General features: G+C 34.7%; 4 protein-coding genes and 1 pseudogene across 5 annotated transcripts; all 5 read left to right on the top strand.

Moving 5' to 3' along the window:
- Positions 1–8519: 8519 nt before the first annotated feature.
- LOC308429034 (olfactory receptor 5W2-like) lies at positions 8520–9452 on the top strand (the record flags this gene model as incomplete). Its single annotated transcript, XM_080927681.1, has 1 exon — positions 8520–9452. One exon carries the CDS (start codon positions 8520–8522, stop codon positions 9450–9452), a length of 933 nt encoding a protein of 310 aa, XP_080783807.1.
- A 7972-nt stretch (positions 9453–17424) lies between these two features.
- LOC308429239 (olfactory receptor 5W2-like) lies at positions 17425–18357 on the top strand (the record flags this gene model as incomplete). Its single annotated transcript, XM_080927968.1, has 1 exon — positions 17425–18357. One exon carries the CDS (start codon positions 17425–17427, stop codon positions 18355–18357), a length of 933 nt encoding a protein of 310 aa, XP_080784094.1.
- Positions 18358–26229: 7872 nt separating this feature from the next.
- LOC308429076 (olfactory receptor 5W2-like) lies at positions 26230–27165 on the top strand (annotated as a pseudogene). The gene has a single exon. The product of its transcript is annotated as an olfactory receptor 5W2-like (transcript).
- A 19330-nt stretch (positions 27166–46495) lies between these two features.
- LOC308429011 (olfactory receptor 5W2-like) lies at positions 46496–47434 on the top strand (the record flags this gene model as incomplete). Its single annotated transcript, XM_080927658.1, has 1 exon — positions 46496–47434. The coding sequence occupies one exon, from the start codon at positions 46496–46498 to the stop codon at positions 47432–47434; it is 939 nt and encodes a 312-aa protein (XP_080783784.1).
- A 17529-nt stretch (positions 47435–64963) lies between these two features.
- Positions 64964–65890, top strand: LOC308429049 (olfactory receptor 5W2-like; the record flags this gene model as incomplete). The annotated part of the gene is made up of 1 exon (XM_080927695.1): positions 64964–65890. The coding sequence occupies one exon, from the start codon at positions 64964–64966 to the stop codon at positions 65888–65890; it is 927 nt and encodes a 308-aa protein (XP_080783821.1).
- Between the last annotated feature and the right edge of the window lie 6199 nt (positions 65891–72089).

Below are 72089 nucleotides of genomic sequence, written 5' to 3'. Positions count from 1 at the left end.
GGTCACATTTATTTTCAGCTTGTACTTTTGAGAAATAATTCTCTGGAGGCTAAGTCTTCCTATTTTGCTTTACGCTAATGTGACATTTAATTAGGTTCCTAGCACACTATTTTCCTGAATATATTCAACATTGTTATATCTGGCTATCATCTTCACACTTTATGCTTAACTCTATTGATGAGTGATCAACAAGAACTGGGACTTACAGTGAAATTGAATGAAACTAAAATCTCTGTCTATTCAGTGAATCCCATACCACACAGGTGTTATCTAATTCTTATATGGTTTTAACAATCTCCCATCTCCAATTGACAAAGCTCATAATATTGCAAGTTCTTTTTTCTGTCATTGTCTGAATGCATTCCCATCATCATAGCAACTACCCTATTTCAATGCATGCTATCAAACCTCTAAAAGAAATAAGTACTGACAAAAATATATTCATATAGTGTTATGCCAAAATGCCTTTAAAAATCTACAAGTATCCCTTTAAAAAAAATAAAGTTGTAAGACAAAAAAATTCTATAGTCAGATTTTGAATACTTGATAGTGTGTATGTGTGTGTGTGTGTGTGTGTGTGTGTGTGTGTGTGTGTGTAATTTTTTTATCTTATTCTACTTATCTACTTCTCTATTATCTCTTTTACCACAATGCTGTACAATAGTAATGGACCATTATATTCATTTTGTTAAATAATATTAAACATTAGCTTTCTGGATTAACAGTGATGTTTAATTCCTAAAATGTCTTGACTGTGATATGTGTTCCTCAACATGACTTCCTTGTTTGACCTCAATGGGAAGGTTGTGCACCTAATTCTACAGGAACTAGATGCTCCTGGATTAGAGAACACAAAGTAGGGTGCCCCACCTTCTCAGATGAGGAGTCATTGAAACTGAAGTCTTAATATACACACAACTCATAAAAAGTTTTACACAATGAAAATTGATTTCCCATTTTTATTTTATATGAGTGCCATTTCCCCTTTCTTTGTGCTTACTAAATGATTTTAAGAGATTCACAGTTATTTCTTCTTTTACATTTTTTACTTTTGTACAGTGTTCCCTCAAAAAGTTACTCATTACTATACCCTTCTATGATGACATTCTTTTTTGACATTTTAATTATATAAGTTTCAGCTCTCCAACTGCACTGAAATGCTGATGATAGCTTCTGAAATATACTAAAATCTTTCTTGCTCTTTCTCAGAGTAAAAGTGTGCTGGCTTACCATAATAGGTGGGGGTGGGAGGCTGGGGTGTGATGGGATTAATTAATGTGGTCTTTGTTCTCTAGCTCAACAGGAACTTCCTGGATTTAGCTTTCAGCCTGCTAGTAGAAGTAGAAGGAAGGAAAAGGGACACTTTAAAAAGTTATTATAACATTTATAAGAATTTATAGGGATTTGCTGAGAGTATACCAGGAGGGTGTACAACATTTGAAATGTAAATAAATAAATTAAGCAATAAAAAATTACTTATGAAAATTTTCTTTAAAAGGGGCAGGGGGGAGGGGGGAGGGAGGAGAAAGATCCTAAGCAGGGCTAGGGAAAAAAGATCCTTATAGTCTTTGGAGCAATATACTTCTATTGAACCAGGAGGAGAGAATAATGTTCACAGAAGGAAAGGCTTTTACATAAGCAAATATGAATAAACTCACATAAATTCATATACAAATTCACGAATGCATATTTATACATTATCATTCAAACTAGTTGAGTTCAGCTTGCATACATTTTACAATTCCATACCTACACACACACACATCCATACTTACACATACATTTAGAACCAAAGACCAAGTATCAGTGCAAAAAGAACTTACAAATTCTTGATGAAAAATGAGCTCCAATCTTTACTGCATAGGGAAGGCAAAGCTTCTATTCTTTTAATGCTAAATGAATTTAGTCCAAGTTTGTAAGAAGAAAGCTTGGTTCCGTTTAATAAGACTAAGCATGTCTTGTTATTAAGAAAATACCTGTTCTTTATTATGGTAAGGTGAATCCTGCTCACTTCTTCAGCTCTCCATTAAGTTCTGTTCAGATCTAATTAAAAAATGTTTTTTTCTGAAAAGTTCTCCTAAGCTCAGTTCTGATTTTACTCTATGTACTCAGCACTTAAAACATCTTTCAAAATAGATGACCAATCACATAGTAAAAAGTTTACCACTAGTTTACACTAATTCAGATCATAAATTGAAAAAGAATTTTACAACGATGGATGTTTACTTGCATATCTATTATATGTAATTATCTGGCTAAAAATTCATTACCTGTTGCAGCTCCACAGAATCACTGAGAGTTAAGAAGCATAATAAATTTATTAGTGAAGTTTTGTTTATACAACCCCGGTAATTATTTTATCTTCTGTCCTAGAACCTATAAAAAATAATTAATACCCTTTTATGAAATTTGTTTAACAACCTCTTTGGATGTCCTCTGAGTAGTAGAAAGTCTGGTAGAAAGTCTACTATCTAGAAGCAATTAATTGGTGACACATGGGAGACTAACAGAGTATTTCCTTGCAGTTTTGACTATCAGAAAAAGATCTAACAGCATTCCCACAAAATAAGAGCTTAATAGGCACAGTATTTGTTGCAGTAAATATTAAAAAATAAAATTTGGTTTATCTCTCTACCGGCTCTGAGGTCTCACTCCTCAGGCTCTACCCTGATAGGAAGCTACACCTGCCTTTTCTGCACAACTCCCTTCCCTTGGTGGTTTTCTACCGCCTGTTCTTCACCTCTGTCCCAGGGAATTTCTGTTCCCAAATTCCCACACAAACACAACTCTACAGCCCAATAGCTTTTCACATAGGTTTATTTATTTTTTCTTACCACTTTATTTTTAAAAAAGAGGGGTATATATACAGATTTTTAAAGGCATTTTGGCATAACATTATATGAATATTTTTGTCAGTACTTAATTCTTTTAGAGGTTTAATAGCATGCATTGAAATTCCACTAGTTGCCATAACCATGAAGTACATGTAGGACAGAACATAATATGGAAACAGATTTCTTGTTGAGTATAGATTAAGCATAATGATCTTTCACACAGGTTTATATATTTAACTATCAATCCACAAATCCTCTAAAAAAACAAGATCACATCAAATAGACAAAGAAACATACTGCCCATCTATATAAAATATTAGACCTGTAAAATCCTTAATGTTCATAGCTTTTTAACACCAATAAATCCCACCTGGGTCCAGCTGGTCCTTGGGAAGCTCCATGTTGCCTCGACCTCTAACCTCCATCCTCTGACCTCCTCTGACCTCTCAGCCCTTTCTACTCCTTCCCTCACCCTGCCCAATCAGTGGCTTTCCTTTATTTTACTAATTAAAATGGGAAGGTTCAGTTGGTGTCACTAGCAAGCCCTTCTTGGAGAAGTAGAATTAACATTAAAATGAAAACAGCTTCAGGACAATCTACAGGTATCATTTTAGGAATTTTTATAGGATCATTGTTAAGAATCAGGCAGTCATCTATTTGTCTATATAGCATCACTATAAGACAGTAAAAGAAAGAACAAAGCAAACAAACAAAAAACGACAATATATTTTCAAAGATCTACAGAGATAGGCTCAAGAGGGGAGGATTAATATCTAATGAGTGTTATATATGTATAATGATAACAGGAAAAGCATAGTAAAAGCAGGAATCTTCCCTAAAATGACTTAATCCTGGGCCTTGTTTATCAGAATTTTGTCATACATATTATTCTACAGTGAAATCATTTCAGGAAGTTATCTGCTCATTATGAGCTTGTCCATTGATGGCTCCTAAAATATTCGCTGCTTTCTCTCTGCTACCTATTAACCATAAAATCTTGCCTCATGTTTTTAATTCTGCTTAATAGAAAAATATAAAATGGTAGACAAAATAATTCATCGACTCTGAGATTGTTCTTGCCCCTTACCTTGTCATATTAACAAAAAATTGTTCTATTAGTGCCACATTTAAACTTGAAAAAAAAGACATTTCTTACATTTAAAAACATTTTTAGACAGGGAAAATTTAAACAGAGATATGGACCATGGAGTCTCGGGTCTCTAATCTTCTACAATGAAAATGATTAACCAAATGTCTATTTGTCTAAAATGTATAGACCTGATTAGTATCTTCTTTAAAAGCCCAATCAGTGTTTCAATTGTTAGGAGAAACAAATAAGTTTAGAATGAAAATTAAATATTTTAATGACAGGTACCAATGTGTAATCTTTTCTTTTTTGGAAATTAATACATAGTTCATTCATTTTTATCTAAAATATTTTAACATGACTTTTTTAACATGTAAGAAGTTTAAAAGTGTATGTGTTTGTGTGAATAATTTTACACAATCAAAACTTTTATGTGTACATTAACATGTGCATGCATATGTGTATGTGTGCATGTGTATATGTTAGTGTGTACTTGTATTAAAAATAGAGCACTTTTCTTCATGCTATGGAGGCAAATATAAACCAATAATTCAATGCAAATATAAAAATATTAATCTTAAATTTGAAACCATTCAGAAAAAAAATATACCACTTCAGGGTGATTATGCTTTTAACACCACCCATGATACAACTGAAATATTAGATTTTAGTGCACTGTATATTTTTTATGTTTCCAGTTGTGAACATGATATCGAGAACTCATGTTCCACCTTTGAGAAACTTTTAAATTATAAAACTCCCTTGAAAATGTTATTCTAAGAAATGGTATCAAATTCCTGAGCAATTATAAAATTTCCAAATATATTTTTATTCTACAAGGCTTTTCACTTGTGTACATGTGTGTGTGTTTGTGTGTGTGTGTGTATGTGTGTACACAAGAAAGTAGTTAATACAAAACTCACAGTCACATAAAGTACTAGGAATATCTGTGGTTTGGTCAGCCATATCTGGCACATCTATATAACACCTGTTATTTACAGGGTTAAAAACCATCTTGGAAGAGGACACAAACCTACTAGAGGTGAGCACTGGGGAAAGAGAAGTACAAAATTGTTTTCTGGGTGAGAGAAGACCTCATTAACTCATATCACTAGTGTATGCCTGCATTCAATATTTCAACAGAGAGAAAAGAGTTGCATAATGCCAAAAATTGGTTAATAGATATTTGATATTGGATATTGATGGTTGAGTAAGGAAAACATATCAGTTTCTGTTAAGTGTATGTCCTCTGGTTAGTCAACTCTGATCCAGGCAATGGTAACATACCCATGAATCTTCAAGACAACACATATGAGACATGATGTTCTATGAAAAGTAGATATAGGTGGAAGTGAATAGCTGAGAGGAGGAATGAGTGTAAAGTCAAGAAAAATTCACTATATACACAGAAGAAATTTGAAAATATTGCAAAGTAAATGTCAATGATGAGAAAAATAAAATAGCACATTTAGTGGGGGACTAATGTTTGTGAATATTTTTAAAATGTGAAAAAGAGAAGGGAGAATTGTTTGTGAATCCCACAGAAGTTTTTAATAAGCACTGATGAAAAGATGTGAGAAGAAAAATCTCAGGGACTCAGTGATGAAAGTGATGTTTGATAATTCCATAACACAGGTTTGTTGCAATCCCAATGAAATTAGGCTGCCCCCTCTCTCCCTACCTAGTCAATATGGTACTTGAAGTTCTAGCTGGAGCAATTAGATAACAAAAAGGGAATACAAATTGAAAGGAAGAAGTCAAAATATCACTATTTGTAAATGATATGATAGTATACTTAAGTGGCCCCCAAAAATCCCACCAGAGAACTCCTACAGCTGATAAACAACTTCAGCAAAGTGGCTGGATATAAAATTAACTCAAACAAATCAGTAACCTCCCCCTTCTCAAAGGACAAATAGGCTGAGAAAGAAATTAGGGAAATGACACCCTGCAATATAGTCATAAATGATATAAAATACCTTGATGTTACTCTAACCAAGTAAGTGAAGGATCTGTTTGACAAGTGCAATTGTGATAAAAACTCTATTTTATTGATACAGAGACAAAAAGGTAGATCAAAGAAATAGAACTTAAGACCCAGAAATGAAGCCAGAAGTGAAAACATATGGTCATTTATTTTTTGACATAAGAACTAAAAACATTCATTAGAAAAAAGATAGCATTTTTACCAAATGTTGCCTGTTCACTGGTGTTCATGTAAAAGAATGCAAATTGGTGTGTTCTTATCTGTTCATACAAAGCTCAAATCCAAGTCGTTCAAGAACCTCTACATAAAAACAGTTACGCTAAAATTAATAAAAGAGAAAGTAGGGAAGAGTCTGAAACACATGGGCATGGGGGAAAATTTCCTGAACAGTACATCAAGGGCTTATACTCTAATATCAACAATCAACAAATGGGACCTCATAAAAATGCAAATATTCTGTAAGTCAAAAGATACTGTCATTAGAATAAAATGGCAACCAACATATTGTGAAACATTCTTTACAAATCCTACATCTGATAAAGGGCTAATACCCAATATATAAGAAGAACTCAAGATGTTAGACTCCAAAAAATCAAAAACCCTATTAAAAAATTAGGTACTGTACTAAACGAGGAATTTTCAATTGAGGATATCAAATGGCTGAGAATCACCTAATGAAATGTTCAACATCCTTACTCATCAGGGAAATGCAAATCAAAACAACCCTGAGATTATACCTCACACCAGCCAGAATGGATTAGATAAAACAACCAGGTCACAGTAAATGCTGGTGAAGATGTGAAGAAATAAGAACACTCCTCCATTGTTGGGATTACAAGCTGGTTAAACTACTGCGGAAATCATTCTGGCAGTTCTTCAGTTAGGACATAGTACCAACTGAAAGCTCAGCTCTTCTAATCCTGAACATGTATCCAAAAGATGCTCCAACATCTAACAAGGACACATTTTCCACTATGTCCATAGCAGCCTTATTTATAATAGCCAGAAGCTGGAAAGAATCCAGATGTCCTTCAGCAGAGGGATTGATACAGAGAATGTGATACATTTTTTACAATGAAGTACTACTCAGCTATTATAAAAATGACTTTATAAAATTTTTAGGCAAATGGATGGTACTAGAAAATATCATTCTGAATGAGATAAAAGAATCACATACACACACACACACACAAACACACAAAAGAAAAAAAAAGACACACACAAGTGGATATTAGCACAAAAGCTCAGATTACACAATATACAATTCACAGACAACATGAAGCTAAATAAGAAGGAAAAACAAAGTGTGGATGTTTTAGTCCTTCTTAGGAGGGTTAACAAAAGTATTCACATAAAGAAATATGGAGACAAAGTTTGGAACAGAGAATTAAGGAAAGGCCATCCAAAGACTGCCACACCTGGGAATACATCCCATATACAGCCACCAAACACTTCTTGGCATCCAAAATCATGTCTGGTTTTGGTGATAGTATTGTGATAAATAATAGCAGATATGGACATTACTACTAAAGGGTAAATTTTAGTTTTGTTAAGTGCCAAATTTCATGAAATTTTAGATCAATATCAATTTTTATATTGAGTAAACTGTAAGGGTTTGAAGAAACTGCCTTAGGGACAATTGTCACAGGGTGCAAAAAAAAAAAAAAACCTCCTCAGTCTATATTCAAATTAATCACTATAGGATTATATGAAGATCTAAAGAAAGATCCTCATGAGAATTTAATCCCAACAGTCATAATTGAAAATATATGTGATCAACATATTCTCTCTGTACCAGAGACGTGACAAGAAGATGCCCTTGTATCAGGTACTCTTATGAATGAGTGTATTTTAAAATAGAATAAAAATAAAATGTTGCTGGTTATGATTATGAATAAAATTGAAAAGAAAAAAAAGCAAATGTCTTTTCTGATTCTGTAATTGTAAAAAAGTTGTCCTCCTGATGACAAGGTATATATTCTTTAAGAACTTAGTATATGTTTTGATTTTCATTTGTTGTGTTTAGAATTTTTCAAGTGCAAAAATCTTGGTGTTTCAGTGAAAGGAGGTGACAGATATCATTTAAATATCTAGAAAATTATGAAAAACCCAAAATGATTATGCATTTTCATTGATTATGATCTGATAAGTTGATTGCGGTTTTATTATTTATTTGTAACAAATAATGTAATGAATGCAGTAGGTTTAATAAAATGTAGCAACAATGGTGATTTTTATTAAAGGATAAGATAGGGATGAAAATTAATATAATTTCCTTTCTATCAAATCTGGATGAGATTTTATTGATCTCAAATAAATTATCTAATAATAAGTGTCAAAGATCTAAACAAGTTCAAGAGAAAATATAATCCATGCCATACTTTCAAATGAATGTAGATTATGCTATTATATTAAATTTCTTGTCAATGATATAGGAGTAATCAAAGAACCACTTATCAATGAACTTTCCCTAGTGTAGATCATGTTACCAGTATCACAATTAATTATGTTGCCTTTTTCTGAACTTATACATTAAGATACTGAAAGAACAAAAGTTTAATCTAATAACACTGACACTTTTTGTCATCATTTAGACCAAGAAAAAAGAATAATGGATAAAGAAAACTGCTCTGCATTTCCAGATTTTTTCCTTCTGGGAATTTCCAGAAACCCTGACGTGAAAGGAGCTTTATTTTTCGTGTTTCTGGTTGTTTATCTTACAATTCTTTTGGCAAATGTTGGAATGATCATTTTGATCAAAATAGATCCCCAGCTTCACACACCAATGTACTTCTTTCTCGGCCAACTTGCCTTCTCTGATCTCTGCTATTCCACTGCAGTGGGACCAAAGATGCTGTCAGACCTTATTGCAGAGAATAATCCGATTTGCTTTGCTGGTTGTTTCCTGCAATTCTTATTAGTTTGTACATTTATAGATATTGAATGCATGCTTCTGGCAGTAATGGCCTTTGATAGGTACAAGGCCATCAGCACACCCCTGTTGTATGCTGTGGACATGTCTAGTAAAGTCTGCTACCAGTTCCTAACTGGAATCTACCTGTTGGGAACTATAGATGGTTTCATACATACCTCATTGGCATTCAGCTTATGTTTCTGTGGCTCTACTCATATTAATCAATTTTTCTGTGATTTTCCTGCTGTTTTACTCCTTTCCTGTTCTGATACACAGGTCAATGAACTGGTGTTATTTGTCCTTTTTGGTTTCATTGAACTGAGCACCATCTTGAGTGTCCTGGTCTCTTATTGTTATATCATCTCATCAGTCTTAAAGATCAGCTCTTCTGGGGGACAGTTCAAAGCTTTCTCCACCTGTGCCTCTCACCTGACTACAGTTGGGATTTTCCAGGGGACCATGCTCTTCATGTATTTCAGACCAAGTTCTGCTTACTATCTAGACCAAGATAAAATGACATCAGTTTTTTACCTCCTCATTATCCCCATGATAAACCCTCTGATTTACAGTTTACGGAATAAGGATGTGAAAGACGCCCTGGTTAGACTCAGAAATAAAAGGTGGTTTTAAGAAACTTTACTAAGTACATAGATATGTATAGTGATGGGTTTTCGGTTTTAAATTCTTCTATAAATAAGAACCATTTTGAGCCCATTCTGTGTGTTCTATTAATCTGTAGCAATGAGTACCAGAGACCAGCTCCAACTGCTAAGTTAGGGTTGCAGGGCCTGTGACAGCCAAGCTGTGTGAGTGAAAGTGAAGACACTGACTACCTTTTGATTCTCAGGCAAGTGGCCCTGAATAGCTCAAGCCATCTTTACACATTCATAACCATTTTGCTTGCCTGAACAGTGGCTTCCCTGGTTATTTTATTAAACAATGTCATAACATCAGCATTAAAAATTCTCCACCATTGCAAAAATCCTCCAATAATTTCCCTTCTTCCTTCCCCGCTGTGTCAATCACTACCTAGTCTTATTTTGCACTATGAAGCACAATTTCAGCTAGCAAAAATTAAATGTTTTCCTAGGCCTGTCTATAGACATTTACATATACATGTGCAGTTACATAGTTATGCAAGGTAAGAGACAGAATTAAATATCTGTGGTTGTAAGTCCAGTCATGTGATAGCAACCCCTGTCATAATACTTTTAAAATTGCAGACAGAGACACATTCATTGTACCAATGTAATGTTTTCTGATATGTACCTGATGGCATCTTTTCATGAATCATTTTAAAATTTATATTAAACCCCTATTTTCTAAGTCTCTGTTGATTACACATAGCTTTGTCATTTTTTATGTCTCTGTTGATCAGAAATAACTTTCTTGGTACAGTTATGTCAGCAGGGCCTACCACTCTTCAACTGCCACTTGCTTACTAAATATGACTGTAGCTGTTTCTTGGGACATGATTACATGTTTGAAAATACCTAGGATTAATGGTTGCACCTGGAGAATCCAGAGAAGCAGAAAGAAGAGGAGGATTTTACCCCTTGAAAGAGTATTGGGAAAATGTGGAATCACATAGTAGGCTTTCAGCCTAATGATCCTTGCCTTGCCCATGACCAACAAAGTGAAACTAAATTTTGGTATCAGTGTAGACTGCATAGTAAAAGCAAAGAGAACTTGTAGCAATTAGAGTCTGGATAATAAGCATAGAGTCCACCAAATTTACCAGAACTGTTTGTTAAGTGGGAAGGACTTTCAAGAGTCTCACTGCAGTAGAATACCATCAGTGAAGCACTCAAATGCTGTTCCCTGCAGATATTTCATGGTCACCACCAAATGGGCAGTTCTTTCTTCCGGAAAAGAAATATTTAAAAAATTCCTAATGAATTAATACCAGTGAAGGACTTCTGAGTTCCCAACAGATGATATTTTGTCATGTAAGTATTAACAGTTAAACTGGTGCTTTTTGATGTAAATTCACATTAATTTCCCCTTGTGTTAAGAATTTATCTTCATAAGCTGTGTTATTAATGTATAAAACTAAGGTAAAGGATAAACATTAATGAAGTATAATTTTCACTGAAGATATTTGTGCCTACATTGAAAAGCAGAAGCGAACCTTCGCTTTTCATGTCAAATGAAGATAGGAAGAAGTGGGCTGTCTGTGATCCTGATTCTGGATATTCTCCAGACACTAACTACAAGTTCCTGAATTTGGATTAGCACTTTTCAGAATTGTGATTTATATCAGGAAATGGACCCCAATCGAGGTATTTTCTAATAAAAGCTCGTAGAAAGAGGGAAAGGGTTGTGGCACTCTTTGAAGAAAGCATTAAATGGAATAAATTAAAACATTAAATAATGCTATGGCAAAGATTGTCACTAATTATAAGATATTATATTTATGTAAACATCCCATATTCCACTGTCACATTTTCTGTTGTTATCACAGGCTAACTGAATCCATATCTGTTGGAGTACCTTAGTCAGACTTCCTTAGAGGTAGAGGAAAATAGTTGTATATCAAAAAGGAACGTATAGGAGGAACATACAGGTTATAGCCCAACATATCCAACAATAGGATTCTTTGATTGAAAGGCCAAGAATCCAGTATTTATTGAATCCACAAGGCTGAATGTCACAGCTAATCTTCAGTCTACACTGGATTCTCATGCCAGTAAAAGAACACCTTAGCCTCAGGATAGGAGAACTGGCCAACAAGGCTGAGGGCAGAGGCAAATACCTTTCTTCATTACTGCCTCTTGTGAGGACTGTCATTATGACCCAAGTTTAGGGAGAGCTCTCATGGCATGATTGAAATAATACTCCAAAAAAAAAAAAAAAAATGTATTCAGCTGTTTGAGTTTTAGTTGGTTCCATATTCAGTCAAGGTGTCAATCAAGGTTATCTATTAGGGTGATCATGGAATAAGTTAAAAGAGAGTTTAGATTCTAAAACACAGCACAACTGATTTGTGAATTCTTCTCTCTGAATTTATTAAGTCGAGAAATGTATTTTTTGATTTTTTTTTTTTTATGAAATTAAGTTATGTAATGTTAAAGCTCTGGCAGACGGTGTCTTGTCCTTCTGCCATGTGGTTCTTCTGAAGTGTGGTACAAAATACTATGGTCTTTTTGAATCTGAAATCACCCTTTTTAGCTCTTCTTATTCCCTTTTACACTTAATCTCTAAAGGAACATCTCTTATTTTTAATTAGATATTTTATTTATTTACATTTTATGTTTTATCCCCTTTTTATGGTTTCCTCTCCAGAAACCCCTTCCCCCTCCCTCTACCCCTGCTTCTAAGAGTGTGCTCCCCTACTCACCTACCCACTCCCACCTTAGCATTCCCCTACACTGGGTAAATGAACCTCATAGGATCAAGGGCCTCTTCTCCCACTGATGTCCAATAAGGCCATCTGCTACTTATGTGGCTAAAGTCAGGGGTCCCTTCATGTGTATTCTTTGGTTGGTGGTTTAGTCACCAAGAACACTGAAAGGTGTGGTTGGTTGATATTGTTGTTCTTCTTTTGGATTGGAAACTGCTCCTTCTCTCTAACCTCTCAATTTGGGACCCCATACTCAGTCCAATAGTTGGCTACAAAAATCCCTCTTTGCATTTCTCAGGCTCTGGCAGAGCCTCTGAGGAGACAACTATATCAGGATCCTGTCAACATGCACTTTTTGGGATCCTCAATAGTGACTGGGTTTGATGACTGTATATGGGGTGGATCCCCAAGTTTCGCAGTCTCCTGATGGCCTTTCCTTCAGTTTCTGCTCTATGCTTTGTCTCCATATTTCCTCCCTTGAGTATTTTGTTTCCTTTTATAAGAAGAACTCAAGCATTCACACCTTAGCCTTCCTTCTTCTTGAGCTTCATGTGGTCTGTGATTTATATCTTGGGTATTATGAAGTTTTGGGCTAATATCTACTTATCAGTGAGTTCATACTGTGTGTTCTTTTGAGACTGGGCTACCTTACTCAGGATCATATTTTCTAATTCTATCTATTTACCTAAGAATTTAATGAAGTCATGTTTTTTTCTAATGGTCAAGAGGTTAGTGGAAATGGCAAAACATTAAATTAATTTAGGGGTTAGCCTTCTACTTTGGGGGTATATGAATGGCCCTTGCCCTCTGTTCTATTTTTTTTTACTTACTGAAGATGCTATAAGAATAAAAAACCATCTTATGACTTATTTGGATATAGGTGCATCAGATCAAACTCCAGCCTAATTTTCCAAAATCGGGATCTGAATATTAAGTGTTTTAATGTATCCAGACATCATAGTTTATTTGTATAAATTGATGTCCCAATATTGTGTAATCTTAAGACTGTATTGGATAGAGAAAAAGCTTGATCAATTTATTTTCAAAATATTTCTTGTAACTATAGTTTTTTTATTTAAAATATAAATATTGATTAGTAGAACTGGGAAATATCCATCTAGTTTCTGGAGCTCTCACGTTATTGGCTTGTTTTTGTTTCTCATGTTGCTTCTTTGTATTTGCTATCTTGCTCAAAGGAGATGAATTGCTCATATTCACTGACGTGATTATTTGTGAAGAATGTTACAGTATGATTACTGGTAAAGATATTATATTGAGGGAAATGAATTATTTCCTTTACCTATTCTTCACAATAAAATATGATGTTGACAATTTGTTGTCAATTTGACTGGACTCTGAGACAACTAAAACCTTTGTAAACATCTCTGAATGTGTTTGAGCAACATTTCTTGGGGGTATTGACATGTGGAAGATGGCTTAGCAGAAAGTAAACCCATTCCGAATATAAGTGGTGTCTTCTAGTGCTCTGTGTGTTCATATGAGAGGAAATTGGTGGAAGAGACAGTGATATAGGCCTGAGTTCATTGCTATTTTATTCTCGTGTGAACAGTTTTATGGATGCTGTCATCACTTATGAATGTCTGGCTCATGGTTTTTAATCTTTCCAATTTGAATCAGATACTCTCAAGTGTTCTCATACCATTAGCACTGAAATAGGACTAACAATCTAGGATTTTGCCTTCTTGGAAAGAGAAGATATAAGGGTACAAATAAAACAAATTATTTTAAATAAAGTTACCTTCTTTTTACCTCAGAGATTATTATAGAAAACCATAATCAATCAATGTGCAGAATTGCAGATCCCTGTCTCAATTAATACAACACAACTCCTACACCTACAATTCAGGGACCATTGTAAGTGAGGGGAGTAAAAATTTGTAAAAGCCAGAAGAATAAACATTTTTTATGTGACATTATGCCTCCTTAAAAAGGAAGTCAGGAACTATGTACATAATGTGTCATTAACAAGACAGTATAAACATGATCTGAGTTAAGGCTATACCAATAGACATGAAAATGTTGACAAGGAAAGCACAAGAGGACTCAACACTAAATAAAGAATTACAGGTTATGTATAAGTGATACTGACAGTGGAAAACATAGTCTTCTGCAGAAAAGAGCACACCAGTTGGCTACCCAGGACCAAATGATAAGCTCTGCAAACATAGGCAAACAAGTAACACAATTCAGACTGGGCAGGTAGAATTTGTGTGTGTGTGTGTGTGTGTGTGTGTGTGTGTGTGTGTGTGTGTGTGTGTGACTGTGTGTGTGTATATCTGTGTGCATCTGTGTGTGTGTGTGTGTGTGTGTGTGTGTGTGTGCATGTGTCCATAACAGGAATTAAAGAAAAACATGCCTTTAATTTTAAAACATATGGACAAGATGCATGGTAATAATGCTTTAATAAAGAATAGGAAGAGATAGTGAAACTATTTTATAATCTCAAAGCAAAATAAAAATAAAAGCAAGTGTTAATATTAGCATGCTTTATAATTAGATTCCAATAAGACTGCCTTGGACATGAAGAATCTGAGCAAATAGGAAAGAAGCAATATTATTAAATGAGTTTCAATTTGTTTCATTTAATGTATGGTTTCATTAGAAATCCTGGTCAATGTCTGTCATAGCTCAATATGGAGTCAAGGACATGGAGTGAAAATAGTAATTATAGGTGTAGTGGTTAAGTATTCCCAAGAAAAACACTGAGTAATATCTTTAATTAATCACTTTAGAATAATTCAAAAGAGTCTGAGCCTCAAGAGAATTAAATTTCAGCAGTCTTAGATAAATATGATCAATGTATCTTCAATTACCATTAGAAGAATAGAAAGACTCTCCCATCACAGGTAGGTTTTGTGGTGAAAAGAAACAAGTAGTTATTTGTTTAAAAAAATCATTTCTTTTATCAACAATAAATAAAATTCAAGAATAATAAAAAGTTTTATTTCTGCCTATATTGCCTATATAGGTTAATAAACTCTACAATGAATCTATAGGTGATATTTTCTTATTAGATATTTATGAATTTGACTCTTCATTTGTCCTGTATGAGTACTAAAAAGCTTTCAAATACTTTTTTATAATGAAAATATATAAGTAAATTGATTTTTTAAAATATAACTGCAAATGATATGGTGTATGCAGCTTTATAATTAATCTAAATTTAATATAATGAATGTTATACAATATATACAGCAATATATGTATATTGAACTCCATTTTAAAAACAAGCCATACTGTGTTGAGTAAATACATATTACAACACAAGTGCTTTTTTCCTTAAGGTTAGTTAGTTGAAACATCTAACATCATCATCATCATCATCACTATTATTAGCAATGTTTAAAATTTCAAGACCTAAGCAGTAAGTGCATGAAATGCTTGTAGAAAATATCAAAAATTGGAGAGGATAATAGCCTTAATTTTATGGATACAAAGTACATTTTTGAATTATGTTTAAATATTACTATGCAAAATTGTTCTTTGTTGTATTTTTACCTTTCAATTGGAAATTTATCCATTATAGTTTTTCTTTTAACCATTATTCTATGATTCATTATTATTGAATCTATTCCCTCTATCTGTCTCTTTGTCTCCATCTCCCTTTCATGTAAAACCAATGGAGCACAGATACCCTTCAGTGTTCACACAGGACTGCTTCATGCAGACACTGAATACGAAAGTATTTTATTTGTGAAATTTTACTACTTTGCTTTTGATTTCACATTTTCATTTAAATGAAAGATTCAATTTAAAAGTATACTAAGTAAAATATTTGATATAATTTTAAATTTTTATTAGATATTCTCTGTATTTACATTTGAAAGTAATCCCCTTCCCCCACCCAACTCCCATTCCCTCTCCCTCTCCACTTGTCTTCAGTAAGGTGCACTGCCTCCTAATTGCACTCTCTACCCCTTTGCCTTGGCACTTCCCTACACTTGAAAAATGTACCCTCCCTGGACCAAAGGCCTCATCTCACATTGTTGACAGACACTGCTTATCTTCAGCTTCATATGCAACTGGAGCAATAGGTCTCTCTGTGGTTGGTATTTTAGTCCATGGGAGTTCTGGAGAGTTTGGTTGGTTGATAATGTTGTTTTTCTCATGAGGTTGCCACCCCTTTCAGATCCTTCAGTCTTTTCCTTAGCATCTTCTTTGGGGTCCCCATGTTCAGTCTGATGGCTAGCTGCAAGCATGCTCAGCTGTATCTGTATGATTCTGACAGAGCCCCTGAGAAGGCTTCTCTATCTGGTTCCTGCCAGTAAGTACTTCATGGCATCAGCAATAGTGCTTAGGGTTGATGGCTCCATACAGGGTGGATCCCCAGGTGAGGCAGCCTCTGAATGATCTTTCCTTCAATCCCTGCTCCTCTATTTGACCTTGTATTTCCTCCTGTGAGTGTTTTGTTCTCCCTTATAATAAGGACTAAGGAATTCCCTTTTGGCCTTCCTTTTTTTTTTTTTTTTTTTTTGAACTTCAAGGTCTGTGAATTGTTTCTTGGGTATTCAGAGCTTTCTGGGCCTACTATCTGCTTATCAGTGAGTGTATACCATGTGTGTTTGTTTGTGACTGGGTTACTGATTTTTATTCCCATGTTTTGCAGATTCTAGATTAGTTTTTGCATGTTTTTGTCATATGAACACATTTAAGTAAGAAAAGAGTCTAAAAAAAAAGTGAAGAGTGATAAAAAGGTTAATAAATTTTGTTTTTATGTAAATACTTTAAAATTTGTAATAGTACCACAGCTATCTTATTGTCTGATTGGATTCATATACACTTTACAGTGAGTACCGTAACAAATGCATTGATAATAATTATAACTATAATAAGAATATATAAGATATTGCTTATATTAGAATTCATCTGTAATTTGTCATTGGCTTTATAATGTGTGTCATCATAGATCATCATTGTTTATATAAATGTGTTACTGAATAATTAGTATTTCTGATAAATAAAAGTCAGATAAATCATGAATTACAAATATACATAGATAACACATAGAAGCATGTAGACAAAGTCATATACAATTCAGTTTAATCATTCTCTATTATTACTTTTCCATGATCATGTCACATTGCTGTAATTATGCTACTTGTTGTCTTCATTTGCCTATGTACCTAGTAGATTCTACAAATGTAATTAATTCTTTTATTTTATATGCAGAAGAATATAAATCCTAATAGACCATTGCCACACTAACATTATAACTATTTATATCATGAACAGAGAAGAATGGAAAAGAAAAACTGCTCATATCTACCTGAATTTCTTCTCTTGGGAATTACGAACAAGCCTGAGATGAAAGTAGCTTTGTTCATAGTGTTTCTGATTGTTTATCTTACTATTCTTCTGACAAATGTAGGACTGATCACATTGATCAGAATGGATCCCCGGCTTCACACACCAATGTTCTTCTTCCTCAGCCAACTCTCTTTCTCTGATCTCTGCTATTCCACTGCAGTTGGACCCAAGATGCTATTAGACCTTCTTGAAGATAATATTCCCATTTCTTTTGTTGGTTGTTTTATTCAACTTCTGACTGTCTCTATTTTTATAGATGTTGAATGCATGCTGCTGGCAGTGATGGCCTTTGGTAGGTACAAGGCCATCAGCAACCCTCTGATGTATACTGTGGACATGTCTAGTAGAGTTTGTTACCAGTTTTTAACTGAAATATATCTGTTGGGAACTATAGATGGTTTCATACATACCTCATTGGCATTCAGCTTGTGTTTCTGTGGCTCTACTCAGATCAATCATTTCTTTTGTGATTTACCTCCAGTCTTACTTATTTCATGTTCTGATACATATGTCAATGAACTCTTATTATTTATTCTGTTTGGTTTCATTGAACTAAGCACAATCTTAGGAGTTCTTATATCCTATTGTTACATCATCTTATCTGTTTTAAAGATTAGTTCTACAGGTGGGTGGTTCAAAGCTTTCTCCACCTGTGCCTCTCACCTGACTGCAGTTGGGATTTTCCAGGGGACCATGCTCTTCATGTATTTCAGACCAAGTTCTGCCTACTCTCTAGACCAAGACAAAATGACATCAGTTTTTTACCTCCTCATTATCCCCATGATAAACCCTCTGATTTACAGCCTAAGAAACAAAGATGTGAAAGAAGCCCTGGTCAGACTCAGAAGTAAAAGGTGGCTTTAAGAATATCTTACATGTACCCAAACACATTTATGGTACCTGTTATATTCTAGCATTCCCATAAATCATAATATCAGTTTGTTCAACAATCTGAAATTTTGTAGCATACCCTAATAATAAAAGTATTGCCTCACATTCTAAATATATCCTACTCTATTTTGCTAAGATTTAGTTTTCATGTCATGAAGTTTGTATGACCAATTCAACTTTAAAGTACCTTTATTTTGTCCTTCAGTTTTAAATATATTATAATGCAATTTATTATGGTTTATATATGCGCTTATTCTAAACTTCTTCAAAAATCAGGTAGATAATTCAAGGACTATATTGATATACCCATGGAATAAAAATTGGTACTATAAAATTTGTGTTCTGTATTCAGGTTTAATTGGATCCCATGTTGTGAAACAGAGAGGGGAGGGAAGCAGAGGGAGAGAGAGAAAGAGAGAGAGAGAGAGAGAGAGAGAGAGAGAGAGAGAGAGAGAGAGAGAGAGAGAGAGAGAATGAGAGAGAGAGAGAGAGAGAGAGAGAGAGAGAGAGAGAGAGAGAGAGAGAGAGAGAGTTGCTTCTTTTTAGACATAAATATATCGCTATGTGTTAGAGTTGATAATTAAAAAACAAATAGTCTCAACATTTCCATACGAGTTTAATGTAAGAAAGCCAAAAGGAACTGTGTGTCTTAGGGTATATAATGTGGTGAAAAACTACAATCAAAAAGCAACTTAGTCAAAAAGTAGTTGTTCAGCTTACACTTCCTTATTGCTATTTATTAGGAAGTCAGGACAGGATCTCATATAGGGGACAATTCTGGAGGCAGGAGCTATTGCAGAATCAAAGGAGCTATGCTCCTTACTGGTTTTATTCCTATGATTTGCTTATCCTGCTTTTATTATAGAATTCAGAAGAACCATCCCAGGACCACAAGGGGCTATGTAAGCCCCCTTCAATAACTAATTATGAAAATGCCTTATATCTAGACTTTTTTGTAATACTCATGGTTTTATTAAATGCCTATTTTACCCCTGCTAAAAGAGTATGATGAATACACAGCGAAGTGAGATTCCATCTTTCTGCTTTTCCCTCACTGAGGAAATATTTTTTTGTACAAAGATTTTTATATTAAGCAAAAGTTACCTATACTCGCAAACATAAAAAAGAAAACAGCATTATTTAAGAAAATACTGATTTCTCAAACACAGCTTAGTGTTATAAATCACTGAGATTTCTCCTCTATTCATGAGGTGTATTTTCTGCATTGAAGTAATAATTAGAAAACCAAAACAAGGAAAAACAGACAAAAATGGGTAAGACAATTAAAAAATACAAAATGCCTTAGTTGTAGCTAAGTATACACTCATACAGAACATATGTTGATCTAGTTGTGTAAAGAATGCTTTTGTTAAGGCCTTAATACATTTTGCTCATAAGGTGAAATTAAGTTTAGGTTCTTACACCCTACTTCCCAGAAGTAATTATCCATAGCACACCCTAAAGAATGTTACTAAGAAACCAAAAGTTATTTTTGAATTAATTATGATCTGATACCTCAGTGTACTTGAACTCTACCTGTACACCTCCCCTCTGAGGTGGGAGTGTGTGAGTGGGTGGCTCGAGCACCCTCATAGAGACAAAGGGAAGCGGGCAAAGAAAGGATGGCAATGTGGAGGGGTATCCCGGGAGATATCATTTGAAATATAAATGAATAAAATGGTTAGTAAAGAATAAAATAAAGTAAGGTCTTACTGAACAATATATTGATATACTTTTTAGATTTCCTGTTTTAACTATATGAATTAAGATCTCATTATTGACTTCATCTACAAATGAACTTCCCAAACTAAGGATCAGGGAGTTTTCTTTGTGACTGTGTATCCTAGGAATGTCAGATTGTACACTAGTACAGTCTTACCAGTGTGAATGGCTAAATAAACATGCACTATGTGAGGTCAACAAAAACAGACTTGTCAAAGTAAAGGTGGGAAAACTCACAAGTTCTCAACTAGACACAAAATTGAGAAACAACTAAGAAATGCTGAAAGTAGGAGAAATAGTCTTCCCTAGGCTAATGCACAGGAATTGGTTACAAATAGCAGATGCTCAGCCCTACAAACCCACATTTAGTAACATGATAGAGCCTAAGCAGATTATAAGTTAAGAATGTACTAATATATACATACAAGCATATAACAATAATCAGCAGTTAATGAAAAAAGAGGCAATGAATTTGAAAGAGACAAAAGAAGATTATGTAGGAGGATTTCAGGAATAAAAAAGAGTTAAAGGATGTCTTTATATTCTCAAAATAAAAGCTAGAAATAAAATGAAACCATAAAAATGGGGCCAATTGTTTTTTTACCTACTTCCATATTGGGGTGAATTTGCAAGAGACATGTCAATCTCTAGACTTTTTTTTACATTGAAATAGAAAGAGTGGTATTGGGGTGGGATATAAAGGTTTTATAATCTAATCAGACTATTTAACTCTTGTGAGATGTCATTTCTCCTTCTGTACTACTCATTGACATGGGACACGATTCTATTCATTATTTTTAGTTTTATAAAATCAATTAACATGTGAACACTTTGTTTTTCAATGTTATATTATTTTTGCTGTGACAGATCTCTGCTTCAGTGATTGGAAATTTAGTATTATAAAGTTTTATTTTCTGTAACGGCTTGTGTAAAATATAGTTTAGCATGCATTGTAAAATGAATGGTAAAATGTTCACATGATGTTTCACAAAGAATTTTCTTTTTTTCATATACCCACAAAAATGAAAATATTTATTAATCTCACTGAGCTTTTCTTATTTCTAACAACAACAACAGAATGACTTGGCAAGCTGTTTTATTCACTGGAACAGCACTATGCAACAGTTCTATTGATGGTGGGCTATAACTCAGGAAGATGACTACATTTTAACAGAAGGAATGCATGAATATCCCAATGCCTATGTGCTATTGCATTATAACTAGCAGCATCAATAAAAAATCCTTTCATTAAAGGTTAATTTTAACTAAATACAACTGGTCGCTCGTATTAAGCTTATTTCTTTCATACTTTAAAAGTATCATCTAAGCTAGAAGCACAAATCTTTAGTAATTTCAATATTAGTGTTAGTTGTAAAACAGCTGTTCCTCTCAGGGTTTCAGGGGAATGTTAGAAAGACAATATATTTAATGGCCGTTAGAGACAGCCAGTATTAGTGTGGAAAATTTGGGCTCTAATTAAGAGTATAATCTGGGGGCCAGAAACCAGAATTTGGATAGCCCAGGACTCACAATAGAAACCCAATATGATTTGGTGGTAGAAGTCAATGAATGATTCCTACAGATATTCTCCTATACTCATAGACTGTTGTGGAGCCCAATTGTCATCAAAGATACTTTTCACAGCAACTGATAGAAGCAGATGCAGAGATCCACAACCAAACATTCGGCAGAGCTTGGGGAAAAGAAGAGGGAAAAGAAGGCCTGCAGGAACCTGAGGGGTCAAGGACACTAAAAATACCCCATAGAATCAACTAACTTGGACTGCCATCTAAGAGGATCTGTCCTAGGACCTTCTTCATACATATGTTACAGAGGTGTAGCTTGAACTTCTTGTGGGATTCCTAGAAGTGGGAATAGGAGTTGTCTCTGACTGTTGCATGTTTTTCAAACCCCTTGGCCATACCTAATTACCTTGTTTAGCATTAATAGAAGAGGTGATTAGTCATACTGCGACTTTATATGCCATGGCTAGGTGATAGCCACCAAGGCTGGTCTCTTTCTAAAGAAAAACAGAGAAGAAAATAGGAGGAGGTAGAAAAGGTGGAAAGACAGAAATGGGACAAGAAGGGGGAGAAAACTGTTGACAGGATGTCTAAAAAAATTTTAAAAAAGGTATAATCTGCAAAGGACTGACATTGTTAGAGCCAAGCAATCAGTTCAAATATAATTGGGCTTGGAATAAATCTATTACTTTTCATAGTCACAAAAAAGTAGACAATAATAATAAAGTAAAATGAATTATTATTAGTGTCCTTGGTTTAATTTTACACATAAAAATACAGCAAAGTATATTGTATTTATCCATAACTCTCTTATTCCTTAAAATTTCTTTCCCTTACAACCCTTCCCAACTTCAGATACTCTATTTATTTATTTATTTATTTATTTATTTATTTATTTATTTATTTATCTACTTAGTCTAATTAACATCGCCCATGTTCATATAGGGTTATCAATTGAATTATAAGAGGTAACAGTACTAAAGCAAACACCCTGTTCTTTACTCATGAACTATAAATTGAATACAGTAACATAGCCAAGGGAGGAACACCATGAGCCACACAAACAGCCTTGCTTGAATATTGATGTAATGAATCTTGGTATAGGGAGCAATAGGTTCTGTGATTTAATAAGGCCAGTGGTCCTCCATGCCTAGCAGACATTTTCACAGCAGTTCCCTTCTCCCTCTGATTCTTACAGTCATTTGGCCTCTCTTGTACTACGTTTCCTGAATCTTGAGATTAGCAGATATGGTATAAATGCTAAATTTATGGGTGAACATTCCATAGTCACTATTCAGGAAACTTTCTGCACAGATAACTATTGTGTACATTTTCAAGGCAATTGTGTAATTTAGTGTGCTTCCATTAGTTGTGTAGCATGACATACTGTTGCAGTAAATATTTAAAAATAACAATTGTTTATCTCTCTGTCAGCACTGAGGTCTCACTTCTCAGGCCTGATTTTAGTTTGGAGCCACATGCTCCTCTAGCGCCCGGTCTGAGCTGCCACTAAGGCTCAACTCGTCCATGCAACTCCCTTTCCTTGACGGTTTTCTACCACTTGTTCTATGCCTCTGTCCCCAGGTATTTCTGTACCCCAAAATCCCACACAAATACAACTCTGCAGCCCAATAGCTTCTCACACAGGTTTATATATTCAACTCACAATCCACAAATCCTCTACAAAACAAGATTGCATCAAATAGACAAAGATACAAACTGCCCTTCTATATGAGATATTAGACCTGTAAAATCCTAAATGTTCATAGCTTTTTAACACTAATAAATCCCACCTGAGTCCAGCTGGTACTGGGGAAGCTCCATGTTGCCTCAACCTCTAACCTCCATACTCTGACCTTCTCCTGACCTCTCAGCCCTCTCTATGTCCCTCGTCCCGCCCAGTCATTGGCTTTCCTATATTTTACTAATTAAAATGGAAAGGGTCAGTTGGAGTCACGTGACTAGCCAGCCCTTCCTGGGGAAGGGAAAATAACATTAAAATACAAACAGCTTCAGGACAATCTAAAACATATTATTATAAACTGAGGTTAAGGAAACTGAAGTATTCAGATAAGATAAATCTACAGTTTTACAACTCAGTTTGTTGCCTTTTAAAATGTCCCTCTTCATCTAAATGACTGACTCAATTTTGCATATACAGAGATGGGATGTGAACTATGTCTCCATTTTTTTTAACAAAATAGTCCCTTAGACAATAATAGGGAGTGGAGTATATAATAAAATATTTCATGAAAATACTCATGATTTTCTTCTATAGGCATAAATGGTTTCTGTTTTGTTTTTTGTTTTATGTGTTTGCTTATTTTCATTATCCATTTATAACTATTTATTAGGTATATAATATTTATTAGGTCAATTAATATTTGGCATTAGAAATCAAGAAATCAAACAAACACCTTCGGTGTAGGGTTCCAGGACAGTTTTATTACTTATAGATCTAATATTTTCATTGAGGATGGAAAAATAATACATTTTGAATTCTATGATATCACACTATACTAACAAAAGTGTAACAAAAACATGTAACAAAAACATCACAATTACCATACCAGCCTCTAATCTGTATTTTGAACTGCTAATTTTATCCTCAAATACCCTTTGCTGAAGGAAAATAAGTTGATAAACTTATTCTATATAGGAAAAAAAGGACCAAAATGTTTTATGTACAAAAAATTGTAAATGCAGTATTTACATCTCTATTCAAAAAGAATGCAATGGCATAAATATCAAAATACTAAGTCCATATTGGAGAGTACATTTTGGAATACCCCAAAAATATCACACTTATGATTCATCCTAATTTTCAAATCATTAATATAAGTAAAATCAACTAAATTATTTGGTAAATGAATTACACTTAATATTTTTTTTGAATCAACTATGCACATGTAACTTTAATTTGAAGTCATCATTTTACCTCACACATTTTTATTCGTATTTTTAATAATTATTCACCAGTGTGTCGACCTAATATAAAACTATTTAACATGATAAATATTGATAAAATAAAATAAGGATCTATTATTTTCCTATAACACTGTAGAGCCACATGACATGAAGAGAAAATCAAACAAGACCCACTGTTTATGGCCATAGAAGAATAAGCAAACACAGACAGATAACTTTATAGACAAAATATGCTCTGTGATGTCATGAGAGTAGAGAAAAATTTGAATGAGAGCATTGCTTAAGATCACCAGAGTTGTGGAGTTTGTTGCATAAAACAAAGAAATGAGATACAAAACAAAGAAAATATGGTGATTATTAGAAAATATATTTTAGTTTGGTTATTAGATGTTTGGCCTTACCACATGCTATGCATCCTATTTATAACTTCTGTGTAACATCTGATGTGCATCCATTTAGTGACAAGGTTACAAAATTAAAAGTTCAGCCTTGATCAAACTTCTGGCTGTATTCCTCAGAGAAAACACTGAAATGGGAATCTAATTAATCTTGCTTACAGACAGCACAACAGACACAGATGCTAATATATTTAAAAGCCGTAGCATTACAGAAAAACAGTGTGATGGGCATAATGTGCAGGTACTGTAAATAAAAACAAAATAAATATCTTAGGTAAGTTTTTCAATGTCTACACTTGAACAATATAGAAAAAGATAATATCTTGTTTTCTTTCTTTAACCTCATAATCAAGTCTGTGAAGTCAAGTTCTAAGGAATATGGCAAAGAACAATATTATACCTTGATGTCCGTTAAAAATGAACTAGAACAGTGTGAACTCTATAAGAACAATATGTCATAGGGATTTGGTATATAAAAATTAAATTATTTTTCTATGCATATGAACAAGCACTCTCTGGCATATAACTATAAAAACAAAGATTAACTCAATAAAAAGAAACTGTGTTCGTCAGAGGCCCCTAATTCTTATAATTATCTTCAGGTTATTGATAAACCATTGATACAAAGATTTTGTGTATCTTTTTTTATATTGGCTTGATAAGGTTCTTTTATGAGAAATTAGTGTTTGGTATCTGGTAATTATTACCTTCAGATCATAAAAGCAAAGAATAATAACAAATGTAAAACTGACTGAATTAAATCAGAAAGAGAACACAATACAACCAAAACATAGCAATTTCTGTGAATTTATTTGTATTTGATACTATGATGAGAATCTAAACTAGGACTATTTATTAATATTATAAGTATACACCTTCAGTTCTATTTTTAAATTATTTTTAAAATAATTTTTGATATATAAACTTCATATACACTTTAGTTGTTTCTTTCATGAGAATTGTGATCTGATAACTAATGCTAGGCTTTTCAATTCTTCAACCTTAGGATGAGCCTAAAAATTTCTGTCACTAATTATTTATTAATTAAGATGAAATTATCAACCGTCCAATTTAAAATATTTGCAAGAATTTTTAATCATCATGCCATTTGAAAAGTGATTTGTGTTGAGACTACCTTATAAGTATACAAAATATAAGTGGCAAAATGAAATTAGATTCTGAATACTGTCTACAATTTTTTGGTTAGTAGATTAAACACAAATCTATTTATAGTTTTTAATGCTTTCTACATCTGTTCAGGCAGAGAACAAAGAAGAATGAATGAAGGAAATTGCTCCTCAAACTCTGAATTTGTTTTATTGGGAATCACTAATGATCCTACCATGAAAGTGGTTCTATTCGTTGTATTTCTTCTCATCTATCTCATTATTCTTGTGGCAAATATTGGAATGATTGTTTTGATTAAACTAGATCCTCAATTTCACACACCAATGTACTTTTTCCTCAGCCATCTCTCTTTCTCTGACCTCTGCTATTCCACTGCAGTTGGACCAAAGATGCTGATGGACCTAGTGGTCAAGAAGAAATACATTTCTTTTGCTGGCTGTGCAATGCAATTTTTTTTCACATGTATCTTCATAGATGCTGAGTGTATGCTGCTGGCAGTGATGGCCTTTGATCGATACAAAGCCATCAGCAATCCTCTAATGTATGTAGTAAATATGTCCAGTAAATTTTGTTACCAACTCCTAGCTGGAGTTTACCTAGTAGGAATGATAGATACTGTAATACACACTATAATTACGTTTGGACTATGTTTCTGTGGCTCTAATGAGATTAATCATTTTTTCTGTGATATCCCTCCTATCCTGCTACTATCTTGCTCAGATACAGAGATCAATGAGCTAATCACCTTTACTATTTTTTGATTCATTGAACTGAGCACCATCTCAGGAGTCCTGGTCTCATATTGTTACATCATCTTGTCCGTCTTAAAAATCCGCTCTAGTGATGGAAGGTTCAAATCTTTCTCTACATGTGCCTCTCACTTAACTGCAGTTGCCATTTTCCAGGGAACACTGCTCTTCATGTATTTTCGTCCTGCTTCTGCTTACTCTCTGGATCAGGATAAAATCACCTCCCTTTTTTATACCCTGGTTATCCCCATGCTCAACCCTCTGATTTATAGCCTGAGGAACAAGGATGTACAAGAGGCCCTGCAGAAACTGAGAAAATATTCTTTTAAATAAAGATGCACACATTAAAAGTATAAATTTACATATACATGCAAGCCCTTACTGTTTTTTTTCAACTACATACTATGACATCAAAATAGCACAATTCTAATACAGTTCTAAGTCAGAACATACCTGTGTTTTGTGATTCTTAATGTTTTATATTATTATTATCATTATTATTATTATTATTATTATTATTATTATTATTATTATTATTATTATTATTATTATTATGGCTTCAGAATGCATGACACAGTTTTAGGAGAAATTCTAAAATTATAAATAGTTCTAAAATTGTTTTTTTTTCTTTAACTAGACCACATTTTATTTCAGTCTTCTGAAATCCTTTACAAAAGAATAAAGCTTGCTTTAGAAGTGACAAACAATATTGTAAAACAGTTTTTTAAATTATTAAATATATTTAATGTGAGTCTTTGAGAGATTCAGCTTAGTTATATTTTGTGTTTCAATGGATTCCTCGGTTTAGTAGAAATTAAATCTTTGTTAAACATATTTTATAATAAACTAAATTATTTATAATAAAAATGTATTATTATAAGTAGTATCAAAATCTTCAAGTCTAGACCATAATAAATGGTAGATCTTCTGTAATGCATATGTTTAGTTTTGTGGCTAAAGAAGTACAGGCACAGCTATGAGCACAAGAAAATACTCTAAATGCCAGAAGTGACATTTATCCAACCTGAGTTAAATAAAAAAATGAGCCTTCATGAAAAATTATCTTCAGATGTTATGTACTAGTGGAAAAGTGGTACCGTTTCCTATACCTCGATTTATTAGAGATGTTGATCATGTTCCTAAAGATTTCATTAATGCATTGACTGTATGTTGAGCACATTCACTGCCCTCATGTCTTTCTTCCTCCTACTTAGCTCCATTTCATCTTTTCAATAAATATATTTGACTTGTTATTTTTCTGTCATTTTATTTTTTATTCTATAATAGTGGTGATTTCTTGAGGTTTTGCATGTATACAAATAATATAATAAATAACAATTGGAAAAAAAGATTTCAAGTTTATAACTACAAACAAAATATTTCAAATGTTGGATGAAGTAACTGTAATGATTTGATGTCTATAGGTTTTCTTCATGATGACTGATATCATATTTTTTAAACAACTTTATTTTAAAAAACAAAGATAAATGTACAGATTTTAAGCATTTTTTGCATAAAATTATACAATACATTTTTCTCAGTACTTTTTTTTCAGATTTTAAAATAATTTTTACATAAAACTGTATGAATATATTTGTTAGTCAGTACTTGATTTTTTTAAAGTTTTGATAGGATGCATTGAAAACTTAATAGTTACAATGAGCATAAAGTACATGTAAAAAAGAATGTAACATGGAAATAGTCAAAGTTTTCTTGTTGTATAAAGATTTTTTTTGTTTTGTTTTCTTTTGTTTTCTCTATTTCTTGGACTTCATACAGTCTGTGAGTTGTTTCTGGGGCAGTGCGAGCCTCTGGGGTCAGCATCCAATTATCAGTGACTGCATATTATGTCTGTTCTTTTGTGACTGGGTTATCTCACTCAGAATGATATTCTCTAGATGGAGCCATTTTCTTAAGAATTTGGTCAAGTCATTGTTTCTGGTGGCTGAGTAGTATTCCACTGTGTAAATGCACCACAATTTTTGTATCCATTCATCTTCTGAAGGACATCTGGGTTCTTTCCAGCTTCTGGTTATTATAAATAGAGCTGCTATGAACATTGTGGTGCATATATCTTTGTTGTGTACTAAGGTATCTCTGGGGTATATGCCCAGAAGTGGAATAGCTGGGTCTTCAGGTAGTATTATGTCCAATTTTCTAAGGTATCGCCAGACTGATTTCCAGAGTGGTTGTATTAGTTTACAACCCCACCAACAGTGGAGAACTGTTCCTCTTTCTCCGCAGCCTCTCCAGCATCTGTTGTCATCGGAGTATTGGATCTTGGCCAATCTGACTGGTGTGAGGTGGAATCTCAAGGTTGTTTTGATTTGCATTTCCCTTATGGCTAAAGATGTCGTGCACTTCCTCAGATATTTCTCAGCCATTCGGTATTCCTCAACTGACAACGTTTTGTTTAGCTCTGTACCCCATTTTTAATAGGGTTATTTGATTCTCTGGTGTCTAGCTTTTTGGGTTCTTTGTATACCTTAGATATTAGGCTTGTATCTGATGTGGAGTTGGTAAAAATCTTTTCCCATTCTGTTGGCTGCCGTTTTGTTTTCTTGACAATGTCCTTAGCCTTACAGAAACTTTGCAATCTCATTAAGTCCCACTCTCCCCCTACCTGTTCAACATAGTACTGGAAGTCCTGACTGGAGTAGTTAGACAGCAAAAGTAAATCAAGGGGATACATACAAATCGGAAAGGAAGAGATAAAAACATCACTCTTTGCTGATGACATGATAGTGTACTTAAGTGACCCCAAAAATTCCACCAGAGAACTCCTACAGCTGATAAACAAGTTCAGCAAAGTGGCTGGATACATAATCAACTTAAACAAATCAGTAGCCTTCCTATACTCAAAGGACAAACATGTAGAGAAAGAAATTAGGGAAAAGGTACCCTTCAAAATTGTCACAAAAACTATGAAATACCTTGGTGTGACTCTAACTAAGCAAGTGAAGGACCTGTACGACAAGAACTTCAAACCTCTAAAGAAGGAAATTGAGGAGGATCTCAGAAAATGGAAAGATCTCCCATGCTCATGGATTGGAAAGATCAACATTTTAAAAATTGCCATTCTACCAAAAGCAATCTACAGATTCAAAGCAATTCCCATCAAAATTCCAACACAGTTCTTCATGGAATTGGAAAGATCAATCTGTAATTTCATATGGAATAACAAAAGACCTAGAATAGCGAAATCCATCCTCAACAACAAGAAAACATCTGCGGGAATCACTATCCCTGACCTCAAGCTATATTACAAGGCAATTGTGCTGAAAACTGCATGGTACTGGTTCAGAAATAGGCATGTGGATCAATGGAATAGAATAACAGATCCAGAAATGAGCCCTCACATATATGGTCACCTGATTTTTGACAAAGGAGCTGTAAACATTCAATGGAAAAAGGACAGCCTATTCAACAAATGTTGCTGGTCCAACTGGCACTCAACATGCAGAAAAATGAAAATAGACCCTTTCTTATCTCCTTGTACAAAGCTCAAGTGTAAGTGCTTCAAAGATCTCCACATTAAACCAGATACACTGAAACTATTAGATGAGAAAGTAGGGAAAACTTTAGAACATATAGAAACAGGAGAAAATTTTCTGAACAAAACACCAATGTCTCAAGCTCTAAGGTCAAAGATTAACAAATGGGACTTAATGAGATTGGAAAGTTTCTGTAAGACTGATATCATATTATACCTCACAAAACATATGCAGTTTTGTATATCAATTAAATAGGAACTGACAGAAAAGATAACGAAGTGCCACTGAGCGATCCCAGACATTTGTGAACTCATTCTTATGACATCTAAGCAAGCAGTAATTGTTCACCCCATCATTCATAATTAATACTCTCTTGAAGATATCATTCTTTTTCTTAAACTTTTATTTCTTATTCAATGCTCATGAAATATAAATATATATATTTTATAATTTCAAGCCACATAATTCTATAATATCTTACTTGGTACCAACTTATAGACTACTTTGTGACATATATATATATATAACATATGTTTGTGTGTGTGTGTGTGTGTGTGTGTGTGTGTGTGTGTGTGTATTTCAGATACTTAAGGTTCTGTGAAAGAAAGTACTTTAATATGGATTCTGAGAAATCTAACAAAAGATGTAACTTTTTACATTATTGATATAGAAAGAAAAAAACATTCAACTCATTACTTAAGAGAATATTACATTACTTTGCTACAGAATATAGCAAAAAAATAAAAAAATAAAAAAAAAAACACAAACACAATTCCTAAATACATAATGTTATACCCATAGATCAGCACATTAATCAACCCTAAAAACAAAAGCTTCTTCTTGCAAGGTATGATAACACTCAACATAAAACTGAATAATGTATATAGAAAGAGAGACTTTAGACCAATCAGCATGAAATGAGATGTCTATAATAAATAAATACCTCCAAACACATGGATCTATGTGAAAAGAAAGGAAAAAATATTTTAAAAAATACTTTTATTTTTAAATATGTACATATGTGGTTTTCTATGTGAAAACATGTATATATGTGGGTTTAGTTACTTCTTGAGTTCAGTCTCAGACACTGTGCATCTGGAGTTATAGGCAGTTGTCTGAATTAAGTGCTAGAACCAAAATCCAGTCCACTGCAAGGTAGTAAGTAGTATGTGCTCTTAACTAACAAGGAATATCTCTAGATTTCAAATTTACATTAGATATTTTCATTAAGCTTTGTTAAAAGCAAAAGGTAGTATCAGAGCAGAAAATAAGTTAAGATAATCCTATAGTCCAAACGCAACTATTGGTAAAGTAATATTATTTTTCCCCAAAATTGCGAATTCTCTGCATTTACATTTTAGATGTTATCCCTTCCCCACAATCCCACCTCTCCCCCTCCCATTGCCTCCATGAAGGTGCTCCCTTTCCCAACCACCCTTTCCCACATCAATACCTTGATGTTCCCCTTCTCTGAAAAAACAACCCTTCGCTGGACCAAAGGCCTCTCCTCCCATTGATGTCAGAAAATGCTATCTTCTGCTGCATATGTGCCTCAGGCCATAGGTCTTTTCATGCAAACCCATTGATTGGTGTTTTAGTCTCTGGGAGCTATGGTAGGTTTGGATAGTTGATAATTTTTATTCTTCTCATTGGGTGCAAACCATTTCAACTCCTTCAGTCCTTTCTCTAGCTCCTTCATTAGGGTCCCCCTGTTCAGTATGATGGTTAGCTTCAAGTATCCTTCTCTGTATCAGTATGGCTCTGGCAGAGCCTCTGAGGAGGCATCCATATCATGTTCTTGCCAATAAGCACTACTTGACATTAGCAATACTGCTTGGGTTTATTGGACGCATATGAGGTGTATCCCCAGGTGAGACAATATATGGATCACCTTTTCTCCAACCCCTGCTCCTCTATTTGTCCCTTTATTTCTTCCCACCAACATTTTGTTCTTCCTTCTAAAAACGACTGAGGCATCCACTTTCTGGCCTTCCTTGTCTTTGAGCTTCATAAGTACTGTGGACAGTTCCTTGGGTATTCTCATGTTTTTGAGCTAGTATCCAATTATAAGTAAGTACTCCATTGTGTACGTGTACCACAGTTTCTGTATCCATTCCTTTGTTGAAGGACATCTGGGTTTGTTCCATGTTCTGACTATTATAAATAAGGCTGTTATGAACATTGTTGTGCATGTGTTCTTGTTAGATGTTGAAGCATCTTTTGGGAATAACTTGTTCTTCAGGTAGTACTATGTCCAATTTTCTGAGGAACCGCCATACTGATTTCCAGAGTGGTTTTACCAGTTTATAGTCCCACCATCAATAGAGGAGTGTTCCTCTTTCTCCACATCCTAGCCAGCAGCTACTGTCACCTGAGTTTTTGATCATAGCTATTTCGACTTGTGTGAGGTGAAATCTCAGTGTTGTTTTGATTTGCATTTCCCTGATGACTAGGGATGTTGAGCATTTCTTTAGGTGCTTCTCAGCCATTCAATATTCCACAGTTGAGAATTCTTTGCTTGGCTCTTTACCCCATTTTTTAATAGGATTATTTTGATTCTCTAGAGTCTAACTTCTTGATAAAATAACATTATTCTGTATTGATAAAGATCTAATCATTGTGGAACAGTCATTCAATAGAATGCACCACCCTTTGGGGGGAAAAAAGCCCAGTGTGGTAGTGTGTTGCAATATTTGTATTATCAACACCAGAAGTGCAGAGACACATTCAATTTTTATTTTTATTTTATTTTATTTTAGTACAATAACATTTATTTAACCTTTTTCAAAATTTCAACATAAGTTATTATATTATTCATTATTTAACAAGGATAAATGACATATATATATATATATATATATATATATATATATATATATATATGGCAACAAGTATACACACACACACACACACACACACATATATATATATATATATATATAATTTATTAATTAATCTTTTTTACAGTCCAGATTTATCCCCATCATGGATCATCTGCTTTCTGTTCCATATCCCATCCTCCTTCCCATCTCCAAGAGGATATCCTCACCACCATCTCACCAGACCTCCCCACTTCCGGGAACGACAACTTCCTTCTTTGAATTTTTTTATTGGATATTCTTTGTGTTTACATTTTAAATGTTTTTCCTTACTCCTGCTCCTATCCTCCCCTTCCCTCTACTTACTTCCATGAAGGTGCTCCCTTTCCCAAATATCCACTCTAAATCAGTCTCTCTGCATTTCCCTACACAGGGAAAACACTCTTTCACTGGATCAAAGGCATCTTTTCCCATTTATGCCAGACAATCCTATCCTCTGCTACATAAGCAACTGGAGCTATGGGTCTCTTCATGTGTGCACAATGGTTGGTTTTTTAGTCCATAGGTATTCTGGAGGGTTTGGTTAGTTGATAATGTTGCTCTTCTCATGAGGTTGCAAACCCTTCACCTTCTTCAGTCCTTCCTTTAGCTCTTCCCTGTTCTGTCCAATGGTTAACTGCAAACATCCTCAACTGTATCTGTATGACTCTGGCAGAGCCTCTGAGGAGGCATCCATATCAGGTTCCTGCCAGTAAGCAGTTCTTGGCATCAGCAATAGTGCTTGGGTTTGGTGGATGCATATGGGCTGGATCCCCAGGTGAGGCAGTTTCTGAATGATCTTTTCTTTAATCCCTGATCCTCTATTTGATCTTGTATTTCCTTTGGTGAGTGTTTTGTTCTCCCTTATAAGAAAGACTGAGGGCCTCAAGTTTCTTAAGGGGTAGATGTATCTTCTCTGACTGAACCCAGTCCCAGCATTCCTTAGCTCAATATGTGTTGGGGGACTCATATCAGTTCATGTAGTATGCTGCCTGGTTGGTAGCTTAGTGTTTGAGATATCACAGAGGTCTGTCCATCTTAGTTGATACTGCTGGTCTATTATAGGGTGGCCATCTTCCTCAGTTTCTTCCAGTTTTTCCTTAATTCAACCACAGGGGTTACCAGATTCTGTCCATTGATTGTGTGTAAATGTCTGCATATGACACAGCTGCTTGGTGAGCCTTTCAGAGGTCAGTCATAATAGGCCCCTCTTTGTTAGCATACCATAGAATCAGTAATAATGTAAAGCTTTGAGGCCTCCCCTTGAGCTGGATCCAAATTTGGGCCTATCAGGCAGAAACAATTATGGTCATAGTGTAGACTGGAATTTAGATGTGGGAACCCATCACTCCATTTTCTACCAGAGGTGAACTCTACGTGTTTGATCTCCCCACCATAGGGCATTTCATCTAAGGTCCCTCCCTTTGAGTTCTGAGAGTCCCTCATCTCTCAGGTCTCTGGCAAATTCTAGAAGGTCCCCTTACCTCCTACCTCCTGAGGTTGCATGCTTCAATTCTTTCTGCTGGCCCTCAGGGCTCAGTCCTGTTCTGCCTACCCAATACCTAATCATGTTCCCCTCTTCCCTATCCTGTTCCCTTTTACACCCAGATCTCTTCTCCCTCCACCCTTTTCTGAGATTTCTCTATTCTTCCTAACAAGTGGGATTAAGACATTCTCACTTAGGTCCTTCAGCTTGTTAACTCTCGAGTTTTGTTGATTGTATGTTGGGTATTCTTTTTGTGCTAATATCCACTTATTAGTGAATACATACCATGCATGTCCTTTTAGGTCTGAGTTACCTTAGTCAGGTTGATATTCTCTAGTTCCATCCATTTGCTTGCAAAACTCAGGATGTCCTTAGTAGCTGAGTATTATTCCATTGTATTAATTAACCACATTTTTGTATCCATTCTTCTGTTGTGGGACATCTGGGTTGTTTCCAATTTCTAGCTATCACAAACAAGGCCACAACAAACATAGTAGAACATGTCCTCTGTGGCATCATGGGGTATCTTTTGGGTATAACCCATGAGCGGTATAGATGGGTCTTCAAGTAGATCTATTTCCAATTTTCTGAGAAACTTCCAGGTTGGTTTCCAGAGTGTTTGTACCAGTGTGCAATTACATCAGTTATGGAGAAGTGTTCTTCTTTATCCACATACCTGTCACCAGAGGTTTTAATCTTGTCCAATCTGATTGGTATAAGGTGGAATCTCAGGATCATTTTGATTTGTATTTTCTTGATGACTAAGGACTTTTAACATTTCTTTAGTTATTTCTCAGCAATTTGATATTCCTCTGTTGTGAATTTTCTGTCAAGTTCTATACCACATTTTTTGATTAGGTTGTTTATTTTCTTGGTGGTTAGCTTCTTGAGTCCTTTATATATTTTCAGTATTAGCCCTCTATCAGATAGAGGGTTAGTGAAGTTATTTTTTCCAATCTGTAGATTTTTTATTTCTCCTATGGGCTATGTACTTTGCCTTACAAAAGCTTTCCAATATTACGAGGTCCGATATATTCTTGATCTTAGAATCTGAGCCACTGGAGTTCTGTTTAGGAAATTCCACTCCATGCAATGCCTATGAATTTGAGGCTTTTTCCCACTTTCTGTTTTATTAGATTCAATGTATCCGGTTTACTGTTGAGGTCCTTGATACACTTGGATTTGAGATGGTGCAAGATAACAAATATGGATGTGTTTTCATTTCTACTTAGAGACTGCCAGTTAGACCAGAACCAATTATTGAAGATGCTTTCTTTTTTGCATTGTATATTTTTGGCTTCTTTGTCAAAGATCAAATGTCCATAAGTGTTTTTTTTTATTTTTTTTATTTTTTTATTTCTGGGTCTTCAATTATATTTCATTGATCAATATGTCTGTATCTATACCAATACTATCCAGTTTTTATTATTATTGCTCTGTAGTATAACTTTAGTCAGGGATGGTGATTTCCCCAAGAAGTTCTTTTATTGTTAAGATTTGTTTTTGCCTGGAATTAGTCAAAGTTTTCTTTTCTTTTTTTTTTTTTTCTTTTCTTGTTTTACCTGTATGTTAGGCTCATTGTAACTAGTAAGATCTTAATGCACATTATCAAACCTTCAAAAAAATAGCCAAGCAATGACAAAATGTATTCGTATACTTTTATGCAAAAATGCTGAAAAATTGTACATTTATCTTTGTTTTTTTAAAAAAATAAGTTCTTCAATAAAAAAAAGAAAAACAAACAAAAATTGTTTTTCTCTTCTGAGTTTTTTAGTATTCAAATCAATTTGAAAATTTCTACTTTCATGTCTTTGAAGAATTGTGTTGGGATTTTGCTGGGTATTGTGTTGAGTCTGTAGATTGGTTTTGGTAGCATGACCTTTTCACTATATTAATTTTGCCAATAAATTAGCATGGGAGATCCCTCCATTTTCTGAGATCTTCTTTGATTCCTTTCTTTGAGAGACCTGATGTTACTGTAATACAGATGGTTCCCTTGTTTGGTTAGACTTACCCTAAGATATTTTATATTATTTTTTGGCTATAGTGAAGAGTGCTGTTTCTCAATTGTATAAAGTAAGAATACTGATATGTTTGATTTAACTTTATATCCAGTCACATTGCTGAAGTTGTTTATAAGCTGTAGATGTTCTCTTCTAAAAAATTTGGGTCACTTACATATACCATATTATATGCAAATAGTGATACCTTGACTTCTTTAGCATTTTTTATCCCTTGATATTATTTCTGTTGTCTTCTTGATCTAGCTACAGCTTCAAGTACACTATTTATTCGTTATGGGGAGAGTTGGCACCTGATTTTAGTGGGATTGCTTCAAGTATCTGTCTATTTAATTTGATATTGTCTGTTTGTTTGCTGTAAATTGATGTTATTATGTTTAGGTATGGGCCTTGAATACCTGCTCTCTCCCATACTTTTAACAAGAAGAAGTAATGAGTAGGAGTTGTGTTCTTTTGTTTTGGGGTGAAATATTCTGTAGACACCTATTAAATCCATTTGATTTATAGCCTCTCTGAATGTCACTGTTTCTCTGTTTTGTTTATGTCCTTTAAAAAGTTATAAAGCCCATTTCTTATTCCTAAAATCATGCTAACTTCTTGGAGAACAAAAATCAAAGAACTCATTTTTTTCTGTAGGATGAGCATAATGTTTTTTTTCCAAGGACAGTGGTAGAATCACTAATCTGCTCTAACAAAAATTATTTGAAAAAAAATCAATAATAGGCAGTAAGGCAGCCCTAGTATATCTGTTTTTGGGAAAACCCAGTAGAATTTGGTCAGTTCATGAGGGATTAGTTGCAGTGTGATTATCGCTAGAAAGAAGTATCTTGACATGTTAGGAGCTATGCAGACAAAAAGACTCCCGTTACACTAGAAGAAACATCTCTGGGAATGTTTATTCATCTGAATTTCTTGCATGCAAGTGTCTCCCAATTCAAGAATAGAGACACCTGTTGGACCTGCAGTCCCAGCTTTTATTTTCAATTAGGGGAATTTCAGGAAGTGTTATATGCTTTTAAATTGTGCTGTTACCTATATCTCTAGAAGTCTGACTGATTCTATAATTGATTAGGCTCTGAATACTTCCCTGGGAGTTGCTTACTCATTTTATCTTCCCATTCTTACTTAAGGCTAGATAACAGAGTATCTTCAGTTTGGCTACCAGTGGCTGTGGTTGGATGACTACAGGTTCCTGGATCCAGGTTTTCATTACTGAGAAACGTAACCCTAATCTCCACAAGCTTAAAAATGTCTCCCTGGGAAAACTCCCAGTTTTTCATTAGTATATCATACCTGCCTTGACTAATGTAAAATTTTTCTCTACTGGAGATATAATGTGGCATAGGTTAGAGATGAAAGAGTACTAGCGTAGTAGGTTTGTTCGATATAAGTATAGTCAGAGACACTGTTACTTTAGGTGGTCTACTAATATGTTCTACTTTTCTAGATTGGGGATGGTAAGTACCATGGGATATCTAAGACTCAGGTAAGAGTTTAGGTAATTGTGAGGTGAGTTCAGGGCTGTTATCAGATTAGAAAAATGTGAGGATTCTCAATTGGGAAACAACATTAGTTGTTAAAAGATATGTTGCAGGTGTTGTTCTCTTGTTGGTTGTAGGGGGTGCATCAACATATCCAGAACAGGTACTAATGGAAAAAATATAATTGAAACATTTGAAAGTGGGCATGTGTGTAAAATGGACTTCCCATTGAATCTGATTTAAAAAATCAGGCTTGGTGGATTGGTTAAGTACAGGGGAGAGATGGGCTTGGTTTTGGGTGAATTACTCAAACACAATTCAGTGTTTAAAAACGGTTTTGCCTTCTGTAGAGAGAGGGGTTTAGATTGGGGGATTTAGTCATAGGATAAAAAAGCTGGTGTAGGTATTAGAGAATATCTTGCTTTAAGACATGTTCACCATCTTGTGGACAGTTATTGATAGAATCTTTAAGCATAGATTCTTTAAGTTAGGAAGTGGAAGAAGTAGAAAATGCAAAGGACAGCCAAACTAAATGGCCATTTTGACCATATTATTTCCCTTGGTAACACTGGCTTCATGAACCTGCAATGGAATGGCTGCTCTTGAAAGTTAAAACAGTGGCCTGAAGCAGGTTAAAATGTGAGAGTAATTGATTATTATGTTTCCTTTTGTGTGGAGAAATCTGTTTCCTCCACATGGCTGAGAATGTTAAGATAATATTGAAAGCATATTTTGGGTCTGGAAGATGTTAATGAGGAACCCTTGGAGACATGAAAATCTGAAGGTAATTCTGCCTGTTGACTGGTAGTGTATGAGAGCAATGAGTCTACTTAGATGAAGGAAGCATAAGATACAAAGGCATATCCTACAACTCTGAGGTCTTTCAAAGAAAAGAAGAGCAATCTTTGTAGAACATGAGGTCTGAAGTTGATGAGGACTTTCTTGAGTGGGTACAGGGTGCAGCATAACAGTATCTGTGGTTTCATTCCATAACTAAATGGAGTTGGGTAAAGTCATGGAAATGGGAGTCTGATAGAAGGGTTGAGTAAAGGACAAATTTGAAAGGAGAGGGACTTTTTTTTTTTTTTTTTTTTTAACTTTATTTTAAAAAACAAAGATAAAAAAAGCATTTTAAACTTTTTGCATAAATGAATACAAATACATTTTTGTCAGTGCTTGGCTTTTTTTTTTTTTTTTTTTTTTTTTTTTTTTTTTTTTTTTTTTTTTTTAGGGTTTGATACTCTGCATTAAGGTCTTACTAGTTACAATGAGCAAAAAGTACATGTAAAACAGGATGTAACCTGGAATTAGTCAACTTTTTTTTGTTGTTGTTGTTGTTTTTTGTTTTCTGATTTTTGTTTTTTGTTTTCTTTTTTTCTTGAGCTTCACACAGTCTGTGAGTTGTTTCTGGGGCAGTGCGAGCCTCTGGGGTTAGCATCCCACTATCAGTGTCTGCATATTATGTCTGTTCTTTCGTGACTGGGTTATCTCACTCAGGATGATATTCTATAGATGCAACCATTTTCTTAAGAATTTGGTTAAGTCATTGTTTCTGATAGCTGAGTAGTACTCCATTGTGTAAATGTACCACAATTTTTGTATCCATTCATCTACTGAAGGACATCTGGGTTCTTTCCAGCTTCTGGCTATTATAAATAGAGCTGCTATGAACATTGTGGTGCATGTGTCTTTGTTGTATATTGGAGTGTCTCTGGGGTATATGCCCAGAAGTGGAATAGCTGGATCTTCAGGTAGTACTATGTCCAATTTTCTGAGGAATCACCAGACTGATTTCCAGAGTGGTTGTATCAGTTTACCACCCTCCAACAGTGGAGAAGTGTTCCTCTTTCTCCACAACTTCACCAGCATCTGCTGTCATCTGAGTTTTGGATCTTGGCCAATCTTACTGGTGTGAGGTGGAATCTCTGGGTTGTTTTGATTTGCATTTCCCTGATGGCTAAGGATGTCAAGCACTTCCTTATATGTTCCTCAGCCATTCCATATTCCTCAATTGAGAATGTTTTGTTTAGCTCTGTACCCATTTTTTAATAGTGTTGTTTGATTCTCTGGTGTCTAGCTTTTGGAGTTCTTCGTATACCTTGGATATTAGGCCTCTATCTGATGTGGAGTTGGTACATTTTCAATGAGAGAGTTGGAAGAGACAGAGATCCGGATTTGGGCATGGAATGAAGTCTTTTATAGGTGATCAGCTTTGAAAGGAGTCACAGGGAATACACAATGAGTAGGCATCTTGAGATCATTTTATTAAATTTAATGATGAGCAGAGAAGCTGCAACAAGAGCTCTAAGTGGCAGTGGTGGGAATCATTGGGTGCTGATATCTACAATCATACAGAGGGTGTTAATGGGTAAGAAGGAGGGTACAAAGACATAAGCTACAACCCTTAGGACAACAATCTATTGTTCTGTCACATATGAGAGCAAGCGTCTAAGGAAGTCAGGAAGGCATATGGAAGGAGCTGACGGGAGAATATATTTGAGGCTGGAAAATGATTTTACTACAGGGGAAGGTGGCTTGTAATGTGAGCCAAAGCTGCCTCATGAGAAAATTACTAGAACCCTTGGATACAGGAGAGAAGAAAGTAAAATAAACCATGCCTAGAAGAAGAGTTCAGTTTTAATGGAGGGATGATGAAAAGATGACAGATGAGAAAGGTGGTCCATGGAGAGAGATTTGTGACTGGGTCTTAACGAAATGTATAGAGAGTTGACTGGGAGGAAGAAATGTTGGACTTTGGAGAAAAAAACACTATATTCCAGGGAACTTAGAAAAATTAAAAAATGAGACAGTGTAAAAGTAGTTGTCAGAAAAGGATGGTCTACAGAGAAGAAGTTTATAAATGAGTAGATGGGAAAAATTGGGAAATTCAGGTAAGATTGGTAGAAATGTCATAGATGAAAAAAATGGGGATTTTTGTCTGAAAATTTGGAGAAGGGTGGTTCATCTGAATTTTCTAGATTGTTGTTTATTCTGTTGTTTTATGAGGTAGCATGCTTTTGATCATGGAGCCTGGTAGCTATGAGAGACCATATTAGAACCAATAAGCAGGGCTTAAAAAAATGTTAGTCTGGCCTTTACATGAACATGCTAATGCATACCCACAGATGAAATGACTTTCAACACACACACACACACACACACACAAACACACCATGTAAAACAGGTGCCAGAGATCACTAAATAGAATTGAAGTTGAATTTTTGGCTTTACTTTTGTTTACTCTCATATCATCTCTTATAGCTCTGACTAGAACATTAAGTAGTATATTGAATAAATGGGAAGAAGGCACATTTTCCCAGTGTAGGGGAATGTCATGGCACTGAGGTGGAGAGGGTGATTGGGAGAAGGAGCACCTTCATAGAAGTAGGTGAAGGGGCAGGGGAATGTGTGTGTGAGGAGAAGGGTATAACATTTGGGATGTAAATACAGGGAATATCCAATAAAAATAATAATTTAAAAAAGAAATGGTTGGGGAGAGTGAGTCGCCTTGCCTTGTCCCTGATTTTAGTGGAATTGCTTTAATATTCTCTCAATTTAGTTTGTTTTTCTTTTATATTTTTATTTTTAATGTATTCTGTAATCTATTTTTACAGAAGAGACTTTATTCCCCTCTCCGTCCACCCTCTGTTACACATTCCACACATACCACTTGCCCCCATCTTGAAAAGAATATTTCCAACCCACCATACCTCCCCTTCTCTGGGGTCTCCAGCCTCTTGAGGTTTAAATCTATCTTCTCTAACTCATTTCATATCTGGCAGCCCTCTGCTGTATATGTGTTGAAGGACTCATATCAGCTGGCATTTGCTACCTGGTTGTTGGTTCAGTGTCTGAGAGATGCCAGAGTCTAGGTGAGTTGAGACTGCTAGTCTTCCTATGAGATTGCCTTCCACTTCAGTGTCTTCCAGTTTTTCTCTAATTTAATCACAGAGGTCACCAGCTTTTGTCCATTGGTTGGGTATAAATAAATATTTGCATCTGACTTTTTCAATTGTTTGTTGGGTCACTTGGAGGGCAGTCAGGATAGACTCCTGTTTGTAAGCACAATATAGTATCAGTAATAATGTTAGACCTTGGGGCCTTCCCCTGACCTGGATCTCAACTTTGGGCCTATTACTAAACCTTCTTTTTCCCAGGCCCTTCCCCATTTTTGTTCCTGAAGGTCTTTCAGACCAGACAATTATAGGTCAAAATTTTTGACTTCATAATAGCTACCACATTCCTCTACTTGATGTTCTGCCTTTCTGCTGGAAGTGGACTTTAGAAATTATCTCTCCCCATTATAAGGCATTTAATCTAAGGTCCCTGCCTTGGAGTCCTAAGAGTCTTTCACCACCCAGATATCTGGGGCATTCTAGATGGTCCTCCTTCCACCTCCTTCCTCCTGAGGTTGCCTGTTTTAATTCTTTCTGCTGGCCCTTTGGGCTTAAGTCCTGTTCCCTCCACAATACCTGATCATGTTCCCCCATTCCACTCCACCCAGATACCTCTCTCCCTCCTCCTGTGATTATTTTCTTTGGCTTTCTCTATATTGATTTGATTATGTGTAGGTATATGCCTTGTATCTCTGATCTCTCCAAGATCTTAAGATGAAACAGTGCTGGATTTTGTCAGAGGATTTTACAGGATCTATGCTTGAAGGGAGGAGTCTAGAATAGCTAAAGTTTGAGAAGTTCAACTCTGCAGGTGACTGAGACAGATGTAGGCACCCACAACCAAACATTAGGTTTAACTTGGAGATGATTATGGAAAGATAAGGGGAAGGATGACAGGCACTGTAGGAGCTAGTAACTTACTATGAAGACCAACAGAGTCAACTAATCTGATCCTTTGGGTTCTCAGAGACAGAAGTACTATCTAAAGAGCATATACATGCTGGGTATAGTCCTCCCCAAACATATGTAGAAGATGTGCAGCTTGGTCTTCAAGTGGAACCTGAACAACTGATGTGGGATCTTCTCAAAAGCTATTGCCTTGTCCTTGGGATATGTTCTTGTAGCTAGGCTGCCTTGTCTGACCTCAGTGGGAGAGGATGCACCTACATCCTCAGAGACTTGGTATGCCAGGGTGAAGGGATAGCCAGGAAGGGTCCCACACTCTCAGGGTAGAAAGGGGTGAGGGTACTAAAAGGATTAAGGGAGGGTATGACTTGGTTGGGGTCAGTGAGTGGCACCTATAGTGAATACATAAAATGAATAAAAAAGAAAGCAGTAAAGACTCTCTGAAGTATACCCTATGGAAAGACATCAAAAATTAAGTGTGAAGTTTCACTGAGTATTCCAGTAAAAGTCTTGGCAACTGAATGTTCAGTTCATCATCTGGAAAATGACAATTTAGTACTGGTCAGGCAGAGTTAGAAGGACTGCCAGGAATTTAAGGTCAGCCTGATTTACACAGTAAGGTTCATCAAAACTGGCTTACTTAGTAAGGAAAACACTATATCCAAAAATCAAAATAATAAAAAAATGAAATTGAAACAACAAAAAATTTTTTAAATGTTACAGTGATTTACTTTTTTCAAAATTAAAATATCACAGTCTCATATATTACTTATTGTGGCTTTATAGAAGCCAGGACATTTCATAACATTAAGAAACACACACTCACACATACATATACAAGCCAAAAGAATAATTCAGACACATTATGCAACATAAAGGCACATTAAGATATATATTATTTAACATTTAAATGTGCAATTTTAGACACTTAAATATACCCTGACATTAAGAACTTGATATAAGCCAAACAATATGGAAAGCATCAGAAAAACAAGTGGCTGGGAAGGGGATAACATTCAAAATGTAAATATAGAGAATATTCAATAGAATAATTAAAAAATAAAAGTAAAAATATACATAGAAACAATGCCTTGCCTTTAATAATATTTAATAATATTTGATATTTAATTACATGCAAAAAGTTTACTTTGTGATATCACTTATTACTTAAAATTCAGTGTTTTTATTAGATTCTGTAGGATATCAAAGAGTTTGTCTCTTTAATTTTGTGTCTACTCTCACACTCTTCCATTAGTTTTATCCAATTAGATGTGTTAACTTTCATTATATATATATATATATATATATATATATATATATATATATATATATATACATATAATTATTATTATTCCTTATAAACTTGTTTATTTTATTATGAGATACAGAAGTGGATTGGATACATATAGAAAGCTAGGTGAGAAAAGGTTGGGAGAATGAAGGGGTGGGAACTCTAATCAATTTACATAAAAATAGCCACCAGTTCAAACAAAAATAATAGCTAGTCATCTTTAGGATATGAACAAATAACATTAGCTTTCTTCAAAATGAAATATGAATACATTTATTGCAGTGCATGACTTTATTGTATTTTGGGTGTGAGTGTAAATATGTACAGATATGCAATAGTTTCCTGCTTTGTACCATTATAAAATATATATAGGAAGTGACAATCAGAAATTAATGAATGCAAAATTAATTGGAGTCATTTTATTAAAGGTAAGATAGGAAATTAGCTACATAGAAATATTTTAAAATTGATAATAAGAGTGCACTTATCACCCAATTGTATGAAATCATAGTGTTCATCCATGTTATTATAATTTTCTCTTATTCCTAAGAGACCAAGTCTTAGGCACTCGGGGACCATGAATAGAGGCTTATAATGCAGGTGATTAGAGAGTACTTACAGAAATATATACACTAACATCTCTAGTCCTGGATTGTGTATAGACATGTTTACTGTTTTACACATATGCATTACAAGTTGGCTTATTTTTCATTTACACCAAATATATTTATAAAAGCAGATATGAAATAAGGTAAGTGTCTACTTTAAATACTAAGCATTTTAATCTTTAACAAAATAACATGGAGACCAAATATATTAAGATAGACATTGGAAGTTGACAAATTTTATTTATTATTTTAAAAATAAAAAAGGAATTTTATGAATCTTAAATATTATATAAAATTATTATATTATATAAAATTATTTGATAAGTATACTGATATACATAAAGCAAATCATGTATGTTTTAGAAATCTGTGATCTACATAATAATTTTTCAATTTTTGAATGCATGTATTTTATTAATCATTTTTTGATGTTTCATATATATTTATATATATTATAAATATTATATATATAAATGAACTTACTGTGTTAATGTCACTATGAACATAAAAATGGTATCTCTCAAGTTTCATTTATATATGTAGATGGTTTATTAAAGAGCAATAATGAAATAGTGAGACACGGGCTTTAATTGGAAGTTCTCAGGAACTATTAAATTTTAAATATAGGTCAGTTGGCTAATGGCTGCATGAAAGTCAAAATGAAATAGGACACAGTAAAACAGTGCAAGACTGTTTGGAAATATAGGAAGGCACAACACTCATACACAAATCTGAGTTCTGAGAGTGAACAGGGAGTAGTTTTCTCATCAGCTGTTTCCACAACAAATAGGAGTTCACAGTATGAAAATTTGTCTTGATTAGGACTCAACTATTGGATTATCTCTTTGATTATTTTTTTCCACTTCTGCTAGCAGCATGATTAGGGTGGAGAGCAGTTTCTGACAGTATTCTGTCTCTGTGCTTAGGAATTATACTCATGAAGCTCTTTCTGTCCACTTCAAGCGATCTACCATCTTATTTGAATGGATCTCAATTCCTAGACCCCAAGTTATAGTAGATGCAGAACTATTACTGAAACTAGTGATCAAATTTAAAGGGTTTCATTATGTGTGTGTTTTACCTATAAGTAACTGTGACACACTGAAGAATGCCCCATGGGTTTAAAGAAGGAAGGGATAAGAATTGTGACTTTCAGTATCCATATTAATTATGCTTATAAATTGTAGAGGACACAGCAACATTTTTAACTCATAAAAATAACAATTGTTATGTAAAGAGATCTGTTTTCTTCATAAACTGATAGGAGATACATAGCCAGTATATCTGAGAATATCTACATTGTTACCTATAAAAAAAGAGCCAAAGTTCTTATAGTGTATTTCTGTTTGATTAAAAATCATGTGGATATAAGTACAAAAAATTTCATGTGGATAAATTCAGATGAATAGCTGCTACATATTCTAAAGAGAGCTACATAGATATTATAAATGCTCTAATTTTCCTAATTGACATTGAGTCAGCATACTTCAAGCACTTGCAATTTTATCAATTTTTAATTTTATTAAACAAAAATATCAAGAGTCTGACTATGAACTTAGAGAAAACTATAAATGTCAACTTTTTTTGCTTTATTCTTATCCTAGCATTTCCAGATCACAAAAATGACTTTTGAGAACTTCACCATGTTTACAGATTTTGTCTTCTTAGGACTTTCTGGCAGACGGGATGTGCAACAGGGCCTCTTTGCTTTCTTCTTCCTTGTTTATAGCATAACTGTAATTGCTAACCTGGGGATGGTCATATTAATTAAGCTGGACAGCAGGCTTCACACACCTATGTACTATTTCCTGAGCAATTTGTCCTTTTGTGACATCTGCTACTCTTCTACAGTCTCTCCTAAGATGCTGGCTGATTTCTTGTCTAAAGAGAAAAGAATTGCTTATAATTTATGTGCTGTTCAAATGTATTTTTTCGGAGCCTTTGCAGATGTAGAATGTCTCATGCTAGCTGTCATGGCATATGATCGTTATGTTGCCATCTGTAATCCCCTGCTCTATACAATTGCAATGTCCAAGAAGGTCTGCATCCAGCTCGTGGCTGTTGCCTATGCAGTAGGCTTGGTGGATTCAGCAATCCACACATCCTGCACATTCCGACTGTCATTCTGCAATTCAAATGTCATCAACCACTTTTTCTGTGACATTCCACCCTTACTGGCCATTTCCTGCTCAGATACATCCATCAATGAAATAGTAATGTTCACATTCATTGGCTGTGTGGTCGGGTGCAGCATTATCACTGTTCTTCTCTCCTACTGCTACATCATTGCTACCATCTGCAGGATGAACTCTGCTGAGGGCAGACGCAAAGCATTTTCCACATGTGCCTCCCACCTCATGGCTGTGGCCATCTTTCATGGAACTCTGCTTTTTATGTATTTCCGACCCAGCTCAAGTTACTCCATGGACACAGATAAAATGGCCTCTGTTTTCTATACAGTTGTGATTCCTATGTTAAACCCACTGATCTATAGTTTGAGAAATAAGGATGTGAAGGGGGCTCTGAAGAAGGCAATTAAAATTAACTTGTGGTCTGGGTGAAATTCTGTGTCACATCACAAACTGAATAGAATTCTCTGAGATTGTGTTTATGTGTATTAATAGAGATTCCTGGGATACAACTTTTGAAATATTTTCTACTGAGAATTGCATGAAATCAGAGCAATCACTGTCCTTAGTCTTCACTTTAAATCAATAATCAATAAACAAGTCATTATGTGGAATTTGTAAGAATGACCCTTAAGCAACTTTCCTCATTAATAATGAGATAAAATAGGGCTCAACAAACTCTTCACACCTAATACACCTCAAGTTTTCCTCTAGGTTCAATAAATGGCTCCAATAAATAAAGTTGATTTATTCAGTCAATTATTGAGAGTGAAAATAAGCTTTGCTGTTGTTCTTGTTTTAGCAGTCTTTATGTGTATTAGTATTACCAAATTAATGTCCATAGCATAGCAGTCAATAATAAGTAACAAAGGAATATACACAAGCAAACAATAGATATCTACTTTAAACTCTCATTCTGTTTTACTATTAATGTTCTCTCATGTAGTTTATGGTATTTTCACTTGTCTTTTCATCTCTCAATAAGGGGTTCACATTAAAAAGTCAACTATTGAATACATGTATTTTTATATCTTATAAAAGTAATATATCATGGATAAAGAAAAATGTTAAAAAAAACCTCTTTTCATTTTTTATAATATATTTAATATTTCTTGAATTCAATATTTCTTTTTTATTGGATTTTTTTATGTATTTACAATTTAAATGTTATGTATTTTCCAAGTTTTTCCCTCTCCCATACCTCCTCATCTTGTTGCTATGAGGATGTTCCTTCTTCCACCTACCTACTCCCACCTCACCACCCTGGCATTACCCTACACTGGGGAATGGAGCCTTCACAGGACCAAGGACCTCTCCTCCTATTGATGCCAGACAATGCCATCCTCTGCAACATATACAGATGGAGCCATTGGTCACTCTACATAATGGTTTATTCCCTGAGAGCTCTAGTACATCTGGTTGGTTGATATTGTTGTTCATCCTATGGGTTTACAAACCGCTTCAGATCCTTTAGCCCGTTCTCTAACTCCTTTATTGTGGTTCCCTTGCCAAGTCTGATGGTTAGCTGAAAACACCCTTATCTGTATCAGTAAATCTCTGGCAGAGCCTCTCAATAGACATCCATATCAGGCTCCTGCTAGCAAACACTTCTTGTTCATCAGCAACAGTGACTGGGTTTGGTAGCTACAAATGGCATGGGTCACTGTGTAGAGTAGTCTCAGGATGACATTTCCTTCTACATTAAACCTTCTAATCCATGAGCATGGGAGATCTTTCCGGCTTCTGAAATATTGTTCAATTTCCTTCTTCAGAGACATGAAGTTCTTGTGATACAAATATTTCACTTGCTTGGATAGGATCACACAAAGGTATTATAAATCATTTGTGATGTTTACGAAGGATGTCGTTTCCCTAATTTCTTTCTCAGCCTGGTTACCCTTTGAGTAGAGTTAGAGTACCTATTTGTTTTAGTACATTTTATATCCAGTCTCTTTGCTGAAGTTGTCTATCATCTTTAGGATTTCTCTGGTAGAACTTTTAGGGTCACTTAAGTATATTATCTTATGGTATACAATTAATGATATTTTTTCAAACAACTTTATTTTACAAAATAAAGATAAATGTACAGATTTTAAGCATTTTTTGCATAAAATTATACAATACATTTTTGTCAGTTCTTTTTTTCAGATTTTAAAATAATTTTTACATAAAAATATATGAATATATTTTTTAGTCAGTACTTGATTTTTTTTAAAGGTTTGATAGTATGCATTGAAAACTTAATAGTTACAATTAGCATAAAGTACATGTAAAACAAAATGTAACATGGAAATAGTGAAAGTTTTCTTGTTGTGTAAACATTTTTTTTGTTTTGTTTTGTTTTCTTTTCTTTATTTCTTGGACTTCATACAGTCTGTGAGTTGTTTCTGGGGCAGTGAGAGCAATTAATGATATTTTAACTTCTTTTCCAATTTGTATCCATTTGAGTTCCTTTTGTTGTCTAATTGCTATGCCCAGTTTCTTCAGTAGTATTTTATATAGGTAAGGGGAAAGTGGGCACCCTTGTTTACTCCCTGATTTTAGTGAGACTGCTTCAAGTTTTTCATCATTTAGTTTGATGTTAGCTATTGGTTTTTTCTATATTGCTTTTAATATGTTTAGGTATGGACCTTCAATTCCTGATCTTTCCAATAGTTTTTACATGAAGGAATGTTGAATTTTGTCAAATGCTTTCTCAGCATTTAATGAGATGACAATGTTTTTTTTTTGTTGTTGTTGTTTTTGGTTTTTTTTATCCTTAAGTTTGTTTGTATGGTGGATTACATTAATGGATTTCTGTATATTGACTCATTCCTGCATCCCTGGAATAGAATCTACTGTTCACAATGAATGATCATTTTGATGTGTTCTTGGATTTGGTTTGCAGTAATTGTATTGCCAAAAAGAATATGAGTATTTTTGCATTAATGTTCAAGATTGAAATGGGTGTGAAGTTCTCTTTCTTTGTAGGGTCTCTGAATGGTTTATGTATGAGTGTAACTGTGGCTTTGATAGAATTCTGCACTAAAACCTATTTGTCCTGGGCATTTTTCAGTTGGGAGACTTTTAATGACTGCTTCTATTTCTTTAGTGTTATAGGACTGTTTAGATGGTTTATCTGATCGTGGTTTAACTTTTTTTTTTTTTAGTATAGTCTTGTAGTAGGATCTGATGATTTCTTGAATTTTCTCAGTTTCTGTTGTTATATCTCCCTTTTCAATTCTGATTTTGTTAGTTTGGATAATCTCTCTGTGCTCTCTAAGTAGGGGATTATCAATCTTGTTGATTTTCTCAAAAACTAGGTCCTGAATTAATTGATTCTTTTTATAGTTCGTTATGTTTATATTTGGTTGATTTTAGCTCTGAGTCTGATTATTACCTGCTGTCTACTCCTTTTGTGTATATTTGCTTTTTTGTTCTAGAATTTTCAGCTGTGTTGTCAAGTTGTTAGTGTATGCTCACTCCAGTTTTCCCCTGGAGGCAATCAAAGCTCAGAGTTTTCCTCCTAGTACTGCTTTCATTGTATCCCATAAGTTTGATTATGTTGTGCCATCATTTTAATTCAATTCTATAAAGTCTTGAATTTCTTTATTTTTTCCTTGACTAAGTTATTATTGAGTAGAGCATGGTTTAGCTTCCATGTGTATATGGGCTTTCTGTTGTTTTTGTTGTTATTGAAGATCAGCCTTAGTCCATGGTGATCTGATAGAATGCATGGGATTATTTCAATATTCTGTATCTCTTGAGGCCTGTTTTGTGACCAAATATGTACTAATTTTGAAGAAGGTGCCATGGGGTGCTGAGAAGAAGGTATATTCTTTTGTTTTAGGAGGAAATGTTCTATAGATTGCTGTTAAATCCATTTGATTTCATAACTTGTGTTAGTTTCACTGTATCTCTGTTCAGAGTCTGCTTCCATGCACCGTCCTTGATGAGAGTGGAGTGTTGAAGTCTCCCACTATTGTTGTGTGTGGTGTAATATATGCTTTAAGCTTTAGTAAAGTTTCTTTCATGAGTGTGGGTTCCCTTGCACTTGGAGCATAGATGTTCAGGATTGAGAGTTCATCTTGATAATTTTTCTTCTTTGGTGTGTAAAAAGTATCCTTCCTTTTTTTGATAAATCTTGGTTTAAAATCTATTTTATTCGATATTAGGATGGCTACTCTGCTTTGTTTCTTGAAACCGTTTCTTGGAAAGTTTTTCTCCCAGCCATTTACTCTGAGATAGTGCCTGTCTTTGTTGCTGAGACGAGTTTCCTGTATGCAGCAAAATGCTGGTTCCTGTTTACATATCTGGTCTGATACTCTATGTCTTTTTATTAGGGAATTGAGTCTATTGTTTTTAGTGGATATTAAGGAATAGTGATTGCTGTTTCCTGCAATTTTTGTTTTAGAGGAAGAATTATGTTTGTGTGCTATTCTTCTTTTGGGTTTGTTGCAAGAATATTATTATTATTTTTTGTTTTGTTTTTCCTAGGATGTAGTTTCCCTTCCTCTGTTGGAGTTTTCCATCTATTATCCTTTCTAGGTCTGGATTTGTGGACAGATATTGTGTAAATCTGGTTTTGTCCTAGAATATCTTGATTTCTCCATCTATGGTATTTGAGAGTTTTGCTGGATATAGTAATCTGGGCTGGCACTCATGTTCTTTTAGGGTCCGTATAATGCCTGTCTTCTAGGATCTTCTAGCTTTCATAGTCTCTGTTGAGAAATCAGTTGAAATTATGATTGGTCTGCCTTTATATGTTACTTGTACTTTTTCCCTTACTGCTTTTAGTATTTTTTTTTTTTTTTCGAACTTTAGGTGTTTTGACTATTATGCATCGGGAGGAATTTCTTTTCTGGTCCAATATACTTGGAGTTTTGTAGGCTGTATGGTCATGATCATATCTTTCTTTAGGTTAGAGAAGTTTTCTTCTATAATTTTCTTGAAGATATTTAATGGGGCTTTTATTTGTGAATCTTCTGTATTTTCTATCCTTATTTTTCTTGGATTTGGTCTTCTCATCGTGTTCTAGGTTTCCTGCATGTTTTGCATTGGGAGATTTCTGAATTTTGCATTGTCTCTGACTGGTGTGTCAAGGTTTTCTATCATATCTTCTGCCAATAAGATTATCTCTTCTATCACTTATTCTTGTTGGTGGTGCTTTAGTCTACATCTCCTGATCATTTTTCTAGGTTTCTTATCTCCAGGGTTGTCTATCTTTGTGATTTCTCTATTGTCTCAATTTTCATTTTTTAATCTTATATGGTTTTATTCAATTTCTTCACCTTTTTGCTCATTTTTTCCCTGTAATTCTCTAAAGAATGTTTGTGTTATTTTTGTATCTGCTTTAATGGCTTCTACTTGTTTACCTGAGTTCTCCTGTATTAAGGGAGTTAGTCACACACTTCTGCAAGCCCTGTAAAAGCATTATGTGGTATGATTTTAAGTTTAAATCTTTCTTTTCTGGTGTGTTTGGGGTGTCCACTACTTGCAGTGGCAGGAGAGCTGAGTTTTGATGTAGCCACGTTGTCTTGGTTTCTTTTGCTTAAGTTCTTGTGCTAGCCTTTTGCTGTCTTGTTATCTATGATTCTAGCTGATGTTGTTGTCTATGACAGGAGCTTGTCTCTTTTGTGGGCCTGTTGGCCTGTGGGCCTGTGAGTTTGGAGTGAGAATTCACCTGGCTGCTCAGCTCTATGAAGGCAGGCTGTGAGTCCCAATTGCAGTGGGAAGGACTAGCTCTTGGTGCAGATGGAAGCCGTAAGGTTCCAGACCCAGTAACACCTCAACACCTGTGTCCTGAGACTTTCTGGCAGTCTCTTGCCAGATAATCAATTGAGAGAAAGTGAAGACTCACCTGTGCAATCAGCAGAGTGAGCACTTCTATACTCAGCTCCCTGTGTGAATCCTAATAGCAGTGGACTAGCTTTTAATTTTCACTTATAGAAAATGAAAAAAATGAGTGACTGAAATAAGAGATATCTTAAAAATTATAGCTAAATATAATTAACAGAATTTATGCTTATAAATTTATGTACACACACGCAAACACATACACACATACATATTTATACATATACATACATATATATTTTTTATATATGTATATATATATATATATATATATATATATATATATATATATATATATATATATTTGCTTAGTAAATATATCCTAGAAAGATATCTCTCTTTTTGAGAGTACTGACTACTCTTCCAGAGGTCCTGATTTCAATTCCAGGAACCATGTGGTTGCTCATAACCACCTGTAATGGGATCTGATGCCCTCTTCTGGTATGTCTTCAGACAGCTACAGTGTACTCATATGCATTAAAAGAAAAACATGTTTGAAAAAAAAAAAAAAAGGAAATAAAACACTACAACATGATCAGCAGAACTAACTCTGTTCAATCATAGTAAGGTAAGTGTCAAAGAAGAACCTGTTGGTGCTATGAAACAGGGCAGTATTGTTTACAACCATTAAGTTAGCATCCTTTTCTAGCTGTACCTTCTGTCTTCCACAGAGCTTGTTCTGCTAACTAATTGATATCTGCCTGCATAGCCTAGTTTGAAACTAGCTCGATTATTTCTGCCTAAACAACTGAGGTTTTGCTAATGTTCCTTGCTTCTATTTTTACTTTGTGTTAGAACTGAGTAGTCTTCATCTAGGCTCTCCCTACAGCCATATAACACCTTGCACTTAACTGTATCTAGAGACTACCAGGTTGGTTTCTTTCTTAGCTCTCATATTCTCAGTGAGTGAATGTAGATAATTATTCCCACAACATCTCACTTATTGTTATCTTTTTTTTTCTCTATGGATTCTTTTCTTTTTTATCTTTTAAACGACTTTATTTTGCAAAACAAAGATAAATGTACAGGTTTTAAACATTTTTTGCTTAAAATTATACATTTTTGTCAGTACTGTTTTTTCAGACATTAAAATAAATTTTACATAAAACAATGTGAATACGTTTTTTAGTCAGTACTTGATTTTTTTCAAGGGCTTGACAGTATGCATTGAAAACCTACTAGTTGCAATAAGCGTAAAGTACATGAAAAACAAAACGCAACATGGAAATAGTCAAAGTCTTCTTGTTTTGTGAATATATGTATATTTTTTGATTTCTTTATTTCTTGGACTTCGTACAGTCTGTGAGTTGTTTCTGGGTGAGTGCAAGCCTCTGGGGTTAGCATCCCACTATCAGTGACTGCATATTATGTCTGTTCTTTTGTGACTGGGTTATCTCACTCAGGATGATCTTCTATAGATGCAGCCATTTTCTTAAGAATTTGGTCAAGTCATTGTTTCTGGTGGCTGAGTAGTATTCCATTGTGTATATGTACCACAATTTTTGTATCCATTCGTCTTCTGAAGGACATCTGGGTTCCTTCCAGCTTCTGGCTATTATAAATAGAGCCGCTATGAACATTGTGGTGCATATGTCTTTGTTGTGTATTAAAGTGTCTCTGGGGTATATGCCCAGAAGTGGAATAGCTGGGTCTTAAGGTAGTACTATATCCAATTTTCTGAGGTATCGCCAGACAGATTTCCAGAGTGGTTGTATTAGCTTGCATCCCCAACAACAATGGAGAAGTGTTCCTCTTTCTCCGCAGCCTCTCCAGCATCTGCTGTCATCTGAGTTTTGGATCTTGGCCAATCTGACTGGTGTGAGGTGGAATCTTAGGGTTGTTTTGATTTGCATTTCCCTGATGGCTAAGGATGTCGAGCACTTCCTCAGATGTTTCTCGGCCATTCCGTGTTCCTCAACTGAAAATGATTTGTTTAGCTCTGTACCCCATTTTTTAATAGGGTTATTTGATTCTCTGGTGTCTAGCTTTTTGAGTTCCTTGTACACCTTGCATATTAGGCCTCTATCTGATGTGGTGTTGGTAAAGATCTTTTCCCATTCTGTTGGTTGCCGTTTTGTTTTCTTGACGATGTCCTTGGCCTTACAGAAACTTTGCAATCTCATTAAGTGCCATTTGTTAATCTTTGACCTTAGAGCTTGAGCCATTGGTGTTTTGTTCAGGATATTTTCTCCGGTGCCTATGTGTTCTACGGTTTTCCCTACTTTCTCATCTAATAGTTCCAGTGTATCTGGTTTAATGTAGAGATCTTTAATCCACTTACACTTGAGCTTTGTACAAGGAGATAAGAACGGGTCTATTTTCATTCTTTTGCATGTTGAGTGCCAGTTGGACCAGCACCATTTGTTGAATAGGCTGTCCTTTTTCCATTGAATGTTTACTGCTCCTTTGTCAAAATTCAGGTGACCATATACATGAGGGCTCATTTCTGTATCTTCTATTCTATTCCATTGATCCACATGCCTATTTCTGTACCAGTACCATGCAGTTTTCAGCACAATTGCCTTGTAATATAGCTTGAGGTCAGGGATAGTGATTCCCGCAGATGTTTTTTTGTTGTTGAGGATGGATTTCACTATTCTAGGTCTTTTGTTATTCCATATGAAATTGCACATTGATCTTTCCAATTCCATGAAGAACTGGGTTGGAATTTTGATGGGGATTGCATTGAATCTGTAGATTGCTTTTGGTAGGATGGCCATTTTTAAGATGTTGATTTTTCCAATCCATGAGCATGGGAGATCTTTCCGTTTTCTGAGATCCTCCTCAATTTCTTTCTTTAGAGGATTGAAGTTCTTGTCATACAGGTCCTTCACTTCCTAAGTTGGAATCACACCAAGGTATTTCATAGTTTTTGTAACGATTGTGAAGGGTACCTTTTCCCTAATTTCTTTCTCCACATGTTTGTTCTTTGAGTATAGGAAGGCTACTGATTTGTTTGAGTTAATTTTGTATCCAGCCAATTTGCTGAACTTGTTTATCAGCTGTAGGAGTTCTCTGGTGGAATTTTTGGGGTCACTCAAGTACACTATCATGTAATCGGCAAAGAGTGATGTTTTTATCTCTTCCTTTCTGATTTGTATCCCCTTGATCTCTTTTTGCTGTCTAATTGCTCCAGCCAGGACTTCCAGTACTATGTTGAATAGGTAGGGAGAGGGTGGGCAGCCTTGTCGAGTCCCTGATTTTAGTGGGATTGCATCAAGTTTCTCGCCATTAAGTTTGATGTTGGCTGTTGGTTTGCTGTATATTGCTTTTATTATGTTTAAATATGGGCCTTGGATTCCCGTTCTTTCCAGGACTTTTAACAGGAAGGGGTGTTGGATTGTGTCAAATGATTTCTCAGCGTCTAGTGAGATGACCATGTGATTTTGATCTTTAAGTTTGTTTATATGGTGGATTACATTGATGGATTTCCTTATGTTAAACCATCCCTGCATCCCAGGGATGAAGCCTACTTGGTCATGATGAATGATGGTTTTGATGTGTTCTTGGATTCGGTTTGCAAGGATTTTGTTGAGTATTTTTGCATCAATGTTCATCAGTGAGATTGGTCTGAAGTTCTCTTTCCTTGTAGGGTCTTTGTGTGGCTTAGGTACGAGGGTTATTGTAGCCTCAAAAAATGAGTTGGGTAATATTCCATCTGATTCTATCTTTTGGAATAGTTTGGAGAGTATTGGTGTTATATCCCCAATAAATGTCTGATAAAATTCTGCACTTAACCCGTCTGGACCTGGGCTTTTTTTGATTGGGAGGTTTTTGATGACTTCTTCTATTTCTTTAGGTGTTATAGGGTAATTTAGATGGTTTACTTGGTCCTGGTTAAACTTTGGTACCTTGTATCTGTCTAGGAATTCGTCCATTTCCTCCAGATTTTCCAATTTTGTGGAGTATAAGTTTTTGTAGTAGGATCTGATGATTTCTTGAATTTCCTTAGTTTCAGTTGTTATGTCACCACTTTCCTTTCTGATTTTGTTAATTTGGATACTCTCTCTTTGCCCTTTAGTTAGTCTGGCAATGGGTTTATCAATCTTGTTGATTTTCTCAAAGAACCAACTCTTTGTTTTGTTGATTTTTTCAATGGTTCTTTTTGTTTCTATTTGGTCTATTTCTGCCCTAATTTTGATTATTTCTTGCCGTCTACTCTTTTTGGGTATAGCTGCTTCCTTTTGTTCTAGGGCTTTTAGCTGTGCTGTCAGGTTGCTGATGTGAGCTCTCTCCAGTTACTTTTTGGAAGCACTTAGGGCTATGAGTTTTCATCTCAGTACTGCTTTCATTGCATCCCATAGGTTTGGGTATGTTGTGTTATCGTTTTCGTTGAATTCTAGAAAGTCCTTAATTTCTTTCTTTATTTCTTCATTGACCCTGCTATCCTTTAACAGAGCGTTGTTTAGTTTCCATGTGTATGTGGGCATTTTGTTGTCTTTGTTGTTGTTAAAGACCAGCCGTAGACCATGGTGATCTGAGAGGATGCATGGGAGTATTTCAATCTTCTTATATCGATGAAGGCTCATCTGTGTCCAATTATGTGGTCAATTTTCAAGAAGGTGCCATGGGGTGGTTTGAAGAAGGTGTATTCTTTTACTTTAGGATAGTATGTTCTGTATATATCTATTAATTCTAGTTGGTTCAAAGTCTCTGCTAGTTTTGCAGTGTCCTTGTTCAGTTTCTGTTTCCCTGATCTGTCCATTGGTGAGAGTGGGGTATTAAAGTCTCCCACTATTATTGTGTGGGGTGAAATGTATTTTTTGAGCTTTAGTAGAGTTTCTTTTATGAATGTGGGTGATTTTTTATTTGGAGCATATATGTTAAGGATTGAGAGTTCCTCCTGACAGATTTCCCCGGTAATGAGTAAAAAGTGTCCTTCTTTATCTTTTTTGATAACTTTTGGTTGGAAATTTACTTTATTCGATATTAGAAAAGCCACTCCAGCTTGCTTCTTGGAGCTGTTTGCTTGGAAGTTTTTTTTCCCACCCTTTTACTCTGAGATAATGTCTGTCTCTGTCTATGAGATGAGTTTCCTGTATGCAGCAAAAGGCTGGATTTTGTTTATGTATCCAGTTTGATAGTCTATGTCTCTTTATTGGGGAGTTGAGACCATTTATGTTAATAGATATCAAGGAATAATTGTTTCTGTTTCCTGCCATTTTTGCTTTTTTGGGTTGAGTTGTGTCTGTGTTTTTTTCTTCTTTTAGTTTTCTTGTTTAGGAGTTTTCTTGTTTTTACTAGGCTGTATTTTCCCTCCTTGTATTGGGTTTTCCACCTATAATTCGTTGTAGTGCTGGGTTTGTGGTCAGATATTGTGTGAATTTTGATTTGTCTTGAAATATCTTTGTCTCTCCATCGATGGTGATTGATAGTTTTGCTGGGTATAGCAGCTTGGGCTGGCACTTGTGCTCTCTTAAGGAGTGCATGATGTCTGTCCAGGCTCTTCTAGCTTTCATAGTCTCTGTTGAGAAATCGGGTGTGAGTCTGATTGGTCTGCCTTTATATGTTACCTGACCTTTTTCCCTTACTGCTTTTAGTATTCTTTCTTTACTTTGGGCACTTGATGTTTTTACTATTACATGTCGGGAGGTATTTCTTTTCTGGTCCAACCTATTTGGAGTTCTGAAGGCTTCTTTTATGTTCGTGGTCATCTCATTCTTGAGGGTAGGGAAGTTTTCTTCTATGATTTTGTTGAAGATATTTACTGTGCCTCTTAGTTGATACTCTTCTCCCTCTTCTATTCCTATTATCCTTAGGTTCGGTCTTCTCATTGTGTCTTGTATTTCCTGGACATTTTGGGTTAGGAGCTTTTTGTTTTTTGCATCTTCTCTGGCTGTTTTGTCTATGTTTGCAATGTTGTCTTCTGCCCCCGAGATTCTCTCCTCGATCTCTTGTAATCTGTTGGAAATGCTTGCTTCTGTGACTCCTGATTTCTTTTTTTGGTGTTCTGACTCTAGGTTTATCTCTTTTAGCGCTTTCTTTATTGTGTCAATTTCTGTTTTAATTTCTCTCTTCCATTCCTTTATTTCTTTGGTTCTGTTTTCCTCTCGTTCTTTGAGTTCTTTGAGTGTTTTTCTTGTTTCTTCTTTAAAAGCTTCCGAATCTTTTTGCTTTTCCTCCCTTTCTTGTTTAAGTAACTCTATCAGCGTCTTGAGGCATGATTTCAGGTCTGTGTCTTCTTTCTCTGGAGTATTTGGAATTCCGATGTTTGCTACTATCGGAGAGCTGGGTTCTGGTGTTGCTAGATTGTCTTAGTTTCCTTGGGATATACTCTTTCTCTTTCCTCTTGCCATTTTGTTGTCAGTGAGTGATATGTTCTTGCCTTTCCCTTGTATCTGGTCTGTGTCCCTGGTACACTTTCTGTGTGCACTCCGCAGAGATCTCTCTACTCCCCGGCAGCCCAGGTTTTGGGTGGCAGCTGGGCCAGGCTCCGCTCTGTGTCCTGACGTCGCCTCCGGGTGGGAACAGAAGTTCCTAAAATCTTTTCCCGGTCACTGGGTAGGGGAGGACAGGGCAGGTCAGGGCAGGGGGTGCCCTTTCCGTGTGCACTCCACAGAGATCCCTCTTCTCCCCAGCAGCCTAGGTCTCCCACTCACCAGTTGCTCAGCCTGTATGAGCCGCCTTTCTGGTTGGCAGTTGGGCCAGGCTCCGATCTGTGTCCTGAAGTCGTCTCCGGGTGGGAACAGAAGTTCCTAAGATCTGTTCCAGGTCACAGTTGCTCAGCCTGTACGAGCCGCCTTTCCGGCTGGCAGTTGGGCCAGGCTCTGCTCTGTGTCCTGAAGTCGTCTCCGGGTGGGAACAGAAGTTCCTAAGATCTGTTCCAGGTCACAGTTGCTCAGCCTGTACGAGCCGCCTTTCCGGCTGGCAGTTGGGCCAGGCTCTGCTCTGTGTCCTGAAGTCGTCTCCGGGTGGGAACAGAAGTCCCTAAGATCTGTTCCTGGTCACTGGATCGGGGAGGACAGGGCAGGTCAGGGCAGGGGGTGCCCTTTCTGTGTGCACTCCGCAGAGATCCCTCTGCTCCCCAGCAGCCTAGGTCTCCCACTCACCAGTTGCTCAGCCTGTATGAGCCGCCTTTCCGGTTGGCAGTTGGGCCAGACTCTGCTATTGTTATCTTTTTTGGCCCTATCCTAAAATTGGCAGCTTTACTGGAACATTTAATGATATAAAACAATGATCACTGTTCATAGTTCGAGAGGCTGTAAATCTATACACTTTAGAAAATATTTTCTACTGAGTATACATTACATAGTAGTTATTTCTCTTCAATCTAAAAACCATTTCTATATTATTTTATAGTATAGTAATAAAGTTAATATTTATGGACTAATTATTTATAAGTAAGTATTTTAACTGCAATAAAACTCAATGTGACCCAAATTCCCAAGTCAGCAAATAATACAAAGGAAATATTTTACTTTTACTTATGCTGGAGGGAGACAACAATAGTATCTTTGGAGTCCAAAAGATAGTGTTGGATCACCTAAAGCCTGAGCTAAATTGGGGAGTGAGAGACCTGATGTATATGCTTCAAACTGAACTTGTAAGAACCTTATGCATTCTTATGCACTGAACCATCTTGTTACCAGCTAGAATATATATATATATATATATATATATATATATATATATATATATATATATATATAATATGTAATATAATATATTACAGAGCTATAATAAAAAAAGTATCATGCTTGCAAAAAATACAAATGTAGAACAATTGAATAAAATAGAATTTCTATGCATGAGTAATTATAATTATTAACATCTGATAATTGGACATGGAAAACAAAAAGCAACACTGAAGAAAAGACAGTATATCAAATGGTACTGAATAAATGAGTGCCCACCTGGAGAAGAATGAAGTTAAACCTGTATCTGTGATTTTGTACCAAAATTAATTCCAGCTGCAGATTTCCATTCATTCCTCTAGACTTCTGACCATCTCTCCCATCCCTCCATACACCTGGTGGTGTTGCGGTGGGGGAAAATTTTTGGAAGTCCCAAAGATATAGGATGGAAGAGGCTCCCAGAAGTCAATGCAGGTTAGCACAGCTAAGATTCCTAACAGTGATAGCATGGAACCTCAAAAGGCCACCTCCTTTAGCCAGAAAGGATCCCCAGTGGAGAGATGAGGACATCAACCCACTCACAAAAAATATGACCAAAAGTTTGTCCTGACTAAAAAAGAGCAGAGACATAGATGGAGCAGAGACAAAAGTAATGAACAACCAAACTTGACTCAACTTGAGAACCATCCCATGGACAAGCACCTATCCCTGACACTATTAGTGATATTCTGTTATCCATGTAGACATGACCCCAGAATGCAGGGTCTGGATCAAGGCTCCTGGAACATATGTAAAAGATATACGGCGCAGTCTCTATGGGGATCCCCCAAAAATGGAAGTTGTGGCTCTCCATAAAGCTGTAGCTTGACTGTGGTATAAGTTCCCCAGGAGAGTTACCTTGTCTGGCCTCCATGAAAAAGGATATGCCTAATCTTGTAGAGCCTGGATGAGCCATGGTAGGGAGGTAAACAGAGGGTTTCCTGTTCATAGGAAAATAGGAGGGGTATAGGAGAGGAACATTGTGAGGTGGGGTCAGGAAGGGGACAGCATTTGGGATGTAAATAGTTAAATAAATAAATTACACAATTAAAAATAAATAAGTAACAGATAGCATAAATACTTTCTAATTGGTTGGTTATATAGGTTTCAACAAAATTTCTGCTTCTATATAGGAATTGAAAACTCCTCTTAAATTCTATTTGCATAAATTTTATTTTTGGCAGTTGAAATATTTATATTTAGAAAATAATTGCAAATAGATCAAAGATCTGAATTTGAAATCTAAAATGTTGAAATTTGTAGTAGAAAACATAGTACCTTGCAAGATATAAATAGAGAAAGCAAGTTTTTGTTTTTGTTTTTGAAAAAAGACAGTATTTGTATGAAGGCATATAGAAAGGTATGGGGAGATAAGTAGGATTAGGGCCCATGATGTGAAATTAACAGAGTCAATAAAAGGGGGATTTTCCCCAATTTTTTGTTGGAATTTCGGTGCATTTACATTTTAGATGTTATTCCTTTCCCACAATCTCATTCCCCTCTCCCTCCAACTGCCTCCATGAATGTGTTCCCAAAGAGTTAAAAAAAAAAAAAAAAAAATTGGAGCCAAAATGGAAATCTAAAATCAAAACCATAAAATCCATTTTTTTTTTTTTTTTTTTTTTTTTTTGGGGTAATGAAACAGCCATCCAAATGAAAAGAAAACTTACAAAAACATGGAAAGTTTCCACCACTGTATACATGATAAATGGTTATTATCAGGAATATATAAGGAACCAAAACAAAAAATGTCAGGGCCCATTTAAAATTGGAATGAGTCTTAACTGAGAGCTCTCAAAGACACAAAAGCAATTAAGAAATAACTCAGAAAAGCTTCAGTATTTTGGCAATTAGAATAATTCAAACTAAAACATATATACATTGGCAATCTGCAGACAGATGTATGATAGGTTAAAAGAATTTTCATAATTCTTACTTAAATCAAAAAACAGAAGATAATAAGTTGCTTTAAAGAAAATGGTATTCCCATAGAAACATCATACTGAAACATTTATTTAGATAAAATCAAACAAATTATAAAATATCATTTAATTAGAATAAAACTATTAAATGAGCCCTTCTTTAATATAAAAATAATATTTATATACCTGTAATTAACAGCAGAAACTGTGATCTTAATTTTAATTCCATTTCCTATAAATTCATTAATATATATAATTAAATACCCAAAACAAACAGTTACAAAACTGTTTATGTAATTAATTTTAAGAGTTAATTTACTTTTATTTATTGTGTAAAAGGGTTTTGCTTGTCTTTGTATATGTGCATTATATGTATGGCCTGTGCACTTGGAGGTAAGAATAGATGTCTGATTGCCAGAAATTACACTTACAGATTGTTGTGAGCTGTCTTGTTTGCACTGAAAACTGAACCCAGTTCTCCATAATAGTTAAAACTTTTCTTAATCACTGAATATATTTTCAGCCCCTAACCTTACATTAGTTTTAGCATATGATACACTTGATAAGAGTTTCTGTCTCTGTTAGACTTCTTAGTACTTTAGTCTCTTCACCATTTATCATAGTACAAAGATTATTTATAAAGTTTTCCAGAAAAAAAAAAAAGTTTCCCAGGAATTGGGAAAGGAAAAATGTTGAAGGAGCCACAATTGAGTACGTTCAGAAGATGTAAAGAGTATAAGTGTGGATATACTAAAAGTCAAGCAATCAGCTCACTGTCAAGTGTGAATTATATAGTATATGGACTGTATACCCATGAAATATTCAAAAGGTACAGGCACTAAAGTAATGAAATATTCCAAAGTGGAAAATGAGTTGGACACAAATGTCTTGGAAATGACTACATCCATTTCATGATTTAACTTTTCAAGTCTCTAGTTTAGTTAAATTATGATAACACAAATTATATTATTCTGAATAAAATATGTACATATATATTCTACATATTTTACAATATAAGTTAACTTGAAATTTTCATTCTGATGTATCAAGTTGATGAAAGTAGTAAGAAGTATATAGTTACCACTTAACAAGGAGCTTCATGTACTCACAAGGGAATCAAATACCATGAGTAAAATTAACCACATGATTTTTATAGCAGCCCAGCCTAAAGGGAAGAGGCTGCAGAGATGTGAGTCCCAAGTGGAACATGAAATAATGTAATGCTGCTTTATAATCTGCTACCAAAGATGTATTCAGCCCAGGTAAGCTCTTGAAATCCAAATACAATAATATAAGGATAAAAAAATGCCCTTTGTGAAAACAAAAAGCAGTTGTTAAATTAATCATCTATATAGCCTATTTGGGTAAGTATATTTAAAATTCATTAAAATACTATTCTAAATAACAATAATATTCTGACTATACTTATTTATTTTCATAAACCTAATTTTAAAAGCATTTTTAATAAATTATTAGAAAATATTTTTATTAATTAAAATCTATGTGTAGATACATGTGGAACTTCAAAGTCTAACTTGATACTGATTACGTTTTAATAAAATTTTATTAAAATAAAATCTGAAAATATATTAAAATAATACATTATAAATTTAAAATATGACAGAGCTACATATAAATAGTTAGTTAGGCAACTTCTCCAATAAAGATACATCCATATATTTTAGTTTATGTTACCTAAGTCTCAAATACTTGGAAAATCATAAGAATTACTGCACATACCCATAAGGTCAGTATATCTTGAAAGTCTTTATTTGTCCTCATGTTTTTATGTTTCTTGTTATGCTCAAGATCTGAAGATGTCCATGTGCATATGTGATTTCATGTTGCTTATACTAATTTTCAGTCTTTTCTTTTGATTGTTTATAAGATTTATATTTTGGTTCCAAACCCTACCAACAAATAATCAGTATGGTGGTCAAAACTTCACATATATTCAGAAGAAAAAGTATTCAGAAATTGTTTGTTACCTACCATAAATGAAAAGACATTTTGATTACAAATGTTAAAAAGTAGTCATACTTACTTTGATTAGGAATATGATCATAATTTTTATATAAACAGTATTCATTGAACTTTGACATTTTGAAAATAATTTATATATAACTGAATATTAAGTACAATGAATTTGATGCTTCAAGACCTTGTTCCTCAATCAATTTATATTTTTTTATAGGTCTATCTCATGATAGTATAATAAGTATATAATTCCTGTTAAGAAAGGCTAATTCAGGGAAACTTAAATGTAGAGGTTAGAATTTGTCAATAACACCTTCTACATTCCAGAGTATATTAAGTAATATGTCAGATAAATTATTAGAATTAACTATTATCATAATAGTTTGGCCTTAATTATTTTTAATATTAAATACTATTATTTTAACTATTATGTAACTATTATTACTTCTTATAATATTTAAATACATAAAAATTAAATACAGAATAATTTAATTTGAAGAGTAAAGTATAATATGTATTTATGAAGATAAAAATCAACTAAAAGATAAGCTGCTGATTTCAATGATTAAAGTATTATGAATATATACCTTTAATTTTAAGGTTTATTCAAGAAAATGGACAAGAAAAATTGCTCCTCTGTGGGTGAGTTCATCTTCATGGGAATTACCAATAACCCTGACATGAAAGTGGCCCTCTTCACCACACTCCTAGTTGTTTATTTCATTAATCTTCTGGCCAATCTTGGGATGATCATCTTAATTAGAGTGGACACTCAGCTGCACACACCAATGTACTTTTTCCTCAGCCACCTCTCTTTCTGTGACCTCTGCTATTCCACAGCAATTGGACCCAAGATGCTAGTGGATCTTTTAGTTGAGAAGAAATCAATTCCGATTGTTGGTTGTGCTCTGCAGTTTTTTACATTCTGTGTCTTTGCAGATTCTGAGTGTCTACTGTTAGCAGTAATGGCTTATGATAGATACCAGGCCATCAGTAACCCATTGCTCTACACAGTGAACATGTCCAGCAGGCTGTGCTCCTTCCTGATGGCTGGGGTTTACCTGGTGGGCACTGCAGATGCTTTAATCCATACGACCCTGACTTTCCGCTTGTGTTTCTGTGGGTCCAATGAGATCAACCACTTTTTTTGTGATGTTCCTCCTCTTCTATTAATATCTTGCTCAGATACAGAGGTCAATGAGTTAGCTATATTCACAATTTTTGGGTTTATTGAGCTGAGCACCATTTCTGGAGTCCTCATCTCTTACTGCTATATCATATCATCAGTCCTGAAGATCTGCTCTGCTGAGGGGAGGTTTAAAGCTTTCTCCACCTGTGCTTCCCACCTGACTGCCGTTGCAGTATTCCAGGGAACGATGCTTTTTATGTATTTCCGTCCAAGTTCTTCCTACTCTCTAGATCAAGACAAAATGACCTCACTCTTCTACACCCTGGTGATTCCAATGTTGAACCCTCTTATTTACAGCCTGAGGAACAAAGATGTAAAAGATGCTCTGGAAAAATTGAAGAATAATTGGTGATAGATAACATTTTCTAATATATATTCTTGTTTTTAATTCAGTTTATATTACACTTATGAAAAACATTGCATAACAAATAATAGTTTATTAAAAATATGTTATTCATTAGAGCATTGTATTTGAAGCAAGCACTGTTGATATCTATGGGTGCTTAACATCAAATATTTTATTATATTTTGTCTTTTAAGAAACTTTTTCTAATAATTTCAATTGTTCTCACGTTGTATGTGTCAGTCCTTCCTCTCAATGTCAATGTAAATATGTTGTGGTTGATATGGATGTATTCACTGCATTTTACAGATGTAGATATTTTTCAAGGCAAATTAAATAACTTAATCAGTGGTGACTATTATCTATAGGGCAAATAGGTACAATTACTGTACACTCTCATTATTTACATAAAATTTGTAACCACTCTAGAGGTTGTGGGATCTGTAGGAATGGTGCCAATAAACGAGGAATAATAAATTTTCATGCAATAGACAGCATTTTTTTCAGAGCATCAAACAATTCATTCTCTGATGTTTAATAAAAATAGTATTGGTAACATTTTCATGAATTTAGGTTATATACAATCATAAGGATTACCTGTCTGAGGCAAAACTATGTGTATTTTATAGGTACGTAAAGGTCACTTTAAACAACTGAAAAAAAGCAGCAAACAATAACTAATCCGAGTAAAGAGATTTTTATTTGTCTGAGAATTCAAAAAACACATCCAGTAACAATCCTGTGTTTTAATGAGACTGAGCTCACAAGAGTCTTGTTTTCATGTAGTCTTCTCACAAGCACTCCGAATTCTCCTCATATACTCTATTTCTGGAGAATGTTCCTTGAGATTTCATGGAAGTCTTGATCTTCAAACCTATTAACTCAATTCCAGAGCAATTCCTCTAGTGTGGTTTTCAGATAACATCTTCCAGGAAGCTAGACTTTCGGCTTCTATATAGAAAGAGTTTTCATACCAGAGAAGAAAATGTCTATGTAGTGATGCCTACAGTCAGAAGTCTCAATATATAGTGACAAATTTAGATGGTGAGCCATTTTGATTAACACAAATACCATATTTTGTCATTGTGTAACAGGGTGCCTAAACTGTCAATTCTTCCATAATTTCTCCTATTGCTTCTCAATTTTTTCCACACTCAGTCCTAGTTAAATAACTCTCTTCAATTGCTTCTTTAAACATTAATTAATTTGTATCTATTTCTTAAATTGCTACAGGCAATGAGAGGATATATATATATTCAAACACTGGATCATCCTAATTATGAAAACTTCAGAATCATATGTGGAAAACAACATGAGCCAACAAAAAAATAAAACAAAAGTCCATATAGTATAAAATTTAGGAATTGTTAAGATAATCCTACCTAAATGGGACATAGTCTTTGTACATAATTAGACACTTTAGCATTTGGAGAAACAACTATAAAATTTGGTTGTGAATCAAAATGTAAAATATTCGACGGCCATTACATACAGTACATTGAGCTCCAACGAGACAGCGCTAGGGCAAGCGAGAGCCGGACCGGCACTGGGCAGTTAAACATGGGCAAATAGATCCTAAGAAGCAAGAGGCAAAATGCCCTCATTGCATTCTTTGTGCAAACCTGCCAAAAGGAGCACAAGAAGAAGCACCTGGATGCTTCTCTCAACTTCTCAGAGTTTTACAAGATGTGCTTAGAGAAGTGGAAAACCATGTCTGCTAATGAAAAGAGGAAATTTGAATATACGACAAAGGCTGACAAGGATCATTATGAAAGAGAAATGAAAACCTATATCCACCTCGCCACACAGGGAAGACCAAAAGGAAGTTCAAGGACCTCAATTCACCCAAGAGTCTCCTTCGGCCTTCTTCTTGTTCTGTTCTGAGTATTGCCCAAAACTCAAAGGCGACCATCCTGGCTTATCCATTTGTGATGTCCCGAAGAAACTAGGGGAGATATGGAACAATATTGCCGCGAATGACAAGCAGCCCTATGGAAAGAAGGCTGTCAAGCTGAAGAAGTACGAGAAAGATATAGCTGCCTACAGAGATAGAGGAAAACCCAATGCTGAGAAAAGGGGTTGATCAAGACTGAAAAAGGCAAGAGAAGGAAGGAAGAGAAAGATGAGGAGGAGGATGAAGAGGTTGAGGAAGAAGAGGGAGATGAAGAAAATGATGATGTGTAAATTGGTTCTAGTGCAGTATTTTTCCTTGTCTATAAAGAATTTAAACTTCCTGTATACAACTCACTCCTTTTAAAGAAAAAAAATTGAAATATAAGGCTGTATAACATTTTTTAAATCTAAAATATTCAGAATTATTGATACTGAGAGATAAGCAACTCGTCTGTGAGTATGTCTTTCTATAACTTTTTCCTATATTATTGATAAATATTTCTCATGGTTGAACTTTGAAAAATCTTTGTGGAATAATAGGATAAAGACCTAAGAATGATATATATATATATATTACCAACCACAATCACATGTACTGAATTTTCCTGGTCACACTCAGTTTTACCATTCCATTGTCAAATGATCCTGTATTAAATTATGTAAAAATTGAAGAACTGATGCTCTTCTGCATTATTTTGCCATATGGTGCACTATTAGATCATGAAATTTGCTTAAAAGGACTTAAATTTATACACATCTGATCAGTACTATAACTTATCCCTTGGAATTGTGAACTATGGTCAGAGCTTTGATACTTCTCAAATGTTGAAATACTGCCAAAATAATAATTGTGAATTTCTAGTTGTTTAATTTAGGTACTTTGATTGTTTTTTCTTTTTATGTTTGTTTCTTATTTCCTAAGGATCAAGAGTTCAGTGGCTGGAGAGGTGGGGATATTGTGAATGGATAGGGAGAGCAGAAAATTGGGACTAGAATATGTATGAAGCATTTTCAATAAAATATAATGAAAACTGTTGTTAATACATTACATTGTCTTTGGGAAATGACAAAACCATAAAGACAGAGCCTTCAGTGACTAGATTACAGTCCTTATCATATAGGGCCTAGTAACTTCCTCTCACCTTCTGCCTCTGAAGTGAAGTAGAGGTCCAGGCTATGTATGATCAAAAATGAGTGCTATAAGCACTTACCACACCTAACCAGGTTTCAGAACTGCTATATCCCCAAGTTGTGAGATTTACCAGTATGTGGTGTTTTGTAATAATAACTCACAAAGATAAAAAAAATAGCTTGCCTGCAAATGTTGTTTCAGTTATATTGAAGATCATGTAAAATGTGGTAAAATTTAGTGGCTAATATGTTAAAAGAGAAAATAAATCAATGATTTTTACCTTTCTTAAGTGATATTTGAGACACTTTATTACATTTAAACTGTGACTTAAGCTACGTATCAATCCTATTTTATTATGTACAAAAATGTGATAAAAAGAAAAAGAAAATTAAAACTCATCAATGTCGTAAATTACTTTGACCTACTTCATTATATTTTATGATGAGTGACCACTGAAGTTGAAAATTTGTTCTTTGGGTGTATTTAAAGGTCTTTATGAATAACACTGAAGTTTAAACATATTACTCTTCAGACTGAAGTTTGTAAAGAACTGTGAACCACAACCTCAGAGGCTTTTTTCTATTTGAAGAGATGACTAGTTAAATGTTCATAGCTTCTTTCTATGCGCAGACTTTCAAATCACATTCTCCTTTTTAAATGTCACTCAATTATTGTAGGTAGATACAATTGACTTAGACTTTTAGTCTGAACAGTCCACAAATGTGGCATGATACATTTAAATTCAACACTAAAGAAAGTGCATATAAAACTAAGAGATGGAAAACCATCTAAAAATGAATTGCTGGGAAAGATTTTTGTTGATCTGCCACAGCCATATCCAATGGACATGAGGAAGAATCATTGAATCACTACAGCTGCTTGACACAATTTGATCAAAGCTAAGCTTTTATCTCTAGCTTTAGGGTTTTTGTCTCTTCATGTTCCCATCTTGGGAACCCACTGCATTAGGAATCATTTTATGTCTTTTCCTGAGGAGCTTTTTAGAAATATCATCAAATTAATTTTATCAGACCACTATTTGGAAGTCTTCTTTATGTCCTGGAGATTATTAAGCACAGATAACCAGGTAGCTAGATGAGGCCATTGCACCAAGACCTCATTACCCCCAGAGAATCTTATTGAGGTATCTGCTCCTGAACAAACTCAAACAGTACAACTAGTACATGGTAAACAGAGACAACTGACAAATTTTCACTGGCCAGGAGAGTGCATTACAGAATCAAGCCCTCTTTTTATTATAGTTTTAGAACTCTCAAAATATAGCTAAAAGTAAGGGTAAAACCTGGAAGAATGGAATGTGGTAAAAATAGACAGATTAAAATAATTGTTTTTCTATTTGGTAGCACATGATAAAACATAGAAAAAGAAGTTAGGTATAGTACTTACTGTTCATAAAAACATGTTTGAAATATTTTGTCTGTCTGGAGTACTTTCAATCAGCAAGCACTTCTAGTCTAAGAGCAGGCTGTTATATATTAAATGTGTTTGCTACACAGGAAGCATTCTTTAGATTCTTTAAATTAGAGGTCTAAGGCTAATAATAAGAAAAAAAATCTGTTGTTTACATTTTTTTAATTATACCTAAACTTTTAACACTGGACATGTAATGAAAAGTCAAACATATATTTTGTACAACTTGGATAATCATCCTGTGTCTGTTCAATTAAACCTGTATAAATAAAGAAGCTTCTGGTTACTAGTTTGTTGGAGCAGCAGAAATCACCTGATTGCTAGTTAAAGACACAAAAGTAGTCTGATTGCTAGTTATTCAGAGCAGCTAAATTCTCATGACCACCACCTGATTAAACCCTTCCCTTTGCAAACATCTTTTCTCTTCTAAGGGTTGCCCTTTCAACAAGGAGACCTAAGTCCTCAGTCCAGGATGGTCCTTGCAGAAAGACACAGGTATTGATTTTTCTGACATATATTAAACAACATCTTGCTAATAAAGCCTTGAATAAATACATCTTTATTCTTCCCCATTTGTCTCATTAGTATTCCTAGACTAAATAGTACCTTAACAATGCAATTTTGCATATTTATGTCTTTATTACCATCAAAATAACAATATAATATAAAAACATGTTGAATAGCATCACTAACGAAATAGCTTATTAATCATTACTTTTCCTGTTTTAGTCTCACATAGTTAGATTTTAAAATATTCTTTAAGCAGTTCAGGGATTGATGCATCTATGCTTGACGTTTTAGAGCTGCACTTAATACAAGTTTGTTTATATATTTGCATATATATATGTGTGTGTTTATATATCTGCATGGACATAATGATTACTTATATATAGTTGATATTTGATATTTTCTATCTTTTCATCTTTCATGTCAAATACTCAATGCGGATTTTTATAATATAAAAGGAACAATTGGTCCTTACACAAAGGATATATACAACATCATGCTAAAAAATGATAACTTCTGAAATTGAGACATAAATAACAAAGATGAATTGCAGGATAATTGTTTATGAGTTACCAAACAGAACATTTAACCCAGATGATGAAGTGTGCAAGGAAGGGAAAAGAAGCTACCGAGAAACAGGATATCAATTACACTCTATATGACCATGTACTTTATGGAGGCCCTTTTCTTTGTTCTTAAACTACTTTGAACATCTGTAAATCTAAACATGAAACAGATAAATAGTCTATAAGGGTTTTGCAATTTCCATTTATTTTATCTAGAATTGTTTCTTTCCTCTACTTAAGCATCTGTTCTGAATTGCTTAGCAAAGGTCATCTGTTCTGAAGGAGAAAAATGAAAGCAGGACAGTTGAAATATCCACAGAAAAACATAAGCTGTGGAAATTTTATTGAGAGCAATTAGACATATTTTATACCTTTATAAGAGACTATATAATAGAAATTGAGAAGATTAATACAGGTGTAGTTGCCAGGATATAGTGATGCTTGGAAGCTATACAGAGTACTCAAGATTAGGGTATCTAAGACTAATTGTCCTTTCAATGCTTCTTTGATTCCAAGGTAACATACAGAGAAAAACAAAGCATCCTGAATGTTCCACTGCCGGAAGGAGTATGCCAGTCTCTCAGAAAGTGGAAGTAAGATTGTTCCTTAGGAGCCATGGACTGTAACCTGAAAAATCTATTCCTCCTAAGGTAACTAGGCCAAGCCAACTCTATGTTTC

Source organism: Micromys minutus, assembly GCF_963924665.1.
Source record: "Micromys minutus genome assembly, chromosome: 13".
Taxonomy (NCBI): domain Eukaryota; kingdom Metazoa; phylum Chordata; class Mammalia; order Rodentia; family Muridae; genus Micromys; species Micromys minutus.
This window is presented reverse-complemented; position numbering and strand designations above follow the sequence as displayed.